Source organism: Rattus norvegicus, chromosome 3, assembly GCF_021556685.1.
Source record: "Rattus norvegicus strain SHRSP/BbbUtx chromosome 3, alternate assembly SHRSP_T2T, whole genome shotgun sequence".
NCBI classification, from domain to species: Eukaryota; Metazoa; Chordata; class Mammalia; order Rodentia; family Muridae; genus Rattus; species Rattus norvegicus.
The window spans coordinates 76,491,995-76,561,764 of NC_141536.1; the positions used below are offsets into that span (position 1 = coordinate 76,491,995).

At 45.8% G+C, this 69,770-nt stretch overlaps 4 protein-coding genes, 1 long non-coding RNA gene and 1 other non-coding gene across 25 annotated transcripts in view; 5 read left to right on the forward strand and 1 right to left on the reverse strand.

Moving 5' to 3' along the window:
• Positions 1-1,035: 1,035 nt before the first annotated feature.
• Positions 1,036-1,141, forward strand: LOC120101973 (U6 spliceosomal RNA). Its single transcript, XR_015685044.1, has one exon. It is a non-coding gene; the product is annotated as a U6 spliceosomal RNA (small nuclear RNA).
• Positions 1,142-3,736: 2,595 nt separating this feature from the next.
• Acp2 (acid phosphatase 2, lysosomal) lies at positions 3,737-12,651 on the forward strand. Of its 2 annotated transcripts, none has more exon segments than NM_001357071.1 (11): positions 3,737-3,887; positions 4,464-4,559; positions 5,100-5,186; positions 6,648-6,800; positions 6,903-7,001; positions 7,081-7,170; positions 7,617-7,749; positions 8,858-8,940; positions 9,083-9,189; positions 9,303-9,478; positions 11,785-12,651. In NM_001357071.1, coding segments are annotated over 11 exon segments (1,305 nt in total). In that variant the 5' UTR covers positions 3,737-3,773; the 3' UTR covers positions 11,952-12,651.
• Positions 12,652-12,723: 72 nt separating this feature from the next.
• On the reverse strand, positions 12,724-35,283 carry Ddb2 (damage specific DNA binding protein 2). 10 transcript variants are annotated; one of them, XM_087645719.1, is made up of 10 exons: positions 35,190-35,283; positions 33,587-33,684; positions 32,878-33,069; positions 19,970-20,115; positions 18,569-18,668; positions 18,309-18,486; positions 17,923-18,065; positions 13,567-13,731; positions 13,389-13,434; positions 12,724-13,158 (listed from the first exon to the last, which is right to left on the reverse strand). In XM_087645719.1, exons 3-10 carry the CDS (start codon positions 32,923-32,925, stop codon positions 13,094-13,096), a joined length of 891 nt encoding a protein of 296 aa, XP_087501845.1. In that variant the 5' UTR covers positions 32,926-33,069; positions 33,587-33,684; positions 35,190-35,283; the 3' UTR covers positions 12,724-13,093.
• Positions 15,675-20,042, forward strand: LOC148006512 (uncharacterized). Its single transcript, XR_015684488.1, has 2 exons — positions 15,675-16,785; positions 16,833-20,042. It is a non-coding gene; the product is annotated as an uncharacterized LOC148006512 (long non-coding RNA).
• Positions 35,284-53,971: 18,688 nt separating the features above from the next.
• On the forward strand, positions 53,972-63,313 carry Pacsin3 (protein kinase C and casein kinase substrate in neurons 3). 8 transcript variants are annotated; one of them, XM_087651831.1, is made up of 11 exons: positions 54,730-54,791; positions 58,244-58,306; positions 58,549-58,639; positions 58,782-58,938; positions 59,541-59,776; positions 59,877-60,032; positions 61,393-61,568; positions 61,672-61,792; positions 61,901-62,037; positions 62,384-62,505; positions 62,798-63,302. In XM_087651831.1, exons 3-11 carry the CDS (start codon positions 58,586-58,588, stop codon positions 62,911-62,913), a joined length of 1,275 nt encoding a protein of 424 aa, XP_087507957.1. In that variant the 5' UTR covers positions 54,730-54,791; positions 58,244-58,306; positions 58,549-58,585; the 3' UTR covers positions 62,914-63,302.
• Positions 63,314-63,894: 581 nt separating this feature from the next.
• The window catches only part of Arfgap2 (ARF GTPase activating protein 2), an 11,997-nt gene continuing 6,121 nt past the window's right edge, over positions 63,895-69,770 (forward strand). The window contains exons 1-11 of one of the 3 annotated variants that reach the window (XM_087653202.1): positions 63,917-64,014; positions 64,185-64,303; positions 64,794-64,866; positions 65,495-65,626; positions 65,710-65,790; positions 66,536-66,617; positions 66,836-66,892; positions 67,469-67,510; positions 67,859-67,911; positions 68,336-68,472; positions 68,561-68,692. In XM_087653202.1, the coding sequence (XP_087509328.1) occupies positions 63,943-64,014; positions 64,185-64,303; positions 64,794-64,866; positions 65,495-65,626; positions 65,710-65,790; positions 66,536-66,617; positions 66,836-66,892; positions 67,469-67,510; positions 67,859-67,911; positions 68,336-68,472; positions 68,561-68,692 (980 nt within the window). In that variant the 5' untranslated portion in view covers positions 63,917-63,942. 3 annotated transcript variants of the gene reach the window in all.

Below are 69,770 nucleotides of genomic sequence, written 5' to 3' on the forward strand. Positions count from 1 at the left end.
TCCTGCCAACATAGGGTAAGCAGTTGTTCTCAAGCCTGACCTCACCTTCAGAAACTGATTTAATTGATCTGGAATAGGCTCATGAAGGCATCTATCTATCCACTGAGATAATGATTTTTTTTCAACTCTAAGGAACCAGGGTGGGAAGAACTTGAAATCACCTGTAGAAAATAATGCAGAAGCTGAGGAGTTGCAAACTTGAAGTGCCCTCATTATCCTGGGATCATTTCTCACTCTAAAGATTGAAATAATATCTGCTTCACCAACCCTCCTACACAGAGGCTGACAGACACAAAGGGTGTAGACATACTTGAGCAAGTGGGAAGAAAAGCAAAGCCTGAAGGAGTTCTGTTCTATTTGGTGAGCTAAAGATTTACATTCTGAACACACATTGGCCTGGATCATTTTGCAGAGTAAAAGGGGTTTTTTTTGGGGGGGGGGGTTGTGGGTTTTTTTTTGTTTTTTGTTTTGTTTTGTTTTGTTTTGTTTTTTGAGACAAGGTCTCCTGTAGCCTAGGCTGGCACTGAACTAGCTCAGTAACTAACTGAAGCTGTCCTTGAACTCTTGAACTTTTTGCCTCAATCTTGCCATGTGCTGGGATAACTAAATAATATAGTCTTAAAGATGCCAGGCAGTAGTACCTTTAATCCCAGCACTGGGGAAGCAGAAGCTGACAGATCTCTGTGAGTTTGAGGTCAGCCTGGTCTACAGAGCTAGTTCTAGGACAGCCAGGGTTACACAAAGAAACCCTTTCTTGAAAACAGAACAAAACGAAAAGCAAAACTCCACAGATGTGTGTGTGGGGAGCACATCTATACTACCAGCATGTAAGAAGAGTGGCAGGAGAGCTTTGGAGCCTACGAAGTGAGACCTTGTCTGAAAACAAACAGAAAAACTTCCACTACAGTGCACTGGTCAGTTCACCACGTTCCATTTGATGCCACTTATGTGAAAGGTTTCCTTTGATAAAATCTCCAGATACCTTGGGGGTACCATAGGTACGTTAACAATGCAGTTTGAACAAGCTACTATTATGTCAATGTTGTTGGCAGACATAAATTAAAACTAGAGCGATACAGAGAGATTTTCATAGTCCCTGCAAGAAGATGACGAGAACATTTGTGAAGCATTTTATATTTATTTATTTATTTATTTATTTATTTATTTATTTATTTCTTCGGAGACAGGGTTTCTCTCTATAACCCTGACTGTCCTAGAACTCACTATACCAGGCTGGCCTCAAACTCAGATATCCACCTGCCTCTGCCTCCTGAGTACTGGAATTGAAGGCATGTGCCAGCACATTTTATGTTTTAAAAAGGGTTGGGGGAGGGGCTGGTGAGATGGCTTAGCAGGTAAGGGCATGTGCTATCAAGCCTGACCACCTGAGTTCAATCTTTGGAGCCCATATTGTAGAAGGAGAGCATGGACCACTGAGAGCGTCTGTCTGACCTCTTCACATGCCATGAACAAATAGATATTTAAAAAAAAAAACAAAACAAAACAGATTATATACTAACCAAGACTCAGAAAACTTCCATTTCAAACTTGGTGTGGCAACATATACTTTGTACATTTCGGGGGTGAGGCAGTAATAAGTTCAAAGCTAGCCTGGGCTACACAGCGAAATCCCAATCCTGTCTGAAAGAAGAGAGGGAGGTGGAGGAGAAAGCTGATGAGTTGGGTTGTGCACACTTGTAATTCCAGTGCTTAGCAGGTGGTAACAAGAAGACCAGAAGTGTGAGGCCAGCCTGGGTTATACAAGACCCTGTCTCAAAAGACAAACAACAAAAATAAGCAAATGAATTTCAATCCACTCTCTAAACTGCGAAGGTTAGGCGAAGTACTCTCTGGGTTGGTTTCCTAATTTGGGTTCCTTTCCTAATCACAAGAGGATCTTTGTGAGTCACTCGAGATTATATGCAAAACTGTATTCTGTGTTCATGTGTGGATACTTTCTTCCAGAGAGAGGGCTAATTTTTCATGTGATTTATAAGGAAACTATGATTAAGAAAGTTAAGAACTAGCCAGGGAAGGTAGTACATGCCTTTAATCCCAGCACTCAACCTGGTCTACAAAGTGACTTCCAGGACAGCCAGGGCTACACAAAGAAACCCTGTCTCAAAAAACAAAATAATAAATAAAAAAGTGAAGAACTTTTAAGTTGGAGGCTTAGCAGCCAGAAGTACTGGCAACTCTTTAGAGGATTCAGGTTCTATTCCCAGCACCCACATGGCTGTTTAAAGTCTATAGGGGATCCTATGCCACCTTTTTGCCTCCAGGGCACTGTATACACATGGTTCTCGGATATATATGCAAGCAAAACACACATACATAGAAAATAGTTTTGTTTCGTTTCCAGACAGGATTTCTCTGTGTTTCCATCTGTCCTGGAACTTGCTCTACAGACCAGGTTGGCCTACATACAACTCAGACATCTTCCTGCCTCTCCAAGTGCTGGGACTAAAGATGTGTACCACATAGGTTTGTTTATTTGTTTTTTTTTTTTTTTTTTGGTTGTTGTTTTTTCTTTTTTCTTTTTTTCGGAGCTGGGGACCGAACCCAGGGCCTTGCGCTTATTGGGCAAGCACTCTACCACTGAGCTAAATCCCCAACCCCTTGTTTTTGTTTTTGTTTTGTTTTTGGTTCTTTTTTTCAGAGCTTTTTTTTGGAGTTTTTTTTTTTTAAATGAACTATTTAGTTTTCTGCTCTCTCCTCAGTCGTTGTCAAGGTGACTTTGGAAGTAAAGTTTAGGCAGTAAGGCACACAATTTTACCTGGAGTTCTGGGACAGTAACAAAAAGTTCTGATCAGATTTGTTTGCAGATAATCTGAGGTGGGTTTGCTTATAAGTAGACAGATCTGCATTAAAGCATATCAAGGGCCCAAGATGTGACCTACAACTGCATGCTATTCTAAGGGTTGGAATTACAACACCCAGAGGCCAGACAGGCTGCCTGTCTCTAAATCCTAAAGGCTAATGTTTAGAGAAACTCTGATTCTGTGGCAATTCCACAGTTATATGCGTGCATCAACATTGATGCAGTTATCTGAAATTCCTGCCATTGGAATTCAATGTAATGGGTTTGGGAAATCTGAACATCTTATACAATCCAACTCCTCTGAAAGGAAAACATTTTGAGTCTAATTTAGAAATCGATAAGCACAAGAAAGGGACTGAAAAACTGGTGAGTGAGGTTTGTTCAGGACAGGAATGACTGTATCTACCTCAAGGGCACAGGGAGTCCAAAGGGCTGTTTACATGCAGTGCTCTACATCTCAAACAAGACCGCTTGGAGGAATAGTGCCTGAGCCAAGGCTAAAACTAAACTACAAACCTAGAAAGTTAGTCTCTGTACTTCTCCCTTGTCCTAATTTTGCACCAACTGAGGCTCTGGGATCACTCTCAGAAGCACTGCTCAGAGGAGCCATTCCGTCTCCATTCGGCCCAGACTCCATCCAGGGAAAGCGCCGGCCGGGTAGATGAAGAGGTAAGCGCCTCTACAAAAACGAGGTCTTTAAGCCTTTTCTGCCCGGAAGGTCGCGTTACAGTCTCACCCTCGTTCATCACCGCCAATCGCAAGCCTTTTCTGTTTGCATTCCCTCCCAAATTCCGCCTTCTCCCACCACACTTTCCTATTCCCTTCTCTCGCAACCCACAGAAAAATGGCGAAGGCTGCACTTCCGGCAAGTGTCCTTACGAATGCATCCGGGCGGCTGCAGCAGGTACCGCCCAAGGCGTTCCGGGTTCTTGCTGCACAGCCTACAACGGTGATGGCCGGCAGACAGTCTGGTTGGAGCCAGGCGGCTCTTCTCCAGTTCCTTCTTGGCATGTGCCTAATGGTGATGCCACCCATACAAGCCCGGAGTCTGCGCTTTGTTACCTTGGTAATGGGAGACGGAGTCCCCAACGGGTTCGCCAAAGCTGAAAGGGCAAAGGCCGGCTGGTAGAGGGAGGGGCAGAGCTTGTGCTCTGGGGTCGGGGGTCTCACTTCTCAAGGAGGAGAAAGAACCGCTCTAGGGAGCAGCTGGCCCATAGTGGGTTGTGCGGCTGGATTCAGAATTGATTTGGATCCCTAGGCTATTTTTTAGAGCAGGATGACCGAGTATTGTTAGAAGATATTCTTCCTTGGGATGATTCTTTCCTAGGATGGGAATTTAGTTAAAAGGTTGAAAGTCACCCATAAAGACGACTTTGATCTTTGTTTTCCCAGTCCCATTGTCCATCTCCTCCCCGAAGAAGGCATAGCTTTCACTACTTTTCTACCTGTGCTTTTGGGCTTTACCTGTCATCTCAGGTTACATTGTATGGCCCAAACTGGGTTCTTTTTTTATCGCTTAGTAAAGAAAGATGGGGTGAAATTTCCTTTCCTTCACAAGCACAGAACACATGTGCAGAGGTGGGTCCTGTCCTTAACTAGAAGACCCTTCTGATTCTGTAGACAAACCATTTCTTTTGCTCAGCTGTATCGACACGGAGATCGGTCACCAGTGAAGGCATATCCTAAGGACCCCTATCAGGAAGAGAAATGGCCCCAGGGATTTGGTCAGCTAACCAAGGTGGGTCAGAAGCCATCCTGCAAGGTCTCAGGATGTGCTCACAACTGGAGCACAGAAACAGGGGCTCCCTAAACTGCTAGTTTCCCTCAGGGGTTCTGATGGACAAGATGTCTTATTTTGTTGTTTTGGTTTTATGGTTTTGGAAATTAAACCCAGGACCTTGTCTATGCTAAGCACAGTAGGCTACAACTCTGGCAATGACCAGATTTCTTAACAACTCTGTGCCCGGGACAGTATCATTCACAACTGGCCACTTCTGGAATCAAGCTCATTCCTTGCCTAAATGCCTAAATGCCTAAATGCCACAGGACTTTTGGTTCATCTCTTCCTTTTGGACTTTTTTTGAGGGGCAGGGGGAGGGGGGGTTGGGGGGGGGAGGTTTGATACAGGTTTCACTGTGTAACAGAGCCCTGGCTGTCCTAGACTCACTTTGTATACCAGGCTAGCCTCAAACTCCGAGATTGACTGCTGGAATTAAAGGCGTGAGCCACCATGCCCAGCTCCTCTTTGGACTTTCTTAACTCTCAGGTTTGCCTACAGGAAGGGATGCTACAGCATTGGGAGCTGGGCCAGGCCCTGCGGCAACGCTACCATGGCTTTCTGAACGCCTCTTACCACAGGCAAGAGGTAAGGCTTGGAACTTGAATGACAAGAGGATTGGGATGTTTGGATTATCTTCTGACCTCTGAGAATCTAAGGGTGAGGCTGGGCAGTAACGTTTCCCTCCTGAACTTTTGGTCCCTGTTCAACACATCTAAGACCTGTCAAGAATACTGCTCTGGAGTCTGAATTGTCTCTCTTTGTCTAGGAAAAGACAAAAACTGACCAGGGGTCCACCTCAGACATGATAATGTACTTTCTGACTCTGAAACAACAAATAGGCATTTGTCCAAGACATTTATCGTCACCTAAGGGCCAAGCACTGTAGTAATGCTTTCTCATTGATGGTATACTGTAGAGTTATGATCTCTCTCTTCTCGGAGCTTATATTGGAGCAGTCTAATAAGCTGGACAGAGCCAAGATAAAGTGGGGGGGGGGTAGGGGGAGCAGTGAAAACTGTCAAGTGTGCTAGCTCCTGAGGTCCTCTGCTTACTCCAGTGCCCAGTGGAGATAACTGTTCCTATGGTTACTGCTTTCAGCCACAGTTGTCTCAGCGCTCTAGGTTACTGTTCCCTAAAGACCTAGCTCTACCCTGAGCTTGCTTTTCCCTTCCCTATTTTCTTCCTTTTTGAAAGCTACCTCTCTCTGTTCCTCCTCCACCCTCTTCCTATTTGTAAAAGGGAAGGGAGTGTGGTGAGGAGTGGTATCTGCCATTTGGACTCTAGGGTTATTGATTTTGTGTTTTTAAACAGGGTCTCACTTTATGGCCCTGGCTAGTCTTGAACTCAGAGATCTGCCTACCAAGTGCTGAGATTAAAGGTGTGTACCAAACCAGTGGTGGTGGCACACACCTTTAATCCCAGCACTTGGAAGGCAGAAGCAGGCAGATCTCTGAGTTCAAGGCCATTCTTATCTACAGAGAGCTTTCCAGGATAGCCAGCTGTTTTACACGAAAAACGCAATCTCGACAAACAAGAAAAGAGGAAAAAAAGTGTATATCAAGATGAATCAGAGGCACATACCTTTAATCCAAGCACTTGGGAGGCAAAGACAAAGGGATCCCTGAGTTTGAGGCTAGCCTGGTCTACATATTGAGTTTTAGGACAGTCAGAACTACATACTGAGATCCCGTCTCCATGTGTATAGAGGGGGATATACCACTCTGGCTGACAAGGACTCTGATCTTCACAGGAGACAAATGAGTTATTGAAGTCTCCCAGACCAGATAGTTTACCAAATGAGTGCTTTTGATGAACAGGAAGGAGTATTTGAACTAGAGTCATTCCCACAAACTGAGTTGTTTATACAGTGGTGATAGCCTGCAGCTGAATGTGTGAGGCCTTGCTGAATAGGGAAGAAGCAGAGAGGGCGCGCATGCATGGTGAGTTTATAATGTACTGAGTAATCATCCAGAACAGGCTCTCCCCTGGGGCTCTGGGGAGAAACAAAAGTGTGTCTACACAGAGACTTGTGTTGCCAATCTACAGGTTTACGTGCGAAGCACAGACTTTGACCGTACTCTCATGAGTGCAGAGGCCAACCTGGCCGGACTCTTCCCTCCCACTGAAGTTCAGCACTTCAACCCGAACATTTCATGGCAGCCTATCCCTGTCCACACCGTGCCCATTACTGAAGACAGGGTAAGACTGGCCAGCCCTTCTTAAGTGGTGAGAGAACAACTATGGTTATGAGCCTGCTGATCCCAGACTCCTTCTCTGCCTGTTCCCCCCCTTAATTTGTAGTTGCTGAAGTTTCCTTTGGGTCCATGTCCCCGTTATGAGCAGTTGCAGAACGAGACTCGGCAGACACCAGAGTATCAGAACATGAGTATTCAGAATGCAGTGAGTTGGGGCCGAGGTGTAGGTCATCAGATTGTTCTTTCCCCATTGCAGTACTGATCTTCTGATCCATTTCTCATAGCAATTTCTGGACATGGTGGCCAATGAGACAGGGCTTATGAACTTGACCCTAGAGACCATCTGGAATGTGTATGACACACTCTTTTGTGAGGTGAGCTGACCAGGATGCCTGTTGGGATTGCTTGCTCTTCTGTTCTCAACAGGTCCATGTCTCTAGGGCAATAGAGCACATTGCCTTGATACTGCCGGCCCCATTGGGAAGGCCCAGCAAGCCTGTGCTTATGTAACCTGGGAACTTCCCTCATGGGTAAAAAGAACCTCAAAGTGGGAAACGGTTTACTAGTTGTCAGCACTCTACCCTTCTCCATCCAGAGCTCAATGCTGTGAGATTTCTTCTGTGCTGAGTCTGCTCTTCATGCTTGAGCTTCCTTTCCAATGCCCCACTGTCTGCCATGTCTGCAATGGCCCCTCTGCCTCACCTCTGCTCTCCTCTTCCTCCCTCATACACACAGGCACCTTCCCCACTTGGGGAAGAAAGCCACCCTTGGAGAGGCTCTGGCCTAGGCCTAGGGAGCTAACCTGCCCTGCGATACACAGCAAACACATGGGCTGCTCCTGCCACCCTGGGCCTCTCCCCAAACCGTGCAGCGTCTGAGCCAGCTAAAGGACTTCAGCTTCCTCTTCCTCTTCGGGATCCACGATCAAGTACAGAAGGCCCGGCTTCAGGGGGGTGAGTGACAAGAACAACATGCCACTACCCTTTCCTCAAAACTCTCTAGCATTGAGAATCTGCTGTGGGAGCTTCCTACATGCTATGCTGCGTAAGAGTAATTTTCTGTTGTTTTTTTTTTTTTTTTCGGAGCTGGGGACCGAACCCAGGGCCTTGCGCTTGCTAGGCAAGCGCTCTACCACTGAGCCAAATCCCCAACCCCAATTTTCTGTTGTTTTAAAACAAGATCTTCCCTTTGCCATCCTTGCTAGTTGCCCACATCTCCCAGTTCTCTTATATTTAGCTAGAGTCACAGGTCTCACTCTGTAGCTCTGGTCAAGCCAGCTTGAACTCCATGTAGACCAGACTGGTCTCCAGAGACCCACTTGCCTCTGCCTTCCAAGTGCTGGGATTAAAGCTGTGTGCCAATTACACGTGGCCAAATTTATTTTGTATACATGAGTACACTGTAGCTGTCTTCTGACATACCAGAAGAGGGCATCAGATGCCCAGTACAGATGGTTGTGAGCCACCCTGTGATTGCTAGGGATTGAGCTCAGGACCTCTGGAAGAACAGTCAGTGCTCTTAACCACTGAACCATCTTTCCAGCCCTGGCTTACCATTCTTACTCTTAATTTTCATCCATGTTGAAAGGCCCTTCCTCTCTTTCCTAACTACATACCTCCCTCCAGAGAATTGCTAAGACTTTTAGAGAAAGACTAGGGCAATACATGTGTGCCGGTTAATTTGAGCACTAAGGGGTACCCATTTTCAAACCTTTGAGAATGCAGTGGTTTTCAAAGAGTGCATACAGCAGTTGCCCTGGTATGAATCAGCATCTTGGGTGCTGTGAAGCAGTCTTAAGTTTACACTGTGTTCATACTGTTAAGTTGTGATCAGTGCCTCCTAGCTGGTTCCTACACCTGTGTTTAAATACTAAGAGCTTGCTTTACCTGTCTTCTCTATAAACTTGACAGTTCTTAGCAGTAGTTGGTGTAGAGTTCCAGTATGGTCCCCATGATCTGGAAGAGTTCTCTAGGTTGGTGATCAAACTAAGATTAGCATGTGATGAGAGGAGCAGATCAGTGATGGCTCAAGACACTGACACTTGGAATTTCTCTTCTTCAGGAGTTCTGCTGGCTCAAATATTGAAGAATCTGACCCTAATGGCAACTACCTCTCAATTCCCTAAGCTTCTGGTTTATTCTGCGGTAAGCTTCGACACCCCCTCCCCACTTCCCACCCACCCAACACACAAATATCAAATTAGGAATTAGGTGTTTCCCCCTGATCCAGTTCCTGGGATGTAGAAGGGCAACAGTCTTACTTATGGGCAGCCCTTCTCCTTTGCAGCATGACACTACCCTGGTTGCTCTGCAAATGGCACTGAATGTCTACAATGGTAAACAAGCCCCCTATGCTTCCTGCCACATATTTGAACTGTACCAGGAAGATAATGGGTAAGTGGGGCTACCATGTGTCTTCTAAAGAGGCACTTGGGATGGCCGAGGGCAACCCAGAGACTGTTATGGGCATGGTGAGCATCCCTGTCTTGCCTCCTGTCAACTCTCAGGAATTTCTCAGTCGAGATGTACTTTCGGAATGACAGTAAGAAGGTACCCTGGCCACTGACCCTGCCTGGCTGTCCTCACCGTTGCCCACTGCAGGACTTCCTTCGCCTCACAGAACCTGTCATACCCAAGGACTGGCAGAAGGAGTGCCAGCTAGCAAGCGATACTGCAGACACAGGTGAGTTGCCAGCCTCTTCTGTACAGATCCTTTCCCAGGGCAGCATTCTGATCAAATCCAGAAATCTTCAGGCAACAGACGTATTTGCAGCCATCTTCCCGCCTTTCCCTGGACAGCCTTCTCAACCCTAAGACCATATTTGTGTACTCTTCTCATTCTTCACCCTTAGGCAATACTCTTATCACTGAGACATAATAGTCACCATTCTCCTGCCAGCCACATCTATCAGCTTACCTGCTTATATAAAATAGTATTCAGATGTGGCTGTCCAGTAGTCTGTGTCAGACTCTTCTCTGGTCCCTTTTCCCCTGGATAACTCCCATTAACAAAGACTTCTGAGACTCACTTCTGTAGTCTCCCTTTCTCTCTGATCTCTTTGAGGGATCCTTCAAAGAGTTGCCTACATTCCGGCTTTACTTCCTCAGACTTTTTATTTCAGACCTGATGTTAAACAATTTTGTATCACCTTTTGCTGCAATGAAGCTGTTATCAAGATCATCAATTCTTAGTCAGCTTCTCTCACCTCAGCAGCCCAGTTGCCATTTCTTCCTTAAACACATTTTTTTTAGTGTTGTGGACATAGCCCAGTGGTAGAATCCATGGCTAGCATGTGTGAAGCCCTAGATTCCCTCCCCGACCACCGCACTGCAACAGTAACAACCGTTTTCATGACTTCAGTTTTTTACTTACTACAAATTCCTTACCGTTTTCCCTCTTCTCTAAATAATGAATGGCCTGAGGCTTATCCCTATCCCCTTTCCTATCTGTCCTGACTCCCAAGGGATCTCATCAACCTCATGGCTTTCCTACCTCATCTTCATGGTAAGTTAAGTTCCACTTTTGTAATATGACTTTGATTTATAACTTCTTTTTTTTTTTTTTTGGTTCTTTATTTTCGGAGCTGGGGACCGAACCCAGGGCCTTGTGCTTCCTAGGCAAGCGCTCTACCACTGAGCTAAATCCCCAACCCCGATTTATAACTTCTGAGCTAGGCTTTCCCCCAGCTACTGACTTGAAACCTCTCTACATGGATGTCACATGAGGCATTGTGTCTGAACCAGCATCTCTTCTCAGATCTACTTGTTCATTTTACAGCTGTCAATTTAAAGATTTAGTTCACCTATGAGTGCACTGTTGCTGTCCTCAGACACCCCAGAAGAGGGCATCAGATCCCATTACAGATGGTTGTGAGCCTCTATGTGGTTGCTGGGGATTGAACTCAGGACCTCTGGAAGAGCAGCCAGTGCTCTTAACCGCTGAGCCATCTCTCCAGCCCACAGCTGTCAACTTAATAGATGCTGCATTAGTCTCACGGTCACACAGTGTACCATTAGGCATTCTCTTCCTCATAGCCCACACCCAGTCCACCGGCAGATTCTATGCTTCTCAGATGCTGAGCTCTCGCCTCTCCAGTCATTAGCAGTTCTTGCCTGAGCCGCTCACAAGCCTAACGTTCATTCTGGTTCCATTCTTGTCCCTACCAGTCTCCAGACAGCAAAGTTAATTTCTTTAGAAATATAACTTGAGGCTAGGTGTATAACCCAGTTGATAGGGTACTCACTCTACCAACCAAACTATGGGAAAAACCGCTTAGTTTAACTCCTGGCACTGCATGAACTGGGTGTGGTAGTGTACACCTCTAATTCCAGCACTCAGAAGGGGGAAGGAGGATAGGTCAAGGTCATCCTCTACTATATAGTCAATTTTGAGACAGCCTGGGCTATATGAGACCATGTTTTTTTTAAATGTGCATATATATTAATCACACACAAAGACCCAGGTTCTCTATCGTGACTGCCCTGCCTCTGCTTGACTTGGACGTCTTCTGGTTCCTAGTGCCCCTTGCTTACTCTGTGATACTCTTGCTGAATCCAGCACACCAAGCCTGTTCTATCAGATGTGTCCTCCTACCCCCACTCCATGACACTCTACTCTCATCTGTTTTACTTCCTGACCCCCAGGTCTGGTCCTATTTCCTCAGTGATTTCTAATGTATCTTGTCCATAGAGCATCACTGATGTGTCATTCCCGTGAAATGCTTGCTCGTTCTAAGAGCAGACTGCCTCGACCACCTTTCTATTTCCCTGTTTTTTTTTTTTGTTTTTTTTTTTTTTTTTGGTTCTTTTTTTCGGAGCTGGGGACCGAACCCAGGGCCTTGCGCTTCCTAGGTAAGCGCTCTACCACTGAGCTAAATCCCCAGCCCCCTATTTCCCTGTTTTGTCAACACAGTACCTGGCTTGGGGTAGGTGCTCTGTTATTTGTTGGATGAATACTAATGTTACTTTCTTTTCCTCTCCCCTGTCCAGAGGTGATTGTGGCACTGGCTGTCTGTGGCTCCATCCTCTTCCTTCTAATAGTGTTGCTCCTCACTGTCCTCTTCCGGATGCAGGCCCAGCCTCCTGGCTACCACCATGTTGCAGACAGGGAAGACCATGCTTGACAACCACTCAGTCCCCTTCCCTCTGCCTCCTAGGGGATGTGGGCTGAGTCCTTGCTCCTGACTATTGCTGATCCCAGCCCAGGGACAGGTTTAGCCTTCCTGATTACCTACACCCAAATGAATGAGTGAGGCTGGGCTGGTCGCACGTCACCTGTGACTTACCATCCTCATGCCTGATGTTTACCATGTACTGTGTTGGACACTGGCTTTCTCTAAATGGGATTTGCCTCTTCTATACTCCCTAAGGACTTGAGATACAGACAAGCATTCAGGTTTTACTCAAGACCTGGGATTAAAAAAACAAAACAACAACAGAAAAAAAACCCCAAACCCTGAAGAAGCTGGTACTTGATCTGTCTAGCTCTTCCCCCAAGCCTTGCTCTTTGTCTTCTAGCCCATATCTTTGGCAAATGGCTTGGAGGACATTGTCCCTTGGTACTTTTGCAGTTCATATAAATGGCTCATTTTATATGGATCACCCAACAGCAAAGTTTCCCTCTGACTGAGGCTGCCGTCAGTGTCAACCTCAGGCAGGTTGAAGGACACTGGTGCTGCACCTGGATGACAGTGGGAGGACACAGGAGTGAAACACATGGAATCATGACGTGACTCTCCCTCAGCTGGGCTGGACTCTTCAGGGACTTGAAGTAAATGCAGCTGGTGAACTGTACACCTTGACTGTGGCCCGAAACAGAGCTGAAGTAACTCCGAGGAAATGAAGGTTTTGACTGAGTGCTGGTTCTGTGCCTTTTTTTTTTCCTTCCCCATTTCTGACATCCAAGAAGCACTCTTACCAGGTCAGTACTAGGTCTCAATACAAAAGATATGCTTTTATTGGTTATGTCAAAATGAACATAAAAATTTAAAAATTCCCTGGTTATTCTGCTACTATACATCAGAAAAAAGGAAAGTACCTTGGCTCTAGCATGAACTTGGTCTCCAGGCTAGACACAGCAGGGACCCTGAGGGTAGCTGGTTTACTCTTTAATTTTCTGGAGCAAAATCTAGAGCAGTAACATGTCAGTATCCTAGTTCCATACAGTATCCCATGCCACCAGCACCCCTACTCCCACACTGAGAGTTGGGTACTTCTGGCCTGTGAACAAACAGCTACCACTTCTCTCACAGAACCTGCTCCCATAGGCAGGGTCAGGTGTTGCTGTCCCACACCATCTTCATAGTCTTTCATGGTCTTTCAATGACCCATCTTCCTCTGGGCTCCAAATGAGAATATGATAACCTAGAAGAAACAAGAAGTCTGACTGACACCTTCCATTATTGGTCTGTCTCAGAGGTTGGTGCTGTCTTGGGGGAACTAATAGACTGGCATCGCCATGACCAGAATAAAGCCAGATGGGTAACCTAGGCCAGAGACCACTGTCTGCCGGGTATGTTTACTGCCTACTGCCCTGGGATGAACTGGGCAGGGATTTAGCCTCCATTGCAACCTAGTTTGAGATAGTTACTCACCCATAGTAGAAGCCAGTGTGTCTCCCATAGGATTGAACTCATTGAGCTGCAAGAGTGAGAGTATCGGTGTGAAGTGAGGAGAGAGCAGTACAGAGGCAGTACATGGGGACTCGTCCTGATCAGAAAGCTGCTTAACTCCCTACTTCCCCCCATCACTGTTTGAGGTGCCAAGTCTCACCGAAGTAATACCGGAATATCCTGGATCATAGAGCTGACACATCATCTTCCCCGAGCTTCCATCAAACACATCTATTGTCCTTAGTTCATAGGGAACACAACTTTTAAGATTAGGATCTGGGTATCGGCCCACAACAATGAGGTTGTGCCGTGAATGCCAGGTCGCCTAGGAAATGGAGAGGTCAGTCAGAATGTAAAATATTCTTGAAGCCAGGGAAGATGACTCAGTTGGCACAAGTACATCTGGTTTTGGAGCCCCAAAACCCCTATAAAAATTTTGTCATGATGCACCTAGAATTCCATCTGGGAGGTGGAGACCTGATGCCTCGAACTTGCCAAATCTACTCCAGCCAAATCAGTGAGTTCCAGGTTCAGTGAGAAACAGTTTCAAAAATAAGGTGGAAAACAATTGAGAAAGACACCTGCTGTCAACCTCTAGCCTGCACACAAGTATTCTTTAAGGAGTAGCTCTGTGGCAGAGCACTTACACAGTATACACAAGACTGTATGTTTCTTCCCAGAATCTCACATATAGGCCAACCTGGTCTACACAGAAGCCCTGTCTTGAAAAAACAAAAGTCTGAACAAGGATGATGGGAAAACATTTGTAAGAGCCAGAGGTGTTCAGTGGTAAAGACCTTGCTTAGCAAGCACAAGTGTTCAGTCCCCAGAATTGTAAAAAACAAAGCAAAAATGCAATGCCCAATTTGATATCTTAAGAAACTGGGGCTGGGGATTTAGCTCAGTGGTAGAGCACTTACCTAGGAAGCGCAAGGCCCTGGGTTCGGTCCCCAGCTCCGAAAAAAAAGAACCAAAAAAAAAAAAAAAAAAAAAAAAAAAAGAAACTGCAAGAGAGGAGCTAGAGATGGCTCAGTGGTTAAGCACACGCTATTCTTGCAGAGGGAACCTGTGTTCATTTGTAGTACCTACACGCCAGCTCACAGCTATAACTCCACTTCCAGGTGATCCAGTGCCCTCTTCTGGATTATATACACACAATGTGTGTATATGAATATATATGTATGTGGGCATTATACACACATACATACACACATAATATGCATATTTTTCTCTCTTTTTTTTTTTAACCACTCATAGGTCAAGAACCCAATACTACATACAATACAAGTATGAGGGCTGGCTAGATCTCTCAGCAGATAAAGGCATCTGACCCCAACCAAGCCTGATAACCTGAGTTTGATACCCAGGGCCCATGTAGTGGGAGGGAAAAAACCAACTCTGACCACCTGCCTACTGTGGCATGAGGGAAAAGGCACATACACAACATTAATAAATAAAAGGGATTTTAATCTTTAAAAGACTTCTCTGTAGATTATTATATATCTAGGAGGGGACTTAAAAGTGAGTTGCCCTACATTATACGTGCTTGCTTTCCAGGTCCTTAGGAGGCCTCAGACCTTTTATTTTAAAGATGATTTTGTGTAGTGTCTTACTCTATGTACTCCTGGCTGTCCTGGAACTTGCTCTGTAGATCCAGATGGCCTCAAACTACTGGGATTAAAGGCATGCATCGCCACCACCACTCTTACATGTGTGAGTGTTTTGCTTGCATGTATGTAAGTATACTATATATGTTTACCTAGTAGAGGCCTGAAGAGGGCACTGGATCACCTGGAAGAGGAATTAGAGACAGTTGTGAGCTGCCATGTACTAGGATTTGAACAGGTCCTCTGAAAGAACAGCATGGTTCTTAGCCACTGAGCCATCTCTCTAGCTCCTTTCTTGCATTTTCTTAAGGTGATACCAACTTGGGCATTTTGTTTTGTTGTTTGTTTTTCTAATTCTGGGGGCTGAACCTTTGTGCGTGCTAGGCAATGTCTTAACCACTCTGGCTCCTTAGTGTTTTTCCATCAGCCTTGTTTTTTGGAGGAGGGATGCTAGAGTCACACACACACACACACACACACACACACACACACACACACACACACACACATTTCTTTTTGGTTTGTTTTTTCCACCAAGACAAAATTTCTCCTGGAACTCCCTCTATAGAACTGTCCGCCTGTCTCCTAAGTGCTGGGATTGAAGGTGTTTACTTCTATTGCTAAGCAGCCTTGTTTAGACTTTAACCTAAGAGATAAACCTATAACAAGACAAAAAGCCTCTGGTAAGCAACACCAAAGGACTTAGGTTCTGAAGCAGCTCCACTACTAATATTCCTCTCTCCACATGTAACAAAGATTTAAATATAAAGTCACTGGTGTGAAAGGGGAAGGAAAGAAAGCCCTCATCCCCTAATCACACCACTCAAAACAAATCTCGCTGTTATTGGTGGGATAGGACTGGATGGGCTTCTCCTAATCTCAAAACCGTTCTTGTTTTTTATAAGACAGGGTTATACTGTGTAGCCCAGGAATCCTAAAATCTCCAATCCTGCCTCAACCTGAAGTGCTAGGATTATAGTTTATAGTTTGTGCCCCATTCATGGCTTCAAGACAGTTTTGAAGGAAGTAAGACAAGATCAAGAGAAGAGGGGCTAGAGAGACAACCCAATGGTTAAGAGCACTGGCTACTCTTTCAGAGGACATAGGTTTCCTAGCACCTACAATGCTAGCTCACAATCATCTGGAACTCCAGTTCCAGGAGCTCCTAAGCCCTCTTCTCACCTCCAAGGGTACATATACACATGGTACACAAACATGTATGCAGATAAAACACTCATACATGCTCCTGGAGAGATGGCTCAATGGTTAAGACATTCACTGATCCTTCAAAGGTCCTGAGTTCAGTTCCCACATGACAGCTCACAGCTGTCCGATGCGATCTTCAGGTGTGCAGATATACATACAGAAAAGTATACACACACACACACACACACACACACACACACACACGAATCTTTTTTTTAAAAAAAGATGTATTTATTTATTATGTATACTATAGCTATCTTCAGATATACTAGAAGAGGGCATCAGATCCCATTACAAATGGTTGTGAGCCACCATGTGGTTGCTGGGATTTGAACTCAGGACCTCTGGAAGAGTAGTCTTTTTTTTTTTTTTTTTGGTTCTTTTTTTTGGAGCTGGGGACCGAACCCAGGGCCTTGCGCTTCCTAGGCAAGCGCTCTTACCACTGAGCTAAATCCCCAGCCCTGGAAGAGTAGTCTTAACCACTGAGCAATCTCTTCAGCCCAATCACTCATACACATTATATAAATAATACTTAAGAGAAAATTAATACATGCATTGGCTTGGAAGTAGTTGCTAACTTAAGAGAAAATTAATACATGCATTGGCTTGGAAGTAGTTGCTAAAAAAGAAAATTAGATGTTGTCATCAATGGATATGATGGAACAGAAGAGCACACAGCCTAGCAAGAGCAATAACTGGCCTTGACCTCCTACTTCTACCCTCAGGTGCTAGGATCGCCAGTGTATACTACCACACCTGATAATTTAGGTATGTCATCACCCACACACACACACACCAATGTTGTCTACCACTGGGCAACATCCCCAGAAAAAAAAAATCCTTTTGTGTGCATGTGACAGAAATGTGATAGAATCTCAATATGTAGTCACGGCTGTCCTTGAACTCAGATCCACCTGCCTCTGCCTCCTGAGTGCTGGGATTAAAGGCATGTGCCATAATTCCTGGCTTCAGAAGAATTCTTAATATTGTTTATTATTGGTTTTGATTTGATGTGTGTGGGATACTAGGTTTTATTTAATATTTAACTGTTAAGTCCTTATCAAGTTCTAGGCATGGTGTCAGTGTTTTATGTGTCCTGACTCATCTTTACGACCCTACCAGTTAGATACTATTCCCTCTTACAGATGAAACAGGTCTAAATTGGGAAACTAAGGTCTTATTTCTATTATTAGAAACCACTTAAACCTCCAAGGCAATCCAATAACGTTAGGTTAGTTTATGAGTCAGCTGAAACATGGGTAACTGAAACAGGGCAGAACAAATGTTCAAGGCCATAGAAAATGCCTACAGTAAGATCAATGCTGGGCTGTAAAGTTTAGAAAGCTAGCTTATAAGATATACTAAGAAAACTCAGTGGGTGCTTGGCGTGGATGGTGGTGCATGCCTTTAATACCAATCACCTGGGAGGCAGAAGCAGATGATCTCTACTGGATCAAACGTAGTTTTGTTATGTAGCAAGTTCTAGGCTAGTCAGGGAGACCCTACCTCAAAAAGACAGAACTCTCAATTGAATTATGGAAATGGGATAAAAGAAACAGAGAAAGCCAAAGGGCTAAAGGGCCTTTTATTATGTCAGTGAAAGGTTTTATTTGAGATTGTAGGCTTCATACGTGACCCTTCCCCCAACATGGAAAGATCTGACCCATTCCCTTAATGACAGATTCCTTTCTCTTGTCACTCACCTTGATGGGTGTGAGGTGCTGAAAATGGCGGTGAGGGTGGGAGATCAGACTCAGGGGGCTATCCCACTGGGAGGCAGAGTAAACCCGAATCTCATTGTTCTGGTCAGTAGTCAGGAGCCGAGCTCCATCGGGGCTAAAACAAGCTGACAAAGTGAAAAGCCCTTAAGCTGAAGGAACCCTCAGCCCCTCGTATCCTAACCTTCCAAAGTGCCATTCCTTTCTAGGTCAGGGTAGCAGAGGTCAATCTGGACTATGAACAAAACTACCATAGAAACTCCACACCCAAAGGGGCAGTCAGTGCCGGAAAGGCTCCTCGACATCATTGACCTGGTGGCAGTGGTGAGAAAGCCAGGGTCCATAAGAAAGATGGGCTTGGGATATCACACCTGAATTGACAGGATGCCTGTGAGGCAGTGAGAAGAGGAAGCTGTCTTTCCCTTTAATTTGGCGCAGGTCCCAAATTTTCACTGTTTGATCTATGGAGGCTGTGGCCAGAAGCCAATCACAGCAGGGGTTCAGGGCCACATGGGCTACTTTCTTTTTGTGCATTCTGAGGTTCCAAAGCTGCAGAGAAAAGTTTGGTTCAGGTGGAGGTACAGAACCAAAGAGGGGTGAGGGGATGAGGAGTGGGCCACATTGTACCCACCTCCTTGCCATCTGTGTTCGTCAGGATCACGTGTCCCATATTGTCTCCTGTAACCACCACTCGGCTCTTGGCAGAAACATCAAGGCTGCAAAACCAGACCCTAGAGGGAGAGCGTGTGCTGTAAGACTCTTTAAGACTGCTGCAGCTCCAGTACCCAACAGGCATCAATAAGTATTTGTTGAATCAATGAATAAGGGTCTTACTATAAACTTCCAGCGGGGGTACTCAGCCTTGTTTACCTTGCAGAAAAAGTGGGTTAAAGAGTACAGAGTTGACAGAATTCAGAAATATGTCCAGTTACTGCTGGGCTCAGAATCCCCAGCTAGTCCCTGGAACTTCGGCCATAAAGCAAATTCAAAAGCTAGCGTGCTCCCCACAGCCCAGGTTCTGAAGAGCCTTATTTACTATTCTAACACTCATCACTCTTCAGTCTTTGCACCAAAGGAGAGGACGGACCAAACAGGAAATGTTCAGCTCAGCTCTGTGAACATCTGTCCCCTTCTGAGCATTTAGGGGGAAAAAAATCAAATACTCACAGAAACTTTTTACTCTCGAAAACTATGTGAGAACAAAGAGACTCGAGAAGCAGGTATTTCGTGGATCCTGATTGGAAGCCAAGAGAACTCCAAGTCTATCTAGTCCCATCTCCTGATGGTGCTGTTCTTGACCTTGTGGGACAGCCCAGAATGATACCCAAGCTGCTTAGACTCACTGCACACACCTACACATCCTTAGCAGAATTGTGCCCCTGGCTAGAAATCAAAATGGCTCCATGTCTCCAGCCACTTGTTCTTAGGAGAGGACTCTTCTACCGGTTAACACTTCCACCAAGGAGACAGTACGGCCATTTCATCCCAGAAAATGAAGGGCAATAAAACTGCACTTCTTTCGTTTCTTTCCCACCTCCTCTCTCTTTTTCCTTTCTTTTTTTAAAGATAGGCCCTCACTATGTAGTCCTAGATGGACCAGGCTGACTTAGAACTCACAGTGATCCACCAGCCTCTGCCTCCCAAGTGCTACCACTAAAGATAAATGCCACCATATGTGGCTAAACTTCAGTTCATGATTCCTGCTCTACTCTGTAAATACCTTTCTAAGGAAATACCTTGTTGATTTATCCTGTGAAAGTAAAGGTCTAATTTAATTTGGATATAACTTACAGGAGTAATTAAGCCCTTCCGTCAAAGATGAGAGCTAAGGATCCAGAACACCTTCTTAGTGATCCCATTTGGATCACAGTCAGAGCAGTCAGAGTCTAAGGAAGAAAAGGAATGTTGCAAAGTGGCTAAGACCCCTGTCTTCCCTGTGCTGGGCCAAAGTGAAAGAAACAACTGGACGTGATCTTAGCAAAACTGCGTCTAGAGCTTAGAAGCCATTTCCCTGACTAGTTGGACTACTCACTTGCAAGAGTTTGAGCTGGTATAAATTCTGAGAATGTTGCCTTTAAAATCCTGCAGCCTGGTTGTTCCCTCCATTGAGGAGGCAAAAAACTGGTTGGTATTGAGATGATTAAACTTCAGCCCAGTGATGCTTCCTCCAGCTCCAATCTAACATAAGGAAGGAAAAAGCCAGTGAGTAATGATGGGCCAGAAGTGAGGAACCAGGTCTGGGCACACAGACCTAAGGCAGCAGCACCAAGGCCAGCTTAGGTATCTGACATTTGAACTTCTATTTCTTAAGGCTTTATTTTGACTTATATTTTCAATTAAGAGCTAGTAAATATGACTGGTTCTGGTACACAGTTCTTTGAATTTCAACACACACAAACATTTGAATAGCCTAGCCACTCCCAAGTTAGGATGCAAACATTATTGACTCCACAAAAACTTCCTCATGCTGGCCTACTTTATCACACTTCCCAGCTTACATTTAACCCTTGGAAACCACAGTGAGCTTGAGCTCAGAAAAAGTGGGGTTTGGAGGACAGGAAACCATCGGTGACACAACTGTGAAGAGCCTGGAGGTATAGGAGGTGTTAGAGCACTTGCCAAGTATGCACAAGGCCCTGGGTTTGACCCTCAACTACACACACACCCCACAAATTAAAAAGGGAGAGGAGTAACACCTATGGCTTAACATTACTAAGAAGCTAGAAAGATGGCTTCGTGGTTAAGGGCACCTACTGCTGTTTTGGAGTTCAGTTCCTAGTATCTACATAACATGGCTCAAATTGCATGTAACTCCAACTCCAGAGAATCCAATGCCCGATTCTGGCCTCCCATACACATGGCATACACACACACACACACACACACACACACACACACACACACACACACACACACACAAACGAAAACAAAAGAAACCAAGCCAGGGCGTGGGAGCACATACTTTGAATGCCAGCAGTTGGAAGGCAGAGACAGGCAGATCTCTGTGAGTTAAAGGCCTGGTTGTTCTATACAGTGAGTTCCAGGACTATATATAGTTCCAGCGCTGATAGACTGTCTCAAATACAGTAAGAGCTGAAGCCAGAGCAGTGGTGGTGCACCCCTTTAATCCCAACACTGAGTAGGCAGAGGCAGGTAGATTTCTATTTGATTGAGGTCAGCCTGTTCTACAAAGCTGTTCCAGGAGAGCCAGAGCTGTTATACAGAGAAACCCTATCTTGAAAGATGATTGGGGTGGGGGGTGGGGGTTGACAGAGACAAAGAAAGACAGAGGCATAGAGAAATCATTTCCACTTCTTATACTGCTGCAATCCAGCCTCTTAAGTTTGAACAAGGTCATTAATATAACAAGCACTTAACTGACTTAACATACTGGCATGCTCTGGTTTTGTTTTTAGATAGGTCTCAAGGAGCCCTGGCTAATCTCAAACTCAGATATCTGCATACCTCTGCCTCCTCAAGGCTAGGATTGAAGGCGTGTGCCACCACTCCCAGTTGTAAGAACATTCTAACCAGTGTCCATTGTCTCTTAAACCTTTGCTGCTAGTAAGACAATCTTCTGTTCCCACTAGTTGATCACGTTTCACTATTTCAAGACATCACCACTGCCCCCCATCCTTCTCTTCTACCTGCTGAATAGCTGGCCTTATCCTGTTTAGACCCTGACGTACTACTAAGCATTCTGATACTACCTGCACTGACATTCATCTCAACTTAATGGGATCTGGAAACTGGGCTGAGGCCATTGTGCCGCCCTACTGTGTAAATGTCTCCTTGCCCCTACTTAATTATTTTTGGATTGAACTACTCAGAAAGGTAAGGAAAGAGGAGGTAGCAATCTTGAACAATCCACGGACTGAATAATTTCCAAATTTAAGGTAAATGTAATCTTGACGTGCAAATCTGTCAAAGAATTTAGAAAAATTACTGGGAAATTTTATACATGAACACAAAATGAAAAATTCTGAAGAATATTATCAAACTACATCCAGTGATAATTTCAAAAGGTCAAATACCTTATGATTAGGATGGATTTGTTCCAAAAGACAATGTTGGTTTAAACATTAAAAATTAATCCAGCCATGGTGGCCTGTGCCTGTAATCCCAGCACTAGGCAGAAGTTCAAGGCCACTTCGGGCCTCATTTCTAAAACAAAGCTTGGTTAAAAAAAATTTAATTAAGCATCAAAGGAAGCAAAAATGAAAAAGCAACCAATAGAATGGAAGAAATACTTGGAAGTCATGAATTTGAGAAGAGGTTAATTTTAAAGTCATATTATTTAGTCATATTTAGTCATAACTAAACTAAACAACAAACAAAACTCCAAATATCCACTAAAAAGCCACACAGATGTCCAATAAACATATGAAAAGGTACTCTTCATCTAGAGAAACGCAAAGGAAACTACAATGCCACCTCCACACCTCACAAAGAATGGAGAACAACGTTAGTGAGGATTTGGAGGAACTGGAATTCTTGCGCACTCTTTTAAAAAAATTATTTTTTATTGAAAATAGACTTTAAAAATATAATATATTCTGATTATGGTTTCTCCTAACCCGTCTTGTGCATTCTTGATGCAAGATGGTGTAGCCACTACTGAGAACAGTATTGTTGGCTTACAATCATCTGTAATTGAATCCTATGCCCTCTTCTGGTGTGTCCGAAGAAAAGAGAGATCACCAGAGCTCACTGGCCAGCCTACCCTACTTGGTGAACTCCAGGCCACTAAGAGCACAGTGGGACAGTGTGATAGCTCAGCAGAAAAGGTGAGACACAGCTGAGCATGCATTTGTCCCCCATTACAGGTGGGCTACTACGCCACATACTGGAGATTCGAATTCTATCCTCATTATCCACCAAGCCATCTCTTGCCTCTCTGTAGGAAAAACATTTAAATCTTCAGATAAACTGTGACAATTAAAAAATGTAAGGGGTTGGGGATTTAGCTCAGTGGTAGAGCACTTGCCTAGCAAGCATAAGGCCCTGGGTTCGGTCCCCAGCTCCGAAAAAAAAAATGTAGATTTCTGCTTCTGGCCATGCTAGTATCAGAAATCCAACATACCTCATCTTTTAAAGAACTAGAAAAATGAGCAAAATACATGAAACGCATTTACAATACACGTGCAATAGGCAGACAAGAAAGGATGGAGAAGTTATGAGGGTGGCCTGCAAGTGTGCAAGCTTATTGCTTAGAGAATATATCCAGGCTAGGAGGGAGAATAGCTGCTGTGTCTCAGTAAGACGGGCAGAGAGACTGTGAACATGGAGTGTTGAGGAGGCAGATGCACAGAGAATACTTGGGAGATTTTCCATGGACTTCTTCCAGACTTTGACTGACTGTTACTGTGTAAATGTTTGTGAGGAAATTGCCCTAAATTGGAGGAAATAAAATCGGCACAAATTAGTTGGAGAAAATCTTTAAAATGATCTTTGTAATCTCATCATCCAATGAAAAGGTGGGTTTTGTTTTGTTGAAGCTGGTTTTGACTATTCAGCCCAGGCTGGCCTACCTCTTTCTGTCCTCCTGCCTTTGCTTCCCCAGTGCTCAGATTACAGGCCGTGACAGAACACTATGCCCAACTATGGTTATTCATAATATACAGGGTATCTATTGGATATATTAACTACACTTCAGGGCACGGTCCATATTCAGGAGTAGTTGGCCAACACAAAATTACTCAATGGTATTTTTGTAAACTTTTCATCTTATTTTTCTTTGTTTGGCTTTTTATTTTTTATCTTTTTTCCTGAAACAGGGTCCCATTATGTAGCTCTGGCTGTCCTGAAACTCACTATGTAGACCAGGCTGGCCTTCAGAGTTCTGCCTATCTCTTAAATGCTGGGATTAAAGGCGTGATCACTACTGCTGGCTATTTGGACATATTTTTATTTTATTTGTATTTTCTTGTTTATTTTTCCATTTTGGGTATGTGTGTTTCTTGGGTTTTTTTTTCTTTTTTCTTTTTTTTTTTCTTTTTTCTTTTTTTTGGAGCTGGGGACCAAACCCAGGGCCTTGCGCTTGCTAGGCAAGCGCTCTACCACTGAGCTAAATCTCCAACCCCGTTTTTGTTTATTTGTTTAATTGTTTTTGTTTTTTTTAATATTTTATTTATTTATTATGTATACATCATACAGCTTTCTGCCTGCATGTGTGCCTGCAGGCCAGAAGATGACCCCAGATCTCATTATAGATGGTTGTGAGCCACCATGTAGTTGCTGGGAATTGAACTCAGGACCTTTGGAAGAGCTGTCAGTGCTCTTAACCACTGAGCCATCTCTCCAGCCCCCTTGTTTTTGTTTTTAATGAGAGAAATAACAGAAAGTTGGGTGGTAGGGAGGTGGAAAGAATCAGGGAGAAATTGAGAGACGAGAAAACATGAAAAACATTTTTCTTTGTTTATTTGTTTGCTTGCTTGCTTGTTTGTTTTTTGAGACAGGGTTTCTTTGTCTAGCCCCAGCTGTCCTGGAACTCACTATGTATGTAGACCAAGCTGGCCTCAAATCCAGAGATCCACCTGCTTCTGTCTCCCAAACATTGGGATTAAAAGTGTGTGCCACCACTGTCTGGCTTACCAAAATATATTGTATAAAAACTTAAAAAAAAAAAAAAAGGCCAGACATGGTGGTACATGCCTTTAATCCCAATCCTCAGGAGAAAGAGGCAGGCAGATGGGGAAAGAGGGGAGTAGAAAGGGGAGAACAAGAGAGAGAAGGAGACAAGGGGGAAGAAACTACTAGAAAAAAAGTAGCCTGAAATTTGTAGCCAAATTTGGTGACAACTGTAAACCAATTGGTTGAGGCTCAATGATAAAAAGCAGATAAAACTTGGAAAATTAAGGAGCACATCACAATCTTTTGTATTTATTTATTTATTTATCAATTTATTTATTTTTGGTTTTTCAAGACTAAGTTTCTCTGTGTAGCCCTGGCTGTCCGGGAACTTATTCTGTAGACCGGGCTGGCCTCTAACTCCACCTGCCTCTGCCTCCCAAGTGCTGGGATTAAGGTCTTGTGCCACCACTGCCTGGTCTCTTTTTATTTCTTTTTGAGGCAGGATATCATGTAGCTAGTTGGCCTCCAAATCAGTATGTAGACTGCGGCTGGCCTTAAGTGCTGCCATTACATATGTGTGCCATGTATGACACGAGCATAGATTATATGAGCACATGAGTTTTTAGAAGAATCAGAAAGAAAAAAATATTCACATATAAAGACTTTATAAGGGTAGTGGCTAATCTCTCACTAAAAAGCATCTTTCTAAGAGTCTGGATGACTTAGTGGTTAAGTACTCTTGAGTTTGGTTCCCAGAACCACCTTGGTCAGCTTATAACGTCCTTTAACTCTCACTCTAAGTCATCTGATGACTCTGTGAGCACCTGCACTTATATACACATACCCACATGGAAACACACACACACACACACACACACACACACACACACACACACTCTCACACACACTCACACATGTACATAATTTAAAACTAAAATAATAAAAGTAAATATTTTTTTAAAAAACATCTTTGACGTACTAAAAAAATGAACCAACAACACATTGTGCAATGTAAATATATTGACTTTTTATTTGTAAACTAAAATGTAATTTTAGGGCTGGTGAGACATCTGAGCAGGTAAAAGCACTGGCTGCCAACACTGACAACCTGAGTTTAATCCCCAGAACCCACATGGTGGAGAAGAGAACCAGCTCCCACAAGTTGTCTTCTGATCCCCATATATTCAAGTACTCTTCCTCACAAACAATAAATAAATGTAAAAAAAAATTAATTGATTTCCTAAAATTTAAAGGTCTAGAATCCTATTATCTAATAAAAACAACTTACTTAAAAATACAGCAGGGGTTGGGGATTTAGCTCAGTGGTAGAGCGCTTGCCTAGCAAGCGCAAGGCCCTGGGTTCGGTCCCCAGCTCCAAAAAAAAAAACCAAACAAACAAACAAAAACAAACAAACAAACAAAAAAAACAGCAAAATTCTCTTTTAGGCAAATAGAAACTGGAAGATTTCATCACCAACTAATCTATATTATAAAAACTAGTAAAGGGATTTCTTCAGACAGAGGAAGATGTTTGTAAGAAGAAATCTAGAGCACATAAAAGAATGAAGAGCAGTGGAAGTGACAATAGATACATATAAATATTTTCTACACTTTAGAATATCTTTGAAGCTAGGTGTAGTGATGAATTCAGCACCCAGGAGGGAGAGGCAGGGTCTCTCTGTGAGTTCCAGGTCACTTTGGTCTACACAGGCAGTTCTGCAACAGCCAAGGCTACATAAAGACCCTATCTCAAAGAAAAGGGTGGTGAATTGGGCTAGAGAGGTGGCTCAGCAGTTAAGAGCACTTGTTGTTCTTGCAGAGGACCCATATTTGATTCCCAGCACCCACATGGTGGGTCATAACCATCTGTGATTCCAGTTCCAGGGAGTCCGACCCCTTCTTCTGACCTCCTGACAACAGGCTGCATGTGGCATACATACATATATGTAAACAAAATATGTATAAAAATAAAACAGCTAAATCTTTAAAAATATACTTTACATTGTTAAAAAATGGAGCCTAGGGGCTGGAGAGATGGTTCAGCGGTTAAGAGCACCCGACTACTCTTCCAGAGGTCCTGAGTTCAATTCCCAGCAACCACATGATGGCTCACAACCATCTGTAAAGAGATCCGATGCCCTCTTCTGGTGTATCTGAAGACAGCTACAGTGTACTTATATATAATAAATGAATAAATCTTAAAAAAAAAATGGGGCCTAGGGTTATAGCTTAAGTACATGCTTAGCATGCACAAGGCCCAGGGTTCAATCCCCCTTACACACCTGTAAAATATTCTAACACTATAGCTGGCCTTGGGACTGTTGGTTCAAGACTAGCTCGAACTGTACAGTGACACTTGGTCCTAAGAACACACACACACACACACACACACACACACACACAAAGATTTCTACCCTAAATCCCAGCCATTTCAGTTGTAAGTATTTACTAAAGAAAATACTGGCAGTGGTGGCACGTGCTTTTAATCTCAGCACTTGAGAGGCAGAGACAAGCAAGCAGATCTGAATTGGAGGCCAGCCTGGTCTACAGACAGCTAGTTCTAGGATAGCCAGAGCTACACAGAGAGACTGTCTTGAAAAAAAAATTCAAGAAAATGTAAATTAATCTATAGGGATAGAAAGCAGATCAGTAGTTCCCAAGAACAGGAGCAAGAATAGAAAAGAATGGATTATAAAGGCATCAGAAATTAATAGAAATGACACAGACATTATTTTTCTTGTGGTAATGGGTTAATAGTATATATGTGGTAGAAGTCATCAAATCAAATACTGCAGTTTACCATATGTCAGTTAAAGAATAAAGAAATGATTAAAAACAAAGAAAGGGGGCTGGAGAGATAGCTCAGTGGACAGAGTCGACTGTTGATAAACTTGTCTGAGTTTAACCCACAGAGCCCACGTTGTAGGAGAGAACGCTCTCTCGAAAGCTGTCCTTTACCCTTCACACGTATTCCATGGTATCTAACCATACAACAACACAAATGTAATTTAAGGAAGGAAGGAAGGAAGGAAGGAAGGAAGGAAGGAAGGAAGGAAGGAAGGGAAGGGAAGGGAAGGGAAGGGAAGGGAAAGGGAAGGGAAGGGAAGGGAAGGGAAGGGAAGGGAAGGGAAGGGAAGGGAAGGGAAGGGAAGGAAAGGAAAGGAAAGGAAAGGAAAGGAAAGGAAAGGAAAGGAAAGGGCTAGAAAACACTGTTCCCGCAGTGGACCCAAATTCAGTTTTCAGCACAGACATTAGTTAGCTCACACAGCCTACCTCCAGCCTCAGGGAATCAGATGCCCTCGCATAGACATTCAAATTTACACATAATTAAAATAAATAGTTTTGGGGTTGGGGATTTAGCTCAGTGGTAGAGCGCTTGCCTAGGAAGCGCAAGGCCCTGGGTTCCGTCCCCAGCTCCGAAAAAAAGAACCCAAAAATAAATAAATAAATAAATAAAATAAAAAATAAATAGTTTTTTAAAATGAGAAAGTGCTGGACATGGTGCTGCTCACCTTTAATTCCAGCGTTTGGAAGGTAGGAGCCAGTGGATCTCTGGTGAGTTTGAGGCCAGCCTGATTTTACAAAATGAGATGGAGTACAACCAAGGCTGTTTATACAAAGAACCTTCTCAACAAACAAACAAACAAACAGTTCAAGATCATCCCTACATAGTGAGTTCAAGGCCAACCTGAACATACATACTTTACATAAGTTAACACACAAAATTCTATGATAGCAATTCTATTATGCAGCAATATGGAACAGATAAATGGATGTGTGTAATGTACACACCCACGAGAAATGTTCAAAATGGATTTGGCTATTTACCTAAGTCTTTAAACTTCTATTACTTGAATTTTATAATAGACTTAAATTTTACAAAAATTCATTAGACATATTTTCACTTTGAAAATGTAATGTGACCAAACCCAGGATCAGATGACAAAAATCACAAAACATGGCCCTACTGTTCCCCTGTAACTGTTCTCAAGTCAACTTCCTATCAACATTTGGGGGTAAACAAAGTCCTCTACACCAGCAAACCTTCTCTCTGTTCCAAGTTAGCTCCCTGTGAAGCACAAAATTCAAATGCTCAAACTAATCTCCATGGCAGTGTAGGAAAGAAACTTCACTCCTATGCATGTATGATAATATACATACACAGTATATACAATATAATATACATGTTATCCATGTAGAAAAGGTGATATAGGAGGATAGGGTACAGCTCAGGAACAGAAAGAAGTTTGCCTAGCAATGTGGAGCCCTGCAGCACTTTACAAAAAAGTGGGGGTAGAGTGTGCAGAAACAAAAGCAAGCTCAGTCTGGCACTACCTCAAAGCAGCTATCTTTCTCCTTTTCCTCATGATGCTGTTCCCTAGAATATTTCAGACTATTTACCACCTCCAGGCATAACCACATTTTTCTATTCCCATGTCCTAGATTCCTGGGGAAATTAAAATCTCTTGCTGGAATTCTTTGTTCAAGCTTAAATTTAAATGTCCTCTCCTGAAAGTCACCTGTTTTGTTACCTGCACTGATACAGGGGCCGGAAATCTATGCAGCCCCGTCCTCAGCACTCATTTGGTTGTCTTCCTTCTAAATTTCTTCTGGTATTTGTTTTCTTGGCACCCATCTCAGACCTGGACTCCTGGTCTCCCATGCCTGTCTAACCTGGACTTTCCAATGAGCTAAACCTCCCATTTAAAGAGGCCTCATCGGGGCTGGGGATTTAGCTCAGTGGTAGAGCGCTTACCTAGGAAGCGCAAGGCCCTGGGTTCGGTCCCCAGCTCCAAAAAAAAAAAAAAAAAAAAAAGTAAAGAGGCCTCATCTGGGACACAACTTTGCCTCTTTCAGCTCTAACTCGAGAGGGAGATATAGTAAGCTAGAATGTGAGCAAGCCCAGATGTGTGCTGTACTTTATTTAGCCACAACAACATTTAAAACCACTGGAGACTAGTTACCTAATGCCAGTGTTAGGCTAAATACAATGAGTTGGTCCAAGTCTCAGCTATTTAGCAATCACTCCAACCTAGAAGTTTAGGGCCAGCCAGGGCAACATAATGGGACTTTGTCTCAAAAAATAAAATAAAGTGGTTAAATGATATTTTATATGTATTTTAGAACAATTAAAAATAATTTTTAAAATGGTACTTGATGTTACATCCATTTTGTAACTATTTTTTAAATGCATGACTGCTGTCCTGTCTGCATGTACACCTGCAGACCAGAAGAGGGCACCAGATCTCATTACAGATGGTTGTGAGCCACCATGTGGCTGCTGGGAACTGAACTCAGGGCATCTGAAAGAGCAGTTAGTGCTCTTAACCATTGAGCCATCTCACCAGTCCCCATTTTGGAACATTTTAAAATTAGGAGTAGGCTACATAGGGAATTCAAGGTCAGCCTGGATTACTAGCAGATCTGATCTCAAAAGATAGTAACTGGACATTGTAGCACATCCCTTTAATTCCACCACTTGGGAGACAGAGGCAGGTGGATCTCTCTGAGTTCCAAACAATCAAGGACCACATAGTAAGACTCTGTCTTAAAAATAAGAAAACAAAAGCCAAATAAACAAAACAACAAAAAGCATACAGCACTCATAGAGACCATATATATATATATATATATATATATATATATATATATATATATATATGTGTGTGTGTGTGTGTGTGTGTGTGTGTGTGTGTGTGTGTGTATACACACAGACACAGACACACAGACTCTCTCTCTCTCTCTCAGGCTTTATTTGAAAAAGAAAAAATTTATTTCCAAAAAATTTAAGACTTACATTTTTGCATGAAAATTGTCTCTTTACTATTAACTGTATAACTCCCCCCGCCCCTGCTCCCAAACCTGCTTGGCTTCTTGAGGTCTATTGAATTTTTAACTTTAGTTCTAAAACTAGAAAGTCGCTTTTTATAGAACAACTCTCCAATGACAGCTACCAACCAGATAAGGTAAACTTCCCAAACAGCCAACACCTTGGCAACTAGACACAAACCTTAGCATTGTAGACCATCCCTAAGGGACTGGTGGGCACGGTGGTGCACACCTATAATTCCATGTGAGAAATGGGAATAGGAGGATCATCTGGAGTACAAAATCATCCTTACCTACATAGCAGTTCAAAGACAGCTGGGGCTAAAATGAGCCCCTTTTCCAGAAAATCAAATGGTCGGGCTTTGTGGCACATACCTTTAATTCCAGTACTCATGAGGCAGAGGCAGAAAACCTATGTAAGCTCAAAGCTAGCCTGGTCTAAATAAAATGTTCCAGGCCAATCAGAGCTACATAGTGAGACCTTGTCTCAAAAAGTAAAAACCCAAATCAAACCAAAAAACAAAAATAAACAAAAATAAAAACTTAAGTGGGGATGTCAAGATGTAGTTCTGTGGAGAGATGGTTCAGTGGTTAAGAGCACTGACTGCTTTTCCCGAGGTCCTGAGTTCAATTCCCAGTAACCACATGGTGGCTCACAACCATCTGTAATGGGATCCGATGCCCTCTTCTGGTGTGTCTAAAGACAGCTACAGTATACTTATATATAATAAATAAATAAATCTTTTAAAAAAATGTAGTTCTGTGGTAAAAGGCTTGCCTTTGAGGCCTAACGACAGAAGCAGGGAAGGTCCTATGACAACAAGGCACCTCATAAACTCTACATTGAATTTTCAAATCTTCAAGTCTTGCTGATACCTGACAGCACCATGCCTTTCCTCTTGTCTCCTGATTATTTAAATAGTATTCTTCAGTCATCCATGAAGACTTTGACAACATCTATAACTCCCAGGGACTCCTTAGTGTTTTAGAGCATTTGGCATCTGCCTTTGTCCAGTTGTACCTCAAGCCCCTCATTTGTCCAACAAATACAAAGCAGCTACTTATGTCAAAGACTGTTCTAGGCCCTGAGGATATAGTGATAAAGCAGAAAGACAAGGTCCCTGCTGCCATGATTACTTTCCCATGGGCAAGAGAAATACAATATTCCAAATACTGATAAATGCTTGGGGAACATTGTGACACAGGGCAATTATTTAGGAAGTGATTGGGTTGGGCAGGGGCTGCTTCCTCTTTAACCAGACAGATCAATGGCACTTGCCTTTAATAGCAGCACTCTTGGGGCAGAGGCAGGTGAATCTTTATGAGTTCGAAACAAATTTGGTCTAAATAGTTCTAGGCCTCCCAAAGCTACATAGTGAAACCCTGTTTCAAAAATAAATAAACAAGAGGCACATTAGGAGATGGAGCGACACCTCCACTGTTAAAAGCACTTGTTGCTTGTGCAGAAGACCCAGGTTTGGTTCTGAGCATTCATTTGGCAGTCCACAACCATCTATAGCTCCAGTTCCAAAGGATGTGATGCCCACTCCTGTAGGTATACATACATGCAGGAAAAACATTCATATGCAAAAATAAAAATAATTTAAAAATTTTTAAAAAGGCAGATTACACAGCAACCCGAACTGTAAGTGGGAGGCAGCCATGAGAAAATTATAGAAAAGAGAACTCTAGCCAAAGAGAAAAAAACAAGTCCCAGCTTCAGGAACAGAAGTCGCTGGTACACCTGAAGCATGGGAAATACTATGGTTTGTGAATGAACGGTCCCCCTCCCCAACCCAAGGCTCATATATTAAAGGTCTGGTCTCCAGATGATGGAACTATTGAAAGGTTAACTGCATCATGAGGGGGCTAACTTCATCACCGCTTTAATTCATTGGTGAGTTTCCAAATGAATGAGCTAATAGGGCATGGGGTCTGGTTAGAGGAAACAGGTCACTAGGGGACAAGGCAATCACTTACTCCAGACCCCTTGCAATTCATTCTCCCTGCTTTCTGACTCCTGAGATAAGCCGCACTGCTCTACCATCCTCTTCTACCATGATGCCCACAGAGCAAACAAGCATGGGCCAAAACTCTCCAGCTGTTTTTCTTCCTTTAGATCCCTTCTCTCTGGGACTGCCACAGTAATGAAAAATTAACTACCACAGGAAAGATGGACAAAATGAGGTTTTGTAGGAAGGGATACAGAAAGGCATGGCCAAGGCAGGCAGGTCTATGAATTTGAAGCAAGCCTGGTCTACAATGCATTCCAAGCCAACCAATGAAATTCTATCTCAAAAAGAAGATGACGAAAAGGAGGAGGGAGAAGATGAGGAAGAGGAATGCTAGACTTTATAGACCAGTCTATACCTTCTGATATTTTAAAGACCATCATTAAAAACATATTTGAATTGTGTTGCCATTTATAAGTTTTAAAACCAGTTACTTTTTTCCCCAATCATCTGGCTATCAACATTCCTTCCATTCCTCCAACAATCAGCCTTAAAGCATAACCATCTGGCTCACGTAACCACTTACCCCTTTAAGGAAGATGGGTTTGTCCTTTATGCCAAAGTTCCAGATCATAATATCTCCCCCTTTGGAGCCCACAGCCAAAGTACTGGGATGAGTCGGGTGCCATGCCAAGGACGTTGTCCTCCTGTCAAAGGGGGCAGCTTTTTGGAATACCCGGTAAGAAGCTAGAGAGTGCAAAAAGGACTTCTGGAGACCCTAATACAGAGAAAATAGAGTTAATCTGGATTCCCTGAATTAAAACTCATGTCCTAAGCTGGGCATGGTGGTGCATGCCTTTCACTCCACTACTCAGCAGGTAGAGGTAGGTGAATTTCTGTGAGACTGAAGCCAGCCAGGTCAACATACAGAGATCCAGGCCAGCTAAGGCTACACAGAGATTGTGTCTCAGAACATTAATAAAAACTAAACTCAAGTCCTGGGTAAACTGTCACTCTCTGGCTCCTTTGTGCGTAGGCAGTAAGTCTTTGTTGGCCTTGTGTATCAACTATCTGCAATGTATGTGAACTAATCCTGGCAAGCAGGAGGGAGAATGCTTGTTGTAGCTAGGATGTCTACAGAGTAAAACATTTTCTCTTTGACTGAGTGTCCAGTAGGTCAGTCATCATATCTGAGGTGACCTGATGATTCTGAACCAATCCATCGTCTGGTTAGAGCGGGCAGCAGTTGAAAAGCTATGTACACCTTTGAGCGCCTCAGACAGGAAACATCTCACCTGCTGTAGTGACGGCCAGGTGGCTTTGCCCAACTTCTGCTGGTAAAGATCCCGGACAATGCTGCTGCTCCTCGGAGGGATCTGCAAGCTGGACAACTCTGCCAGAAGGCAGCACGACTCACATTTCCTACTAGAAACTGCCCAAGAAGAATAGACGTTTTCCTCTCCCCAGTCTCAGGAAAGGTTTCCCCTCTGAAAATCCTTTGTCTCATCATCTCCTAAAAGCCTTTCTCTGCTGTTGAATATCACTCAACCCAAGAAAGTAATAACAACACTTTCCCAAAACACTCCTCCAAACAGTAATTCTGCAGTGAAACTAAATATGGCCTTTCAGGGTTCCTTAGAGCTTTGCCAAGGAGCTACAGAATAGTGTACACTCAAGACTTTTCTTGTGTGGGATGACAAATTAGTAGGAGTTGAGGGACAAACTTAAAATCACATTTCTAGGACAGCATGGGAGTAATTGCTTAGGGAAAGAGGTTTGTTTAATCTTATATTAAAATAAGAGCTATCCAAACATATTGGTGCATAACTGTAATCCTAGCACTCTGAGGGCTGGAGCATAAACATCTTGAACTGGAGGCCAGCCTGGTCTACACAGAAATACTAAATAAATAACGTGATGAGCAACCATTACTTGAGTGGAAACCAGAAGAATTAACCAGGGTTTAGAAAAGCTCTAAATTGATTAGGTTGCTTCAGGGAAAGGAGGTAAATCAGAGTATATGAAAACAAAGTAACCCTGAATTACCAAACCCTTCTGGTGGACCCAATCTTATAAGGTCCTTTCTCTTGACAACTTTCCTTCCCATGAGAACATGGCTAAAACCATATCACTTTACCACATTCCTTATAGCCCCAGGTTCAAGCCCTGGTAAACGAGAATGAGCTTCCTGAAGAAAAGGGGTTGGGGGGAGACTTCACTCTCCGAGCTGAAACCCAAGGCCATACAGCTAACAACACCCACTATGGAAATTCAGCAATCAAAGGTCTATGAAAGTGAGGATAACTTTGAAACAGATGTGTAAAACTTCTGCAAGGAAAAGTGATGAGTGTGGCTTTTATGGTGATGGAGCTCATCTGATTCTTACTGCCACCTGGGGTAGAGGTGGGGGGTGACAGTTAAACTTAAACTCTCTGGTGTCAATGAACTGGCAAATAAAGCGCAGTCCTATGAGTGTAGCTCAGTTGCAGACCACTTGCTGAGCGTACTAGAGGCTTGGGTTCGAGCCCTAGATCTCTCAAATAAAATCACAGCCTGAGGTGACGGGGACCAGGAACTGCTTCAGAATCCTAGGCACAAGCACCGACCACCCCACCTTCAGCCTCTGGCGTGAGCACCCTGAACCACCCGAAAGCTAAGGCAGCGCACAGGCCGTACCGGGACCCTGCACAAACAGCTTCTTGGCTTCGGGCTCCAGCTCCTGAGGACTTCTGCGGCTTTTGCTCTTGAGGAGCACCGCAACGTCGGGGGACTTCTGGGTTTCTGGGCATTTCTTGGGAGCCATGACGTACTCGGTGAAGAGATACCAAGCTCTATGGCAAAATAACGAAGCAAGACCTGAAAAGCCTCGAAGGAGAAAAACAGGAAGGGACTACGTACGAAGGAGCGCCGTCGTCGCAGGTAGCTTGGCACAGACAACTTCGCGCCAAACTCTCCTAGGGCTGCTTTACTTTTAGCCCCGCCCTGTCCCCTCAGGGCTGCCCCGCCCCTTGGAACTGCCCCGCCCCCTCGGGATTGCCACAGTAGGGGGCTGTCCCGCCCCCGGAACTGCCCCAGACTGCCCCGCCCCTTGGGCATGGTCCGCCCCCGGCTGCTCCACCTCTTCCGGAGTAACGTGTGGAGCGTGCTGGGAGGGTTTTTTTTTCTTTTAACTCCCTAAGGACTGGGACTTCGCTTGTGTGCTGGACCAGAAGAAACCGGATTGTTTAAACCCGGCGGAGGTTACGCACGCCTTTAATCCTTGCACGCTGGAGGCCGAGCCAGGCGGCATTAGAGGCTTGCTTGGTGTACAGAACGAGTTCCAGCAGTCAGGAGAACTACGCTGAGAAACCCGGTCTCGAACAACAACAACAACAACAACAACAACAACAACAAACATTGTCTCGAAGAGGAAGAACAACAACAACAAAAAGAATAAAAAGGAAAAAAGTAGGCAGTTTATGTCTTAACAAGAGCAAAGATCCAAGTGTTGCCTGTTAATAATACCCAATCTGATTACCCAATCACCGCTTTAGCATTCGATTCGTTCCTCTCACTTTACAGATGTATTTTACCTCATAGATACTTCAGGGAAGAGCAGTATCTATGGTGGCACGCTCTATGTAATTTCCAGCACTGAGGAGGCTGGGGTATGAGGAGTTAGCCTGGATTACACTGACATCCTGTAGGGGTCAACTAAGAGTGAGACAATCTGGTGTACTGTCGCACAGCGAGGTGACTGCAGATAAGGGTCATTTGCGCGCGCTCTCTCTCTCTCTCTCTCTCTCTCTCTCTCTCTCTATATATATATATATATATATATATATATATATATATATATATTTTTTTTTTTTTTTTTTTTGGTTCTTTTTTTCGGAGCTGGGGACCGAACCCAGGGCCTTGCGCTTCCTAGGTAAGCGCTCTACCACTGAGCTAAATCCCCAGCCCCTATATTTTTTTTAAAAGAAAGATTTTGAATGTTTTCACCGTAAGCGATATCGGAGAAATGTTTAACCCAGTTTAAAGAATACAATATATGTAGGTGGGTGAAACGCAATGTATGCATTCGTTATGAAGATGATACTCCATAAATATTTAAAATTCATATGTCTTTATGTAGTTTAATTTTAAATTAAAGCGATGCTCTAGAGGAGAGTAAAAAGCTGAGCCAGTCGTGGGGCTGTCCTAAGATGGGCTTGAATTAAGAATTGTAGCTTAGGGGTTGGGGATTTAGCTCAGTGGTAGACCGCTTGCCTAGGAAGCGCAAGGCCCTGGGTTCGGTCCCCAGCTCCGAAAAAAAGAACCAAAAAAAAAAAAAAAAAAAAGAATTGTAGCTTAGTGGCCAGAGAGATGGTTTAATAATGGTTAAAGGAGGGCTGGAGAGATGGCTCAGCGGTTAAGAGCACCGACTGATCTTCCAGAGGTCCTGAGTTCAAATCCCAGAAACCACATGATGGCTCACAACCATCTGTAATGGGATCCGATGCCCTCTTCTGGTGTATCTGAAGGCAGTCACAGTGTACTCATATACAAAATAAATAAATAGATCTTTAAAAAATAATAATAATAATAATAGTTAGATGAGCTTGCTGCTTTTCCAGAGGACCTGAATTCTGTTCCCTGCACCCAGGCAGGTGGCTCACAACTACCTTGTATGTAACTCCAGCTCCAGAAGACCAGACACCCTTTTCTGGACTCTGCAGACTGATGCACTCATATGTACACATAAGCACATAAAGACACATGTATACACAGAAGTAAACAATTTAAAAAAGCTGCCCAGTGGTGGAATATGCCTTTCATCCCAGCACTTAGAAAACAGAGGCAGGCCTGGTCTATAGAGCAAGTTCCAGAACAGCCAAGGCTACAGAGAAACACTGTCTGGAAAACCTAATAAGTAAATAAATAGCCAAGGCTGCCAAGAAACCCTGTCTGGAAAAACAAAACAAATTAAATAGATAGCTAGGCCTCAGTGGAGCATACTCTTCTACACAGAAAGTTCAGTGACAGCCAAGGCCACACAAAGAAACCCTGCCTCGATAAACTAAATAAATATAAAAAATAAAAATGAATCCTAAGGGGCTGGAGAGATGGCTCAGCGGTTAAGAGCACCGACTACTCTTCCAGAGGTCCTGAGTTCAATTCCCAGCAACCACATGGTGGCTCACAACCATCTGTAAAGAGATCTGATGCCCTCTTCTGGTGTATCTGAAGACAGCTACAGTGTACTTATATATAATAAATGAATAAATCTTTAAAAAAAATGAATCCTAAAAAAGTTGTAACTAGGAAGATTATGAGGAAAAATAAGTTATTTGTATAGGTCCTCTTTGGGGTGGTGTCAGCCTCAAATGATCAGAATGTTCATCTGTTTATTTTCAGGCTTTGTTTTGGCTTGCTTCATGTGTGTTTTTTGTTGTTTGAGAGTTTCACCATGTTATCCTGAGTGGCCTAGAACTCAGTAGACCAAACTGGCCAACTCACAGAGATCCACCTGCCTCTGCCTCCATAGTACTGGGTTCAAAGGTGTGTGCCACTACATCTAACTTCTAATGTTATTTCCTCCCCTCCCCCCTCTTATTTTTTCCTTTTGATTTTTTGAGACAGGTTTCTCTGTGGAGCTCTGGTTGTCGTGGAACTCTAGAATTCACTCTGTAGACAAGGCTGGTCTCACTCACAGAGCTCTGCCTGCCTCTGTCTCCTGAGTGCTGGGATTAAAGGGGAGAGACACTACTACCTATAATGTTATTTTCTTTCTTTCTTTTTTTTTTTTTAAAGATTTCTTTATTATATATAAGTACACTGTAGCTGTCTTCAGACACACCAGAAGAGGGCATGAGATCTCACTACATATGGTTGTGAGCCACCATGTGGTTGCTGGGATTTGAACTCAGAACCTCTGGAAGAGCAGTCAGTGCTCTTAACCACTGAGCCATCTCCCCAGCCCATAATGTTATTTTCTTAATCAGACATGGTGGCTCATACCTGTATCCCACACAGGCTAAAGCAGAAAAATTGCTTGAGTCTGAGTCTAGACTGGGCAACACTGTGAGTTCCAGACCAGTTTAAGCACACCAGTGTGTTCTTGTCTCAAAAGAAGCAAACAAACAACAGCAAAGCCCAAAAGCAAAAATAACAGCAAGCAAACCAACGAGAGTGTCAACTTTCTGGTTCAAGGAATGGATACTTTCTTCATGAGCAATATCATGATTTGGTTTTAGGGGTGTGTGTGTGTGTGTGTGATTAGAAGCTTACTGTTTTTTAAGTACCCTCAGCTTAAAATAATCCTCCTGCCAAGGTGGTATATTTGAGAGTAGTACATTTTAAAACCAGTAGGTGATCATGGAATTACACCTATTTCCTGAAAGTCTCCAATTCAGAGCAAAGCCTCCTGTGGTGCTTTGAGTTTGAATGACCCCCCATAGCCTCACTTGTCTGAATGCATAGCCAAAGGGAGGGGCACTACTAGGAGGTGTGGCCTCATTGGTGTAGGTGTGGCCTTGTTAGAGGAAGTATTCACTGTGGAGGTGGGCTGTGAGGTGAAATGTGCTCAAGCTAGCCCCAGTGTGACGCCCAATCTCCTGGGTGCCTTTGGACCATGACGTAGAACTCTCAGCTCCTTCTCCGGCACCATGCATGCCTATATGCCACCACACTTCTCTCCATGATGGTAATGGACTAAACCTCTGAACTATAAGCCAGCCCCAGTTAAATGTTTCCATTTATAAGAATTGTGATGGTCATGCCATCTCTTCACTGCAATCAAAACCCTAACTAGGACACATCTATTCCTTGAACTCTTCCCCAAGTGCTGCCATGTTTAACGCATATTAAACCCTATAAATACCCTCTGAGAGCCATGTCTGTCTTCTGCAGGGTGGATTACCTAAAAGCCTCAGGTGAACTGAGAAACTTGGGTAGGAAAGTTGACTTAACAGCTAACACTAGTGGAGACTCACATACCAAACCTGCTGGTATCTACCCCTTCCAGCCTGAGGAAGAACTGACCTGCAGGTGGACTCATCCATCCTCAAAGTTCCTCCTTTCCTATCCTATAAAGCGCCAAGAGCCTGTGGCACGCTCACATTGTCTCGTTTCCTTCAGTTCTGGTTACAGGACCAATTCTGCTTCTGGAGATGTCTGCTTTCTTTTATTGGTTCATCACCTCCAGACCCTGCTCCAAAACTTTTCCTGTAATAAGCGCTCTCAATTGTGAAGGACAGTGAGCCCAAATTTCAAGGACTATAGAATGTGATAGGGTAGAAGCATAGGCCAAGAGAGTGACACACAAAAGGGATATTTCTAAGAAATGTATTAGGGCCAGAGAGATGACTCAGCAAATAAAAGAACTGGCTACTACTCTTCCAGAGAACATAGGTTTGATTCCTAGCACTCACATGAAAGCTCACAGCTTTCTGAAGCTCTGGTTCTAGGGTATCTGATATTCTCTTCTGGCCTTCAAAGCCACCAGGCACACAAATTCTGTACAAACACACATGCAGGCAACACTGATACACATAAAGTAAATTTTAATACACATTTTTTCAATTATAATTGTGCATGTATATGAGTGAATGTCCTTCACAGAGCATGTGCAGAGGTCAGAAGCACAATGTTGTAGAGTTGGGTCTTTCCATCCATGTTTACATGGGTTCTGGGGCTTGAACTTGGGTACTTTACCCACTAAGCTATCTTGCTTGCCACCATCATCACTACCACCCTTTTTTTGAGACAGGTTCTCTTGTCACCTAGTCTGGCCTTGAACTCATTGTCAATCATGTAATCTTGGCATCTGGAAGGTAGAGGCAGGAAGACCACGAGTTCAAGGCCATCCTCTACTATACAGCAAGTTGTAGGCCAGCCCGGGTTAAGAGCAACTGGCTGTTCTTCCACAGAATTTGGGTTCATTTCCAGCACCCACATTAACACAGCGTCTGTAACTGTAGTTCTGGCCCCATCAGGCACTCTGCACACATGGTACACTGACATACACACACACACACAAGACCCATACACATAAAATAACAAAAACCTGTAAAAGGAGATGGCTCTTGACTGCAGAGGAAAGGGAGGGTGCTTCAGGCCGAGGGAGCAGGACATGAAAAGACCAGAAGGGAATAGTGGATTGTGCTGGACTCATGAGCAAAAGAAAGATTCTGCTTGGTGCCAGGTTTCCCCAGAATCTGTTTCTTAGACCTGGGGATTTCTCCATGATGGGTAGACCTGATTGTGAGCAGTGGTGACCCGCCTTGCACACACCAACAAAACACTTGGTTTCAGGTTGTGGTTTTGAGGCACCTTTAACCCAGAGTTTGCTTTGTTTCCTGATTTCACAATAAAGCCTCAGCCTGGTGGCCTGATGTCACTCCTTCCCAGCTGATGAGCCACCAGGTGCAGGAAGGACAGGGGTATTTCATATGGGCGTTCTCAAGATGCTGGTCTGCTAAAGCGGTGTGTGACTTATTGCTCCAGTTTCAGGCTGTGCCCATGAAACCTCATTTACAGATGCTTGGCGGTTTTTTTGGTTTGGGTTTGGGTTTGGGTTTGGGTTTGGGTTTGGGTTTGGGTTTGGGTTTGGGTTTGGGTTTGGGTTTTGGGGTGTGTGTGTGTGTGAGAGAGAGAGAGACAGACAGACAGACAGAGACAGAGAGATACAGAGACAGAGAGAGACAGACACACACACACACACACACACAGAGAGAGAGAGAGAGAGAGAGAGAGAGAGAGAGAGAGAGAGAGAGAGAGAGAGCACACTACTTTTACTAAAGGGTACCACAAAGCAGCTCTTTGAAAACCTGCTGGTTGCAGTAAATTGTGGTCTCGTGTTTGTTCACACGGGAAAACTGGGGCAGACCACGGGCATGACCCTAAATAATACCAGCTTCTTTGAGGTGCAGAACAATACATGACTTCTTTGGAGTGTTTTCTAGAACTGATAATAAAGCACAGTGGGGCAGAAAGTTGCACTTAGACTCTGACCTGGACTCGGATTTTCACTTTTTTGTTTGTTTAGGAGCTTTTGTTTGTTTCTGTTTTTGTTTTTGAGACAGGGTATTTCTGAATTTCCCTGATTGTTCTGGAATTCTCTATGCAGACCATACTGGCTTGTAACTCAGACATCTGCCTGCCTCTGCCTTCCGGGTGCTGGGATTCAAGTTTGCACTACCACTGTGGGGGGTCCCTTTATCTCTGCTTTAGTCAGGAGTTAGTAGGTGGGTAGGGGGGAGAACTGTTGGTTCCTGCCCAGGTTTAGGATCTGGAATCCTCTGAGTTGCTGTACAGGCAGCAAAAAGCAGGATTTCAGGCTGCTGTTGGACGTTATCTGGCGAGTAGGAGTCATTGCTGTGTGGTGCAGGCTGATACATGACTCCAACTCTACTCAGGCTGTCTATGAATCCAAACCCTGCTGAGTCTGCAAACCCTTCCTCGATCCACACAGAGGCTGGTGTAGGCTTCCCACACACACTGACTACATACAGCCAGTGGTTTGCTAATGACAGGCTCGGGGATTCCGCAAAGCTTGCAGAGAACTCAAATTCTTCCCAAAGAATTGGAAACAGACTAAGTAGAACTCAAGTAGCCAGAGTTCTTGTTTGGCATCTCCAATTCATGTTTTAAATATCCAAATATGAACAATTTCATAGCAATATTAAATGAGATCCTAGGTCCCGCCCCTTGGGGTTATTGAATATAAGATTAAACACTATAGTTTTGGAAATAAGTCAAATATTGAAGCCAAAAAAATCTGCTAACCATCTTATGAAAATTACTTTGAATCATTTGTTGTTAAAATCTTTTACTTTTGGAGACTTGGTTTTACTACATGGCTTTGACTTGGGATTTGCTACATAGACAGGCCAGCTTACACCCACTTGCCTCTGCTTCCCAAGGGCTGGAATTAAAGCATGTACTAGTGTAATATATCCAGCCTTATTGATTTTTTTTCCAGACAGGGTTTCATTGTATAGCCCTGGCTATCCTAGAACTCACACTATAGACCATGCTGGTGTTGAACTCAAAGATCTGCCTGCTTCTGTCTCGTAAAGGGTGGCAGAAAAGGTATTCACCACCACCGGCTGACTATTGAAAATACTTTTAAGGGGTTGGGGATTTAGCTCAGTGGTAGAGCGGTTGCCTAGCACGCGCAAGACCCTGGGTTCAGTCCCCAGCTCCGAAAAAAAAAAAAAAAAGAAAGAAAAGAAAATACTTTTAATTGGGTCTACACAGACAGCTCAATCAGTAAAGTACTAACTGAAAGCCTGAGGACCTGACTTCAGATGTTCAACCCCCACGTGAAATGCTAGGTATATTGGCACACACTTGTAATCCCAGTATGGGCCACAGGAAGCTCCCTGACCAGCCAGCCTCACCTAACTAGTAAGCTGCAGATCCGAAAGATAGACTCATTGTCTCTAAACACAAGGTGAACAGCTCCTGAGGAGTGACAATTAGGTCATCATGCATATACACATGTGCACACACAATTTTTTAAATTTTATTTATTTTATATGTTTAGAATTTTACCTGCATATATGTATGTGCACCACATGGATGCCTGGTGCCTTTACAGGTCAGAAGACGGCATCCAGTTCCCTAGAACTGGAATTATGGGTGATTGTGGAAGAGCTAATCCTCTGCCAGGGCGACAAGTGCTCTTAACTGATAAGCCATATCTCCAGCCCAACAGAGAGAGAGAGAGAGAGAGAGAGAGAGAGAGAGAGAGAGAGAGAGAGAGAGAGAGAGAGAAAGAGAGAGAGAGAGAGAGAGAGAGGAGGAAGGAAGGAAGGAAGGAAGGAAGGAAGGAAGGAAGGAAGGAAGGCAGAACAGAACAGTATAACGTGATGGTCCACTCCGGAGGCAGAGGCAGGCAGATCTCTGAGTTTGAGGCCAGCCTGGTCTACAGAGAGAGTTCCAGGACAGCCAAGATTACACAAAAAAACACTGTCTCAAAAAACCAAAAAGCCATACAAGCGAACAAATAAATGAGTATGTTAAGAACATCTAGGGCTGGAGAGATGGCTTAGTGGTTAAGAGCACTATCTGCTCTTCCAGAGGTCCTGAGTTCAATTCCTGACAACCACATGGTGGCTCACAACCATCTGTAATGGGATCTGATGCCCTCTTTGGATGTGTCTGAAGACAGCTACAGTGTACTCTTATACAGAAAATAATTCTTTTAAGAACCAAAGGACGTCTAACAATGACTTTCAGTTTGGATCTGTATAAGTTTTTCTAGCTAATGGCAGCCATCAATTATTGAAACATGTTCTCAAACTCAGGTAGACATCATTTTATCACAAAAGTTAGAAAATCTAGACTAAAATTTATTTTTCTATCTATAATCCTATTATTGGAAAAAGCTGATGCAGGGGGATAGTGACTTTGAGACAGAGGTGGGGAAGGGGGAAAAAAGAGAAGGACAAGGAAGAACAAGAGAAGAAAGGGAGGGAAACTGGAAGCCACTGGGGAGATGGCCCGGCTGGTACAGGTACTCACTCCAGGAGCAGAGTGTGGCCCCGCATCCAGATCTACAGCACTCACACTGAGAAACTGCATGTGGCCGAACCTGCCTCTATCGACCCCAGTAGTACTGAGAGGTCAGACAGGCATCTCCTGCGAGCCCACTGGCAGCAGCCTAGCAGAAACAGTAAGTCCCTGGCTCTTCAAGACCCAGTCTCAAGTGAATAAGGCAGAGAGCACAGGGGAAAAATACTTGAAGTCCTGCTTTGGCCTCTACACTTGGGAAATGAAGGCAGGAGGTTCAGGAATCTGGAATCTTTGGTTGCACAGTGAGTTTGTGGCCAGCCTGGCTCTATGAGACCTTGTGTCCACAAAACAAAACCCACCCAAAAAAAAAAAATCTGAAACAAAAGTTTCTCTACTTAAATAACCCTCCTAAATAGTTGGTACATTTAAGTAACAATTAAAATAATTGTATTTCCTTCATCTTTCCCCAACTATTTTAAATTGCTCATTTCTATTCAAGATTTATAAAAGTATATGAAGATATTGCTAAGTATACATGACATAAATAAATAAGCTTATATGCATTAGTGTTTTATATTTATAAATATACATATACATCATATATATAAATATATAATGTATATATTAAAGGCATATGTCACCATGACCAGCCCTGAAACTATTTTGAGTTGTTTTGTCTTAAGCAGTTTCCTTACAAGATGGATTGTTTAAATCGTGAAAGAAACAGCTACACAACACATTACCATAATGTGTGTGTGTGTGTGTGTGTGTGTGTGTGTGTGTGTGTGTGTGTGTATAAATTCTGGCCTACGTAAGTACTTCAGTGCTTAGCATGCATAAGGTGCTAGGTCCAATCCCCTGCACCACTAAAACAAAATTACATATACATAATTTGGGTTAGCTTTGGAAATGTTAGACTGCGTAAAAAGCAAAGCAAAAGAATAAATGAACACTTTCAGTGTTTACTGTGGAGACTGAAGCACTGTTCACATGCTAACTCAATATCCTGTCATGAGATAGCATGGTAAATGTGCCAGGGATCTCCAGGCAGCCAGATTTGCATAGCAATACGTCAGGACTAACAGGATCTATGTGAAGTACTTTGCAAACTGTAAAGTGGCTGCTAATAGAGGTTGTTGTATAATCTCCTGACTAGGTGTTCTTTACTATAAGGCCTGATCAAAGTGATAAAGAAACCCTCATCAGGGGGCAGAAATATAGTTTACTTGGTAAATTATTTGCCTAGTGTGTGCTGCTGAGTCCAATCCCCAATATCTGGTAAACTGGGTGTGGTGGTGCATATCTGTACGGTATAGGCAGGAGGATTAAGAGTTCAGGTCTTGGAGCTGGAGAGATGGCTCTGCAGTTAAGACTGCTCTTCCAGAGGTCCTGAGTTCAATTCCCAGCAACCACATGGTGGCTCACAACCATTGGTAATGGAGTCTGATGCCCTCTTCTGGTGTGTCTGAAGAGAGCAACAGTGTACCCACATAAAACAAATAAATCTTAAAAAAAAATAAAATAAAGAGTACGGGTCTTTATTGGCTACTACAGAGCAAGTTTAGATTTGTCTTAGGGTTTCTATTACTGTGGTAAATCAGCATGATGTTGTGTGACAAGACTATTCTTGGGAAGATGCAATACACCCCAGACTGCCTATGACAGACCAAAGTATAGATACCAGCAAAGTCCAGTGAGTTTTATTGGGATTCTTATAGGAATATGGATGAAGGGCTACTTACAGAAATAGAAATGATTAAAAGACAGCTGCATCATCAAAGCCTACCACCCAGAATGGTTGAAAGCCCACAAAAGCTGGGGACCTGGGGCCCACTGCACAGCCTATAGGTAAATTAACAGGTGGGAGTGTCCCAAGTTGATCCAAACATCATCTGGGGCATCTTGGCTGATCTCAGAATTTTTTTTTTTTACTTACTCTGAGAGGAAGGGGGCCTAGTGAATCTGGTCAGTTTCAGGAATTTCCTGTTGTTTGTTTTGTGACAGAGTTTCTCTATGTAACCCTGGATGCCCTGGAACTCACGTATAGAGCAGGCTGTCCTGAAAGTCAGAAGCCCTTTGTCTGTCTCTGCTAGGATTAAAAGCACATGGCGCCATGAGCAGTCCTGGAACTATTTTGAGTTGTTCTGCCTTAAGGAGTCTCCCTGCACGATGGACCGTTTCAATCTTGGAAAAAAACAGCTACACAACACTTTGCCAAAAGCAACTTACTTGGGAGAGAAAAAGGTTTGTTTCCTGTCACATGCCTGTATCACAATGGATCATTGAAAAAAGTCAGGGCAGTGGGGCAGTGAGGCAGTGGTGACACATGCCTTTAAACCCAGCGCTGAGGAGGAAGGCAGGTCTCTGAGTCTGAAGCCAGCCTGGTCTACAGAGCCAGTTTAAGGACAGCCAAGACGATACCCCCCACCACTGCCCCCAATCTGCTTTTGCCTCCCAGGGGCTGGCATTAAAGGTGTGCACCACCACTGCCGTGCCAGTCTTATGGAAGTGTCTTCCCCCTTGAGATTCTCTCTTCACAGATTAGTTTGTGTCAAGTTGACATAAAACTAACCATTGTTCAAAGCCATTCCGAAGGGGGCACTTACTGGTAGGATAGCCCTCGTGGCAGGGGTTGAATTCTGACAGTGCCTTCTACTCTTCTGACCCAATGTTCTCTTCCAAGGACTGTAGAAGTCCCAAATGACAGACAGGAAAATGCCTCTTTGTGGTACAGCTGAGAGCCAGTTTCCTATGGGAGATGAGTCATGTTCTCGAGGGGCTGGGAGAACTCCATTTACATTCCTTCACGGCCCATCTTCCCACTGCCCTGCTTTGGCTCCTGGCCCTACTATGACATTGCAACTCCAGGAGCATGTGACAATAAAACTTTCCCAAGGTAAGTGTCTTAATGTAGAGGAAAGTGTGGTTCCCTTTCTTAGCTGTGGTCCTTATTGGTGAAGCCTTTAGCCTGTGATGCAGAGTGATGGTCAATGTTGTGAATTTCACAGAATCCAGAATCACCTGAGAGCTGAGGGCTAAGTCCTGACACCTTGACTTCCCCACCAAAATGGGCTGTATTCTGAACTGTAAACGAGGAGAAGTCCTTTTTTCTCTTACGTGGCTTTTGTCAGAATATTTTACCATAGCATGAGAGAAGAAACCAAGAGTTGAAAAGATGGCTCGGCAGTTAAGATCACTTCCTGCTTTTCCAGAGGAGCTGAGTTCATTACTTTGCCTCTCGTCTGGTGTCTCACAACCACCTGTAACTACAGCTCTGAGGTGTCCCTGTTCTGGCCTCTACAGGCAGCTACACACATGGCATACACAGTCTCAAAATTATACATGCATGCGTATAAATAAAAATTTTAAAAAACTTTTCAAAAAAGAAACTAAAGTCTAGATGATGGAATTCTAGAACTTGGGAAGCAGAGGCAGAAGGCTCTCTGAGTTCCAGGTCAGCCTGGTCTACAGAGTGAATTCCAGGACAGCCAGGACTACACAGAGAATCCCTGTCTCGAGAAACCAAGAAGAAAGAAAGAAAAGAGGGGAGGGAGGAGAAGGAGAGAGAGGGGAGAGAGACAGAGAGAGAGGGAGAGACAGAGAGAGAGGGGGAGAGAGAGAGAGAGAGAGAGAGAGAGAGAGAGAGAGAGAGAGAAAGACACACACACAGAGAAAGAGAGAGACAGAGACAGAGACAGAGAGAGAGGGAGACACACAGAGAGAGAGAGGGAAAGACACACACACACACAGAGAGAGAGAAAGAGAGAGAGAGAGAGAGAGAGAGAGAGAGAGAGAGAGAGGGAGAGAGAGAGAGAGAGTGTCCCCCTATGTCCTTCGTAAATGTCAACCTCTGAGTGGGTTCACACTCAGGAAGTATTCGGATTTATTTTACTTTTATCTTATTTATGTATGTGGTTTGCTTTCACGTAGCTGGGCATTATATGCATGCAGTGTCCAAGGGAGGCAGAAAAGGACACAGGATTCCCTGGAACTGGAGTTAGGAGATGGTTGCTAGCTGCTACATGGGTGCTGAGAATTATTGAATCTGGGTCCCCTGAAAGATCAAGAGTTACTTTTAACTACTTTTAACCATTTCTCTACCTCTATTTAGTTTCAGTTCTGAAACAGGGTCTGATGTGGCCCAGGTGGACTTTGAACTTGCTGTATAGCTAAGCCTAACCTTGACTTCTTGATGCTCCCACCTCTACCTCTCACACCCCGGGATTGCAGACACCCATTGCCTGTCTGGCTCAGACACAGTTATTGTTCCTTCTTTTCCCTTCATTCATAACTATGTCTATTTCCTACGGGCTCAGAGCTGAAGTGTTTCATTATGATGACAGGCAGTCTAGACGACCAAGCCACCTCTGAGTTGGCAGCATGAGGGCTGCTGATCCCTTATGCAAAGAGGCACACTTAGGAAACTTCGTGAAGAAAACTTGCGAAAGCTGCCTATCTTTAAAGCTCAAGAAGAATTTGGTGAGCTTGCCTCGAACAGTGGTTTAACTGCTTAGTTTCTGGAAAGATATGTGTACATCCATTCCCCAGAGCCTGTGAGTACTAACTCATTTGGAAAAAGTGGCTTGCAGATGTAATTAAGGATTTTAAAATGAGACCATGAAAGCTGAGAGCAATGGTCAATGCCTGAAATTCTAACACACACACTCCCATTATTATTATTTCTCAGATTTATTTTATTGGTTTTTAAAATATGCATGTGGGTATGCACATGTGAGTAAAGTGACCTCAGAGGCCAGAGGAGGGCATCAGATCCCTTGAAGTTACAGAAGAGCTGCCCAACAGAGTTGCTGGAAATTGAACTCCGGTCCTTTGTGAGAACTGTAAGAGCTTTCAACTACTAGACAGATTTTCAGCTTGCCAACCCGCTGTGGTTATATTTTTGAGACAGGGTCTCATTGTAGCCAATGCTGGCCTCAAAATCATTGTGTGGTCAAGGATGCAGAACTTAACACTATAACACTACTAGCTAAGCCACAAACTGTATCACAGGTCGGTCACCAAGTGTCACTAAGGTCCTACTCCAGGACCACAAGTTCTGGGTTATTTTGAAATGTATCTCATCACCTCAATCCATCCTCAATTCTTCTTTCCCCTTTTCTTCTCTTCCTCTTACCTCTCTCTGCCTCCTTCCCTCTCCCTTTTGGCCCCTTCCCCAATCAGATAGTGCCTTGCTGCTATATAGAGGAGGCTAGCCTCAAACTTGTATGGAAAGGCCTACTGTTTCTGCCTCACAAACTTTTGTGGTTCAGGCATAAGTCACCACTGCTAGCTCTGTTGGCTTGGTTTTGGTTTTGTTTTTGTTTTTGTTTGTTTTTTTTTAAAAGATTTATTTATTTATTATATATAAGTACACACTGTAGCTGTCTTCAGATACACCAGAAGAGGGCATCGGATCTCTTTACAGATGGTTGTGAGCCACCATGTGGTTGCTGGGAATTGAACTCAGGACCTCTGGAAGAGCAGTCGGGTGCTCTTAACCGCTGAGCCATCTCTCCAGCCCTTGTTTTTGTTTTTGTTTTTGTTTTTGTTTTTGTTTTTGTGACAGGGTCTCACTCTGTGTAGCCCAGGCTGGCCTCCAGCTCAAGATGATCTCCCTGCTTCAGTCTCCCACATGCCATTAGCATGTTCTGGAAGCTCTTTCCTTAAATTGCTTCTTCAGTCTGTCCACATCTTAGCTCCATTATCATCAAGATGGAGGAGGCCACTGTCATCTCAGCCTGGGGCTGGTACAACCTCCTGCTTGGGCTTTCTACTTTTAGTCTCTCTCTAACCCACAGGCCACTTAGTTTTATTGTGAAAAGAGCCAAGTAGTTACTATTTTAGGCTCTAAAGACCACACAATCTTTGCTCCACCTTGGCCAATGTAGCGAGACAATGACAAGACAATTTGTGTGTAAGTGAGTAAGGCTCACTTTATTTTTGTCCCCCCCAACCTCCCGGAGCTGGGGACCAAGCCCAGGGCCTTGCACTTGCTAGGCAAGTGCTCTACCACTGAGCTAAATCCCCAACCCCTTATTTTTGAACATTAAAATTTGAGTTTCATGAGGAATATTTTTTTTTGAGTTTTGGTTTTCAGGCATCCTTTAGAAAAGTTAAAAGCATTCTTTGACCTGTGGATCATACTAAGCCACTGTCTGTTGATTCCTAAGGCCCTTCTGTACCCAGCGTCCAAGACCAGTCAGCTCGCTCCTTGCTCCTCCGCTCCTCCCCTCTGCTGAAGAAACTCACAAAGCTTGGGAGCATGTGGGTGTGGTGGCCTTTCCCACTCTGTCACCATGCCCCCTCATGCTACATTCTTTCCAGAAGGTCAAGGTCCCATCGGGTTGGTGCTGTCAGCAGTCAGCAGTCAGCAGTCACCAGCCCTGCTGGAGTGCTCTTGGGTACATCTTCCCTTCCCTTGGCTGTCATTCAGTGTTTGGGTCTTTGAGCGGGAAGAGGGGATTATGCCTCCAGAGTCTTTTCTCACATGTTCCTAATGGAAATTATGCTCCGTGTATTATCAACACACACCTTTTTCTCCACCCCACCCCAGACTTTGCTGGTGCTAAGCACACTTTCTACCACGACTGAGCTTCACTCCCAGCCCTGTACTCTCTTCCCCCCACCCATTTAAAATGTTTGCCCCAACCTGTAATCGTGTATTATTTGATTTTACTGGAGATTTTCAGGAAGTCAGGGATTTTGTCTGTTTTCTTCAAGTTGAAGGCTGAACACCTGGGGGCATCTCACACACTGTGGGTGTTCTCAGGAAATGTGCGCAGGGAAAGGACCGTTGAGTATCACTCACTGTTCAGCCGACACCACGGCAGACCTCCGCAGAAGCCTCCCTGATGTACTCAGGCTGGAAGCTGAAGATGCTGCTGTAGCCTCTGGCCACCTCCTGCCTGCAGTAACCGGAGGCTCTGCCCTGAGCAAATTCCTGCGCTTGGGAAATGCTGTGCTCTGTAACCTGCTTTGCATTTCCTCCTGGTGCCCTTCCTCTGCTGTTCTTCCTGTGAATCAGCCTTCTCTGATGAGAGTAACCCCTCACTCTCATAACTCTGACCAGTTTTCCCACCCAGGAGTGGAGTTTCCTGGGATCTTAAAGGCATAGTAGTTAAATCAGATACATTACTCAGCCGCCTTTCAGGAATGCCAGGGGTAAAATCCAGAGGCGGAGAGAAACTTGAGAAACAAGGCAGCCTTCAGAGGAGCCTCGCTCTCCCTCGAGTCCTCGGTGTGCTGTGCTCCATAGGAACTCCTTCCAGAGTTTGGAAGGGTAAGTCTGGGCAGGGATACAGCTGGTAGAGAGTGTGCTTAGTATGTCAGGGGTTCCAGCCCCTCAAGGAGAAAACAGCGGAGGCAGGAAAATTGTTTGAGTTTAGGAATTTGAGAATAGCCTTAACAGCATAAGGTGATCCACCCCCTATAAGAAAAGAATAAAATCCAGTTCATCCAAGTGCTCAGAAGCCGCATGGGCTGGTGGCTGCCCACTGGACAGCACAGCAGTGGGACCTTTCTACTGGTGCACACAGTGGTGGCGCATGCTTTTAATCCCTACGCTTGGGAAGCAGAGGCAGGTGGATCTCTGTGAGTCCAAGGCAGTCCTGGTCTATAGAGCTAGTTCTAGGACAGCCAGGGATACACAGAAAAGTTATCTTGGAAAAAAAAATTCTATCAGACATCCATGTTTTAGACCCAAACCCTACACACTATTCCTCACCAGTTTTCATTTTAATTATAGTGTTTAGGTGGGCCTGGTGGCACACTGCTGTAATCCTACCCAGCATTTGGGAAGTGGAGGCCAGTATCAGCTATGTCACCAGCTTTCAAAGGCAGCCTGAGCTATGAGTCCCTGACTTATAAAGCAAACAAAATTGGAGAATTTATGCACAAGTGCATTACTTTCGTTTCAGTACTTGGAATTAACCACAAGTCTTCGTGTGCTGAGAAAGCTTCCTACTAACCACTGAGCCATACCTCAGCGTCTCACGGTGGCGTGGCTCCTCTAACATGTCAATTTGAGACTCCTTTCCCAGAGATAGCTTCCCAAATCAGTCTGATGTATTTGCTCTCCAAATGGCGTTTTGCACTTTTCTTTCCACTTAGCAGTGTCTTGGAGAACTTCATATGAGAATATGTGTGTATCTCAGGCTGAGGTGGAGCTTAGGAGCAAAGCATTGCATAGCAGAAGCAGGACTCTGAGTTTAACTTCAGCACTGTGAGTACAATGATTAATTATAAAATATGTCTCCTCTGTTCTGGAATCGTACAGTACCCCATAGCTTTATGTCTTCAGCAATGATGGGCACTGGTATCTCATTTTCTTGGATTTTGATAGTACTATATACAACACCTTGGCACTTCTGTCTGTATTGGTACACATTTATCTATGGTAGATACCGAGTAGTAGAATTGCTAGGTCATAGAGTCACAGAGCACTACCTCTGGGGCTTGGCACACCCTCTTACTCCTGCCTAGAATACCTCTCTCCATGACTAACTCCTATTCAACAAGCCCAACCAGGTGTTGTGCTTTTGTAGAAAGTGTTCCTTCCTGCCTCAGTTTACTTGTGGGACTGTCCCTCCACATCTTCATTGTTGTACACATAGGGCTCAGCCTTATTTCTCTCTATAGTCCCAAAACCTGGGATAGGGTTTGGCATAAAGCAAAAATCCAAATGTTTCCTCGGGTGAATAAACAAACAAATGAAGGCTCAGTGGTTAGGACATTCCAGAAATTCAAGGCGAGGCTGAGTGTCCTGAAAGTTGACTGTAGATCACTGTGCCACCCGGTACTCTGAACCAAATGTTTTCTTGCTGGGTTTCTGTCTTTGTCCCTCTCTGGGCCTGGGCATCTCATCTTGAACTGATCAGGTTGAGGGATGACAATGTTGAAGGACTGTGTAATTAAAGGGCCTGTTCCTATGAAATCTGAGCCCCTGGGGGAGTGGGAACTGGGATCCTGAGCCCATGTCTGTCTCCTTTCACCTACAGCTCCAAATGTTCTGTCCTTTGCCCCCTCCCAGTACCTTAGGGACAATTAAGATCAGCTGCAACATTTCTGCTTTCCGATTCTAGATTGGAACCCCAGGGAAGCCAGATGTTTTCCACTGCATATCCTCTTCTCCCTGTGGTCTGATGAACAGCCTTGTTTCCTGAGCTTCTATATCCTGACTTCCCCACATCCCTGAGCCTGGCTGCCAACTTTATTTTTTAATGAGGTTTTAATAGGCTGCCTCTGTAATTAATTTCATTCTTGTATTTTCACACTTTCTGTCTAGGTGCCTAAACTCCCCCAGGCGATAGGTGCGATGGTAACTGATTCCAAATCGTGCTAGCACCATGGCTGTGATTAGACGGTTCCCAAGCCCCTCTCATTTGCAGTTGTTTAACAATCATTAATTAACTGGGGCACACAGCCCAGTGGTAGGGTTACCTGTCAGGTTTTACAGAGGCAGAAACAGATAAGGAGAAAGATCTGCACAAGCCTTGAGAGAGTGGGTGTAGAAATTGGTTTCAGAAACCACATCCTCAGGTTTCAAGTCTCCTATTACAGATTTGCTACACGCGCGCGGCCAGAGTCCTCAGGCCACGAGTGATGGGCGTCTTTGTGACAACACGGGCCGCTGAAGGAGACAGTTTCACGCTCCTAAGTCAACCCCCCCCCCCCCCCGGGCAGCTGGTGTCACTCCTAAGTTACCGTTAAACTCAGGAGCCCCTCTTCCCATTCTGTGAGTGGACTCTACTGAGCGAAGAACTTGTCAGTGATTTCTTCCAGATTTAGAAACAACACGATTTTGCTATTTTTAAAGTTGTCTTTTTAAAAATCCGCGCGCGCACGTACTCACACTTCTAAGGGAGTGGAGGGGGCTGGGTTGGAAATGTGCCTGCTGGAAAGAGAGCAGCAAGGCCGGTTGCTTCCCAGAGCGCGCACGGTCCCCTAGGGGGCGGTCCCTTGGGCTCTCCAACCCGGAGTGAACTGTGACTCCAGGACCCCTGAACCAGAGGCCTGGGACCCCGCTGACCCGCGTCCACTCCTGTCTCTCGGGTCCTGGGCACCACTGCTGGCTCACCCGGCTCAGGAGAGAGCAGGAGGGGCGGGGAACCTGAGCAGGTGGCGATTAGGTCAGCCTCAGAACATTCTTGGACCGCTCCAGTGGATATAAATAACAGACCCACGGGCTCTGAAATCCCGAGAGGCTGGGGGTGGGGCAGGGAAGAAGGGATCTATTTAGGGTGGGGTGCCATCGTGACGATTCGGAAAAAGTGTACATTGGTCTAGGAGGTAAGACCAAGGATTTAAATATGAGCCGAGATACAAAATCTGAAACTGTGAACACCGAGGAGTTCGTGTTTTTTGTTCCACCCCCACCGCATGTTTGTCTCAGGTCTGGGAATGCGTGCTAGAGCTGCAAGCAGAGCTGCTCTAGGTAGGCATGGCTTTCCTAGTCTTGCTTCTGCCGGACTAGAGATCTTGGGCAAACCGCTGAAGGTATCTCTAAGCCTCGTTTACGCCATTGTGAAACGTAAGGTTTACAAAGAGTGGGTGGTTGTGAACCTGTCTCCCCGTAGAAAGGTGCTCTCAGCAAAGAATGTAATGCAGCATTGTCCCCGAATCCCACCCCAGTGATTAGTGTGCAAGTTTCCGCTCACTCCCACCGGCCTCCCAGGCTCTGGAAAAGTCGGAGAGCGACAAAGCTCAAATCTAGCTCTCTGGTAGCCTCGCTCCGCCACCTTAGACTATTGGCTCCGGCTTCTCTGCACCGGGGGAGCAGATCCTATGGCTCGTATCCCGAGCCACCTAGCGCAGGGATGCCTGCAGTCCCCGCCGCGGGGATGCCGTCGGTGGGGTTGGGGCGGCGGCACCGCGAAGAGGGCGGGCCCGGGGGCCGGGCTTCCCGGGGGAGGGCCCGAAGCGCTCCAGGAGGCGGTGGCCGGGACCCGGGAGTGGTAGAACTGCACACCGAGCGTGACCAGATTCCCCTAACCCACTGAAGGCCCCTGAGAGGACACGGTGAGTGCTTTGGAGGGGATGCTGGGGAACACGGCGGCGGCGCGGTGGCTCTAGCTCGCTTTCTGGTCCTCCGACTCCTGAAGTTGGCAATGGGACGGACTCCCGCGCGGGCGACCCCGGCCATTGGCTGCCACTGAGCGCAAGGCCATCTCATCTCCTACGCTAATTAGGCGTTTCTACAGACCAGCCAAGGGAAATGGGGCGTCCACGCTGGAGGAGTAAATCATCTCTTGGGGCCCCTAGAGGGTCCCAAACTGCTCTCCTCGCGCCCGTTCTGAAGCCCTAGAAGGGGCCTCTGTAAAAAGCCCGCCCCCCCCCCGCCCCTTCGCGCCACCATCTGTATGGCTAACCCTAGTAGGCAGCGCCCCTTCCCCGCTGCAGCAACCAGCTGGCCCCACCTCCCCACCGAGACCAAGTTCAACTAGTTTGTCCAAGAAGTCCTAAAGCCTCCATGTCTAGGCCTGGCTATGCCTATCCGTGTGGCTGGCTCCACCAGCTTAGAGTTGTTCAACACCGAGCCTTCTGGGATCCGGAGGTGGTTTGTTGGGTGGCACTGTCTATAAGGGTGGAGGCCAAAGACCGGCAGCCCCTGGGTTCTGTGATTTGGTGTGGAGGTTCGAGGTTAGGAGTGCGTCATCAGCGACAGGCACCTCAGCCGGCAGGTCGGGTTTCCAAAAATGCCCCTTTGTTATGCCCCTCCCTGACTCTGCCTCCTCCCCCTTTCTCTGAGCCGCCCCCTCCCCCAGCCTTCCAAAGACTGTGCCAGTCTCTTGGTTTTAAGTGCCCCTCTCTGGATCAGCAACCAGCCAGCCCCTCCTGCACCTCCAAATCTTAGGTCTACAGGCTGACTGGGAGAGGCTGCTGGGCGCAGCCTGTGACTCAGGACACAGGACTGGGCTGGGAAGGGTGGCTTTGCTCTCTTCCAGGCCTATGTCCCCAGCTACTGGAAAAGGGTGGGGGCTGGCTTATGTGTAAGTGAAGAGCAAGGTAGAAGCCTTTAAGCTCAGGTAGGGAGAGTGGGCTCAGTCCTGAAGCCCAGGACTCCCCGTTCAGCACTAGCGGCGGCGGAGAAGATGACCCTGCCAATGTCCCAGAAGCCTTCTCTGACAGGCTAGGTGGAGGGCCTGGGCTGGAAAGATTTTTAACTACCTGTTCTTGTTCTCTGAGCTCTTACTGTGGTAGGATGTGCTTACTCAGATGTGGGCCTCTACTAACGTCAGGAGGCACAAGATGCCAATCCCCCTCAACAGGGACCAAGGTGCCAGGTCCACCCCCATAGCCAGATGAAGCTGGGGTGCCGGGCCTGGCTGTGCCTGGGGCTCCATCCAACTTGTGTTTGCTCTGTGAGGCCTGAGGGAGCTGTGCCAGCACTATACACACAGCCTGCTCTGTTCTGGGGCCAGGGAGAAGGAACGGGTTGGGGGCAGCTCTCCTGGGAGCCAGGAGCAGGGAGCCTGGAGTAGCAGGGGCCCCAGGTCCCAGATAGTTCACTGGGGCAGCTCCAAAGGCCTAGTGATTTATAATTACTGCTCTTCCTCCTCACACACACCCCATCTGACTGGCAAGCCATTCTGGACAAGCGGGGCTGATTCAAGAGGAAACGAGGTGGAGAGCTAGTTGAGGTTGGGGGGCAGTTTGGTTTGTGTCCAGGGATCTTCATTGCCTATAGGCTAATGGGATCCCAGGGAGATGCTGGTCTCCCTCCTGCCAGCAGAAGTAGGAAGTCAGCTTAGACCAGGCTTTTCTCAGGGCTGCTGTAGTCATCAGCTTTTCTGGTCTTCAAATGGGACATTCTTCTTTCTTTTTTGATGCTGATGATGGACCTAACCTCTGGCCTCAAGTACATCCTTACTCTGAGCTATGCCTCCAGTCCCTTGTTTTCTGATTGAGTTGTTACGGATTTTAGTGCCCCAGGGGTAATGTGAATCGAAACTGCAGAAGTCTGACAATGACTTTGGACAAATCCAATCACAACCTATAGATTGTATAGTGTGGGACTGGGCACACAGGGGCTATGGGAGCCCCGAGGAAGGCAGAGTGAAGTTTGGAGTTTTAAGAGTAAGTAGAGGTTTACCAGTTTAGAGAGCACTGTGTCAGAGTCCTGCTTTGGTTGCTGCCATCTCATACTCTTGTCCTCTTGACCCAACTGTCCCTTAGGCCTTGGGCTATCTCAGGGAAGAAAACAATTTCCTTCTATGGACTAAGAGTCGGTTTGTACGGGGGAGAGCTGAGAACTTGCCTGGAGGCAGGAGGTTGCATGTCACTGTGTCCTCTAGTGTCGGGGAAGGGAGACGGGGGTGGGGTGAGGGGGACAGAGAGACAGAGAGACAGAGATGGACAGACAGACAGACAGACATGGACAGAGATGGACAGATAGACAGACTTTGGGGGTAAAATTTCACTTTGCTGTCCTCCACTGGCAGTTCATAATGTCACACCCTGGGCTTTTTTTTTTTTAATTTTTTAAAAATTTTTTTATTTAGGGGTTGGGGATTTAGCTCAGTGGTAGAGCGCTTGCCTAGGAAGCGCAAGGCCCTGGGTTCGGTCCCCAGCTCCGAAAAAAAGAACCAAAAAAAATTTTTTTGGGGGGGTTGGGAATTTAGCTCAGTGGTAGAGCGCTTGCCTAGCAAGCGCAAGGCCCTGGGTTCGGTTCCCAGCTCCGAAAAATAGAAAAGAAAAAAATTTTTTTTAATTTATTATTATATATGAGTACACTGTAGCTGTCTTCAGACACACCAGAAGAGGGCATCGGATCCCATTACAGATGGTTGGGAGCCACCATGTGGTTGCTGGGAATTGAACTCAGGACCTCTGGAAGAGCAGTCAATGCTCCCAACCACTGAGCCATCTCTCCAGCCCCACCCTGGGCTTTTTGAAGGCAGAATGGAATTATCTCAGGACCCTTTGATCAGGACTTTTGGATGTTGTGTGGTGGTGGTAGGGGGTAGGCAATTGTCTCCTTATGAGTGATGGATCTTTCAAGTGTTTCCGGTTCATTACCTAGTTTTATCAGCCATAGCATGGACACTAACTAGGTGGGGGAATTTCCACCTCAGAGTGAGGTAAAACACAGTAAAACACAGTTGTCTGAAACTTCCTGGTCATGATAGGGTCCTTCTGGCTCTCTCTCCACTCTGTTCAGCAAGGACAGTTGCTGGGGTTGTGACAGGGTACCTCCTCACTTGGACTGGTTTGTTCATGGGGTTGCCTTGTCATCCAAGGGGCCTAGTTAGGCAAGAGTTCTCATCTAAAGTAGGTGTGTGGGGCTTCCTGCCCACCATCTACCCCTGTCTGTCACCTAATCCCTTGCTGGGCTGTGTGACCGATCTGGCATTCTCGGCCTGGAATCTGGCACTTCTGACAGCAGTTGCTATATTGAGGGTACTGGGCACCGCCCTGGACACTGGAGGCTCCCACTCTTGACTCCCTTCTGTGCTCTTGTTAACATCAAGACAGAGTCATAGCGGCAGCTTGGAGACTTGGACGCGGGTCCTTGAAGTGATCTGGAGACCCCGGTGTGTAGAGGATGGAGTGAGGCGGGTAGACCCAGAGGGAGAAGGGAACTTGGGGGCTGCCTTCTTTGTCTCTCTCCTGGCTCCTCTTGGGGACTTGTAGCCTTTTGCTGCTTGGTCACTGCTCTGCTCTTTCCGTGGGTGGTGGGGATGGCAGAGGACAAAGCTTTGGACTATTAGAAGGCCTTTTCCCAGCCCCCAAACTGCAGGCCTCACTTTACTGCTTATTTACCTGCCTTCCTCAGCACCACAGCTGCCACCATTCCGTGCTGCAGGGATACCATGGCTCCAGAAGAGGATGCTGGAGGGGAGGTCCTAGGGGGCAGTTTCTGGGAGGTAAGCCGCTGGGGACTGGGTTTGGAGTGGCAGTAAACTGTCCCCCTCTTTCTGGGCTCAGCTACCTGTCCAGGGGAGTAGCCTAGCTATCAGTCCCAGCTGGAAAGGGGACTCATAAAGCCATCGCTCCACTGTGCTCCAGGCTGGCAACTACAGACGGACGGTGCAGAGGGTTGAGGATGGGCACAGGCTGTGTGGGGACCTGATTAGTTGCTTCCAAGAACGCGCCCGAATTGAGAAGGCCTATGCCCAGCAGCTGGCTGACTGGGCCCGCAAGTGGAGGGGTGCCGTCGAGAAGGGTGAGCCAGTACACAGGCCTACCAAAGGCCTCACAGGTGGTGAGGGTGGGACCTTCGGGACAGCTTCTTGAGGTTTTGTGGGTACTGGGGATGGAATTTAAGACCTCAAGCGTGCATGGCAAGAGGGATCTATATTCCTACTCCACCTGTTTTCTAGAACAGAAATAAAGGTCAGAGAAGGGACTTGCCTGAAGTCACAGCTAGAAGAAGCTAAATGTGGAATGCAGGTCTTTTATCTGGGTAGAGAGATCCCAGGCAAACAGCTTGTGCAGCAGACTTGGCTTTACTCTGCTTTGGACAAGTTAACCTCTCTTCTCTAAGTTTAGTTTCTTTGTTGTTTGTTTTGTCATTGTTTTTGCCCATTCCGTGTTGGCAATGGCGGTGCTCCCATGGTAGTAGTGAAGGCAAAGATTCACGAGATCACTCATGTCAGGGCAGAGTAGGGAATCCTAATATGCAGCACTTGACATTGGTGCTGTTCAGTTTGGCACCCCAACTCGTACCATGCCCCTGTCTGGCACCCAGAGCGGGACGTGGGGAGATGGGAAGGTCGTATTTAAGATAGCAGCCGCACCTGGCCCAAGCTCATCATCCCTCTGCAGGCCCACAATATGGCACTCTGGAGAAGGCCTGGCACGCCTTCTTCACTGCGGCTGAGCGGCTGAGCGAGCTGCACTTGGAAGTGAGGGAGAAGTTGCATGGTCCAGACAGCGAGCGAGTGCGGACTTGGCAGCGCGGGGCTTTCCACCGGCCAGTGCTGGGGGGCTTTCGGGAAAGCCGGGCTGCAGAGGATGGTTTCCGTAAGGCCCAGAAGCCCTGGCTAAAAAGGCTGAAGGAGGTGAGGCCAGGGGCAGCATTTACTGGTGGCAGGCACCCTCCAGGTCCGCAAAGGACCAGGTGTGGCGTCTAGGATTCCGAGTTGTTCTCATGCATCTTAGGTTGAGGCGTCTAAGAAGAGCTACCACACAGCCCGCAAGGACGAGAAGACAGCCCAGACCCGGGAGAGCCACGCGAAGGCCGACAGCTCCATGTCCCAGGAGCAGCTTCGAAAGTTACAGGAGCGGGTGGGACGCTGCACCAAGGAGGCAGAGAAGGTACAGTTCCCTGGCAAACCTTCCGGGATGCCTCTTCAGACCTTAGGCTCCTCCTGCTCTAACTCCCAATGCCGTCCGTTTTTTTTTTTTTTTTTTTTCGGAGCTGGGGATCGAACCCAGGGCCTTGCACTTGCTAGGCAAGCGCTCTACCGCTGAGCTAAATCCCCAACCGCTGTCCGTTCTTGAGATGGTTATCTAAAACTGGAACTTGGGCTGGGTGTCGTCGGGATGCACACTTTAATATCAGCACTCAGGAAACAGAGGCAGGTGGATTTCTATAGGTTCAAGACCAGCCTGGTCTATATAGAGGCTAACCTTGTCTACGTGGAGTTCCAAGACAACAAAGCTACTGTAGTGAGACCCTGTCTCAACAAACAAACAAACAAACAAACAAACAAACAAACAAACGAACAAGCAGGAGGAACTTGGGCCTGGGGAGATAGCTTAGTTGGTGAAGTGCTGGTTGTGGAGGAAAAAGCTAGACAGCGCAGCAGGAGTGGTAAAGCAGAGTTGTCAGAATGGGTGTGAGGCAGGAGTGGACAGGACAGGTGGATCCCAGACCTGGATGGCCAGCTTGTCTACAGGCTGTGCGGGACTGAGGAAGGCACCCCATGTTGACATTCTGCCACCACCATATGCACGCATGCACACATGCACAGAGAAACATGAGGAAATACGATGTTTTTTTTTTTCTTTTTCTTTTTTCTTTTTTTTGGAGCTGGGGACCGAACCCAGGGCCTTGCGCTTGCTAGGCAAGTGCTCTACCACTGAGCTAAATCCCCAACCCCAGAAATATGATGTTTTACCTAGGAGTTTTTTTCCCCCCAAGAGAATAATGGCTGGGTTTCAGGCCATTGGGGACTTGGTTACCTGGAATCATTTCTCATATTGCATACTCTGTCCCCTACTCCCAGTGCCCTTCTCTCTAGCATTCCAGGACCTGAATGGCCCTGAATGGGTGCCATTTCTATAACACCTCCTCTAGGAAGCCTACTTTATCTCTCCTTATCATCTAGATTGACCCTGTCTTGTGCTCCATCCAGATTCTTTTTTTTTTTTTTTTTTTTTTTTGGTTCTTTTTTTCGGAGCTGGGGACCAAACCCAGGGCCTTGCGCTTCCTAGGTAAGCGCTCTACCACTGAGCTAAATCCCCAACTCCCCCAGATTCTTATAGGTGTTTGTATGCCAATTCCCTTATTAGGCTGCTTCTGTCAGTCCCCGAGGGTAGGAAGTGAGTTTCAGGCCTGGCTGCCCCTGGTAGCTAGCTTCAGGTCTAGCCTGTGGCTATGCTCAGTGAATACTGGTTGCAGGCCTAAGTGGAAGGCAGTCTGTCCTCACTGCCTCCCCTCTCTCTCACTCAGATGAAAACCCAGTATGAGCAGACCCTGGCAGAGCTAAATCGCTATACCCCACGCTACATGGAGGACATGGAGCAGGCCTTCGAGAGCTGCCAGGCTGCTGAGCGCCAGCGACTTCTCTTCTTCAAGGATGTGTTGCTCACCTTGCATCAACACCTCGACCTCTCCAGTAGTGACAAGTATGGCCAGCACACTGGATAGAGGCTTCCCTGACTTCCTCTGGGTTGGGCTGCATGACTTGAAGGGGGCCTTGGCCTTCCCTGTCTGACTGAGTCCTCATAGGTTCCATGAGCTCCATCGAGACCTGCAGCGGGGCATTGAGGATGCCAGCGATGAAGAAGACCTGCGCTGGTGGCGCAGCACACATGGGCCTGGCATGGCCATGAACTGGCCACAGTTTGAGGCAGGTGGTATAGGCTGGGTGGGACTTGGGTTGGGCTCAGTGTGGGTCCCAAAAGAATGACAAGGTTTGCACTGAAGTCAGCGAAGGTGTTCCAAAATCTCTCCACAGGAATGGTCCTTAGACACACAGAGAGCCATCAGCCGGAAGGAGAAGGGTGGCCGGAGCCCAGATGAGGTTACTCTGACCAGCATTGTACCTACAAGAGATGGCACCGCACCCCCACCCCAGTCCCCATCATCCCCAGGGTGAGAGCCAGGACCCTGGTCAAAAAAAAAGAAATAGCTCTATTCCCTGCTTGTTCCCACCTCCTACTTCTTTCCCATCTCATCTTGGTAGAGTTAAGGCCATTTCACAGAGGTTTAGATTTGCTCCCTGGTCTAATGTCCTTCACAGTTTGGATGTATAACAGCCCTCTTCACAGAGTTGGACCCACATTCACAGTAGTGAGAGGCAGCAGTGTGACTGACTGTTCACTCAGCTTCTTCCCACCCACCTCTTTAGCGATCCTCTAAGCGGCAAAGCCCATTGTCTTGAGTACTGGATATAGTCAGTCTTTTGCCCTGAGTTGTCCCCTTGTGTTTCCTTCTCTAGTAGTGGGCAGGACGAGGACTGGTCAGATGAGGAGAGTCCCCGGAAAGCTGGCACTGGGGTGAGGGTACGGGCACTTTATGACTATGCTGGCCAGGAAGCCGATGAGCTGAGCTTCAGAGCAGGTACGTGGGGCCCTTCCAGGTTCCTTCTCATTTCAGCCTGTCCTACCTGCTAGAGCAGGGCTGTAGGGAAGGAAAGCCAGAGACTCCCTTCTCACACATGCGCTGCTGGGGGTCCAGCCTCAACCTAACAGCTGCTTCCCTGGGGTCTAAGGCTGGGTGGCTTGTCCAGGCTGTGCTCTATCATGGTCTGAGTTGGGGATCCTCCAGTTTGTAGGCCCTTGTGCTATCCCATCCCCCAGTTGAGATCAGTGAAGCCAAAGCCTTTGGCAGTGACCAGTTCATCTTTCTTCAGGGGAAGAGCTGCTGAAGATGAGTGAGGAGGATGAGCAGGGCTGGTGCCAGGGCCAGCTGCAGAGTGGCCGCATTGGTCTGTACCCTGCCAATTATGTAGAATGTGTGGGTGCCTGAGTGCCCTGACAGCCCTGTGAAATGGCCAGAGCTCAACCCTTCCTGGACTGCTGGACCTGAAAGCCCTGAACCATATGCTGCTGCTGTCCCTCTGTTCCCACAGGAGGAAGTCTTAGGGCCCATGATGGGAAGGGGGTCTGGGTTTAGAAAGAGGACAACAGTTTAGGTTGAGGGCAGGATGGGAGATTGGAGTGACAGAGGGTTGAGAAGGGCCTGAACCTCCCAGGGAGCATTTGGGTCATCCCACAAGTAGGGGGATCCAGTTCCTAAACTGTTTAGGAGTTCCTGGTGTGAGGTTGGGGAGAATGTAGTTTGGGGCTAGCAGCACCCTCTTTTGTGACTTCTTGTAGTGTGTATTAAATTTGATCAAGAATAAAAACTCCATCAAGTGTTGTGAGCATCTTTTGATACCCCACTCTTGCTGGTGGAAGGCATGGGGCAGGTTAGTGGACCGGCCATGTGTTATGGAACTGGGATTGGGCAGGCAGTTGCCTCCTGGTATCTGTCCCGGAATTTCAGTGGCGTAATCTGGACTGGAAGAGCCTCTGCTCCAGGCCAGTTGCTGGATTGTGAGCTGAGCTGGAGCCCTGCCAATGTCTTCCCGATGGAACCAGGAGCACTTGGGAGATTGTTAATCATTACTCATCTATCAGTAACTCATCACAGAGTCTGTTGCCATGGATATCTGCCTGTGGCCCACAGGCAGTAGTCGAACTAAGCACGTAGGGTTCTGGCGTTCAACAGGAACTCGCGAGGAAATTTGGGCCAACCCACGAGCCGTAGCCCGTTCCGGTTGCCGATTGGCTAGGCGCGGCGCGGCGTTCACTCTCAGACCCATTGTGGAGCTCCCGGCTGTGACGTCATGTTTCAGTCCCGCCCGACGTTCATTGGCCCAGATATGGTCGAATCACTCTACTCGTAGGCGGGTCAGGGCATTGTCGGGACCGGCGCGGTTAGCCTCCCTTCGCCGTCAAGGATTGGCCCGCGCCGGGACCTGTCGGTCGGGGTTGTGTCTGGGAAGAAGAGAAAATGGCGGCGGGCCCGAGCAAGAGCGAAATCCAGACTCTTTTTAAGAGGCTTCGCGCAATTCCCACCAACAAGGTGCTTGGGCGGGAGGGGCACGGGTCCTGGCGCCAGCGGAGAAGACGTCTCCTGTCCTCTAGGGTCTGAGAGAGGGCGGCGGGGACGGAGGTTGGAGGCTTTCTTGTGGTTTCTAGCGCTGGGCCTCGACTCTGGGCCCTAACCATTTACTCGTCGCCTCTTCCACTTAGGCCTGTTTCGATTGTGGAGCCAAGAGTCCTAGTTGGGCCAGCATCACGTATGGTGTATTTTTGTGTATTGACTGCTCTGGAGTGCATCGCTCCTTGGGTGTTCATCTCAGCTTTATCAGGTAGGTTCTGTGTGAGGGTGTTGTGTCTTCACAGGGGCTGTATGTATGGTCAGAGAGGAGAGGACGTTAGGAATTGGACCTTTCTGAACTCGGTGTTTGGATACCTCCTGGCGGGCTTTTCTCCTCACAGTTAACAAGATACTCGGGATCAATTTGGGGAGAAGTTAGATGCATTGACCTTGCTATTGAAGAAAGATTAGCCCAATAGATCTCTAGTGTGCTTTTGACCACTCTTGGAGGAGAGCCAAACCCGTGCCTGCATTCCTGAGAAGTCGACCTCATTTTGGATCTCCTTTTCAGAAATAATTAGTACCCTTTGGATTAGGTGAAGAGCAATGATTTCAAATACAGGGAAGAGAGGAGGAAATGGGACAGTGAGTGCTGGTTCCTGGACACCCACAGAAGCCTGAGGCCAAATGACAGGTTTGGTCTTGATAGGGAAGCATGCTTTGGTGTCAACGGGTAGTTGACGCTCAGTGTTTGTACACAGGTCCACAGAGTTGGATTCGAACTGGAGCTGGTTGCAGCTGAGGTGTATGCAGGTCGGCGGGAATGCCAATGCGGTAACGTTCCTTTACCTTCCTCCACCCTATCCTTCTGCCTGAGTAGTAACTTTTCTTTGATTCTTAGAAGTGAGTTTGGTTTCTCAGTTCAGAGAGGTTGCAGCTCTGGAACATGCCACACACTTTCAAAGAGACTTAATTAAGTACAAACTGAACTAGACAGTGCTCTCTGGAAAAGCCCAATGTAGTTCGTCTCCATAGTCATTGGGGGTTTGTGGGCTCCTTGGGAGGATAGCTGGAGTGAGAGGTACATACATTCTTTAGTTCCCTAGACTTCATTCCCTGGTCTCACAGGGAGGGGATGGCATGGTGTTTTGTTTTGGGTTTTGTTTTGGGGAATTTTTGGATGAGGGAAGAGTGAGGTCAGTTATGTGAGGTGCACATATAATAACAAAAATTAAGGTGTTGTTGTTGTTGTTGTTGTTGTTATTGTTGTTGTTGTTGTTGTTCCTGTCTTGTTTTGAAAAGGAATTTTGGAAGACCTTTACCTCTATGAAAATCAGTTGGTGTCAGTAGTGTGTCAGTCTGTATAAATAATACCCCAATTGTTTAGTAAAATGTTTCCTATAGTGTGAATACAGTTCTCTTTGAGAGTAAATACATATTACTTCCTCTGTCTGCTCTCCAGACTGCTTTTTTCCGCCAACATGGATGTCTGGCCAATGATGCTAACACCAAATATAACAGCCGAGCTGCCCAGATGTACCGAGAGAAGATCAGGCAGTTAGGGAGTACAGCTCTGGCTAGGCACGGCACTGATGTGAGTGTTGGTTCCTGGGCTAGGGTGTTGGGATAAGAGATGTTAACAACCCTGAGTTTCACAGTGTCTCTCCTCCCTTTCAGCTTTGGATAGACAATATGAACAGTGCTCCTAGTCACTCTCCAGAGAAGAAAGACTCTGATTTCTTCACAGAGCATACTCAGGTGAGTACCACAGGGATATTTCCTCTGATAAATGCTTTACTTACCAAGGCTATAATACCCTTTTGTGATCATGACATAAATTCTTGTGTTTAGGTATAATGTCTCAGAGAATGTTTTGTAGCTAAGAATTGGTAATTACTGCCTGCTTCTTAAGGGAATGCAGTGGAATCCTCCTTAGAAATGGATTCTAGAGTAGAGAAAAGTTGGAAAGCTCAAGAAGTCTCAGGGATCCTAAACAACTTCTAGATTTTCCAGAAAGGAACATTAGTTGGAGACAATGAGGATCGCCTCTCCTGTGACCCACCTGTATATAAGAAAGGCCTCCCCTCTGTTGGCAGTGGGTATTGAAGTTAAAGCCTCAGGTCACATCCCAGCTTCACTGCAAGTATTTCTGTGATGTGGCCAAGTGACTTAACCTAGCAAAGCTCAGTTTCCAAAATGGAGACATAGTTACTTGATAGAGTCTGTACATAGTTACTTCAGCTGAACCTGCTGTATCTGTGAGCACCCAGGGATTTGTGCCTGTGCATGGCCAGAGTTGTTACTGCTTTATCAGTTAGGGGAATGAGTTGGGCAATAAGTTGAAGATGCTATTTTCCTACATTTTTCTCCCATGGTAACTGGTGAGTATAATTGCTAATCTCCAGTTTTGTCTTAGAGCTGGGAGCAGTGCCTCCCATCCACAGGTAGCTGTGGTTTTTTAGGAGGGCTCATTGAGGCCTCCATGATCTGGCTTCCTTTTTAGGCCCCTGCTTGGGATACAGCAGCCACGGATCCTTCAGGGACCCAGCAACCAGCCCTACCTTCAGAGAGCAGTAGCCTGGCGCGTGAGTTCAGCCCAGATCTCGACAAAGTGCTTGGGCCTGGAAAAGGGTTAGGGTATATGAAGTGGACACTTGGCCAGTGACATAGAAGTTCGGAGAAGGTTTCACTTTAGTCCTTGGAGGAATGAGTGGGCATACATCTTTTGATGGCAAGCTGAGGAAAGCCAGTGACTCCTGTCTTACCACCTCCTTAATGTAACTCCTGTCAATTGCTTCCACAGAACCTGAACCTGGCCCCAACACTGATCTGCTTGGAACCTCACCCCAAGCCTCTCTGGGTATGACAGCTGGCAGGTGTGGGAGGCTGGGAGAAAGTGGGCAATATTTGTTCCAGATCTCTGTTGCCTACTTACGTGAACTAACCACAGCACACTGAGCAGCTGACCCCTCTTGGGTAGGCACTGGAATTGAAGCTCTGACTGCCATGTTGACCTCAGAGCCTTTGAACTGACAATTCTGTATGGGCTGCCATTTTGAGTGTGGGAGTAGATCTAGCCACAAGATGGGAGGCTGGAATGGGACTGGTGTCAGGTAGGACTGGCTCGTTTCGTCCATTTCCAGGGTATGGGTTTAGCTTTAAGCTACTCATGGCTAGAGGTAATACTGTCCTTTCAAAGTTCAGCCTTTTCCCACTCTTCTGTGGCCTTCAGACTTGGTTATGGTAAATAATTCCTTTGCTGACCTTGGTTTGTTCTGTTGACTCTTGGGGGATGGGGCAGGAAGCCAGTGACTGTCCAGCTGATTATGTGCGAAGGCAGACTTTGAAGCAGGCTCTTTATAGGCTTCTGGGTTTGGGAGCTTTATAAAGCTTCTGGGGCAGGCCCTTGTTAGCCACACGTCTGTTTCTCCTCCAGAATCCATGTATCTGTCAGCTAAAGGGCTCTCTTCTACCAGAGGTAACCAGGGGTTTGGGACACCTGCCCTGCTTGCCAGCTCCCTGCATTAGCAGCTGAGACTGTTGAGCAATTTCCCTGCCTAACAGTTGTTACTTTGGTTGGGTACTTTGTCTTTTGTGCCTCGGGTCTAGGCTCTTACTGTGACTTTTTGGGCATCAGCAAGCTCCCCTAACTTTGTCTGGTTTTGGCTTGAACAGTCTCGGCTGGATCTGGTGGTGGCAGTTTTTGCCTTTCCATCTGAAGGAGTTCTTTTTACATGCTCTTGTTGTGAAGCTGCTTGGTGTGGACTAAGCCACCTTCTCTGACCTTCCTTTGTCCTAGCTCATGCTCACCTTCTTCCTCACACAGAACTGAAAAGCTCCATTATTGGCAAGAAGAAGCCAGCAGCAGCTAAGAAAGGGGTAGGTGGGATGAGACAATATTGTAGGGTGGTTGTGAGCTGGAGTTGGGCTCCTTCAGTTCTCCCCATGTACTGGCAAAGGTACTAAACTTGTCTGAACCTTGTCTGTGAAAGTGATATAAAGTTACTTAACTCCTGGTACAGTAAGCTACCAGTACTTTCTTCTGGGCAGTAAGCTAGATCAAGCACATCTAGTATTTAGAGAACTTGGCACATAGCAGGCCCCAGTCAGCATTAATTGTTGTCTTCATTCCTGAGACCTGCGCGGCGGTTGTGCCAAGCAGAACCACTGTTGTCTTAGAATGCTCACTGGACCCTAAGGAGGAGGATCCCTTTCACTGTGGGTGTGACTACAGTGACCACACTGGGGAGGGAGCTGAGGAGACTGGCTGGCCAGACCCCACATCACATGGTTTTCTCTTCAGCTGGGTGCCAAGAAAGGCCTGGGAGCTCAGAAGGTGAGCAACCAGAGCTTTACTGAGATTGAGCGGCAGGCCCAGGTGGCAGAGAAGCTCCGAGAGCAGCAGGCAGCTGATGCCAAGAAGCAGGCAGAAGAGTCCATGTGCGTGATTGCTGTGGTGCCCTTGGCTTGTGTGGGGGTTGGTGACAGGTGGCATGGGTGGCAGCCTCTGAGTGTTCATTCCTTCCAGGGTTGCCTCCATGCGTCTGGCCTACCAGGAGCTCCAGATTGATCGCAAGAAGGAGGAGAAAAAGCTACAGAACCTTGAAGGAAAGAAACGAGAGCAGGCTGAAAGGCTGGGCATGGGCTTGGTGTCCCGAAGGTGAGGCTAGGGCTCTGGTGTATTAGAAAAATGCCATTGTTTTTCTGGGAGCCAGAACAGGCTGTACCTAGTGAGTCAGGGTTCCTTGCTTAGTCTTCTGAGGCTGAAGAGAGAATTATTTTGTTGTCTTAAAGTGCCTAGGACAGTGGTTGGCCCACGTGTATTCATTGCTTAAGTGAGCAGGATCAGGTGCTGTTTTACTCCAGGCTAGGATAACACTTATTAATATGACTGCTTTGTGACTGAACAGTTCTTTTTTCTCCAAGACCTAAGATCCTTAGGGCTTGGGGGCTGGAGAGATGGCTCAGAGGTTAAGAACACTGTCTGCTCTTCCAGAGGTCCTGAGTTCAATTCCCAGCAACCACATGGTGGCTCATAACCATCTATAATCAGGTCTGATGCCCTCTTCTGGCCTGCAGGCATACATGCAGGTAGAAAGCTGTATAACGTATACATAATAAATAAATGTTTAAAAAAAAAAAAAAAAGAACCTTAGGGCTTTTTGCTTTCTTAGTCCTTGTCTAGTAAATGCCATTCGTCCTACCAGATACTGTAATACCTCAAACTATCCCACACTTTTTTTTTTTTTTTTTGGTTCTTTTTTTTTCGGAGCTGGGGACCGAACCCAGGGCCTTGCGCTTCCTAGGTAAGCGCTCTACCACTGAGCTAAATCCCCAGCCCCTATCCCACACTTCTAATGCCTCTGGGGAGTCCTGTGTGTGTTTTCGTGAGAGAGAGAGAGAGAGAGAGAGAGAGAGTGTGTGTGTGTGTGTGTGTGTGTGTCCACCACTGCCTAGCTAGGAGTCTATTGTTCTAGAACTACTTGGTTTTTGTTCTGTGCTTTGCTTAACAAAAGCAGAGCTGCTCTCTGAAGCATTTTGAGTTACTATTTAGAGATTTCAGTAATAGTGGTTTTTTTCAAAGATTTATTTATTTTATATATGAGTACACTGTAGCTGTCTTCAGACACACCAGAGAGGGCATCAGATCCCATTACAGATGGCTGTGAGCATGACTTTGTTTTTTAAGATGGTCTTAGTGTTCAATCTGGGCTGGCCTCAAACTCCCAGAAATTCTT

Coding starts and splice junctions, on each gene's coding strand:
- Ddb2 (XM_087645699.1), bottom strand. CDS start 35,094: ATGGCTCCCAAGAAATGCCCAGAAACCCAGAAGTCCCCCGACGTTGCG. Junction 33,685..34,967: donor GCTGTTTGTGCAGGGTCCCG/GTACGGCCTGTG, acceptor GCCTTCTGGCAG/AGTTGTCCAGCTTGCAGATC. Junction 18,669..19,969: donor ACCAGCTCAAACTCTTGCAA/GTGAGTAGTCCA, acceptor CTCTCCCTCTAG/GGTCTGGTTTTGCAGCCTTG.
- Pacsin3 (XM_087651828.1), top strand. CDS start 55,259: ATGCCTATCCGTGTGGCTGGCTCCACCAGCTTAGAGTTGTTCAACACC. Junction 59,777..59,876: donor GGCTAAAAAGGCTGAAGGAG/GTGAGGCCAGGG, acceptor CATGCATCTTAG/GTTGAGGCGTCTAAGAAGAG. Junction 61,569..61,671: donor GACCTCTCCAGTAGTGACAA/GTATGGCCAGCA, acceptor GAGTCCTCATAG/GTTCCATGAGCTCCATCGAG.